The sequence below is a fragment of the Phoenix dactylifera genome, chromosome 18 (genome assembly GCF_051530095.1).
Source record: "Phoenix dactylifera cultivar Ajwa chromosome 18, Ajwa_hap1_PhDact_Kaust_v1.1, whole genome shotgun sequence".
Taxonomy (NCBI): domain Eukaryota; kingdom Viridiplantae; phylum Streptophyta; class Magnoliopsida; order Arecales; family Arecaceae; genus Phoenix; species Phoenix dactylifera.
This window is the reverse complement of record NC_143207.1, coordinates 8,726,270-8,798,358: the sequence shown is the minus strand read 5'-3', so window position 1 is coordinate 8,798,358 and position 72,089 is coordinate 8,726,270. Positions and strand designations below refer to the sequence as shown.

General features: G+C 38.3%; 2 protein-coding genes and 1 pseudogene across 6 annotated transcripts in view; all 3 read right to left on the bottom strand.

The window, feature by feature from the left end:
• LOC103711617 (U-box domain-containing protein 44-like) overlaps nt 1–8,070 on the bottom strand; it is an 11,946-nt gene extending 3,876 nt beyond the window's left edge. The window contains exons 1-4 of one of the 4 annotated variants that reach the window (XM_088714153.2): nt 7,640–8,070; nt 7,462–7,568; nt 2,223–3,676; nt 333–651 (exon numbers count right to left, since the gene is read on the bottom strand). In XM_088714153.2, coding sequence (XP_088570279.2) covers nt 333–651; nt 2,223–3,458 — 1,555 coding nt within the window. In that variant the 5' untranslated portion in view covers nt 3,459–3,676; nt 7,462–7,568; nt 7,640–8,070. The remainder of the gene's footprint in view (nt 1–332; nt 652–2,222; nt 3,677–7,461; nt 7,569–7,639) is intronic. The other 3 variants (XM_088714154.2, XM_008797845.6, XM_089928440.1) reach the window with 3 other exon arrangements.
• A 47,653-nt stretch (nt 8,071–55,723) lies between these two features.
• On the bottom strand, nt 55,724–56,989 carry LOC103697688 (chitinase 2 pseudogene; annotated as a pseudogene). The gene has a single exon (XR_016398974.1). The product of XR_016398974.1 is annotated as a chitinase 2 pseudogene (transcript).
• A 2,472-nt stretch (nt 56,990–59,461) lies between these two features.
• LOC103697687 (uncharacterized) lies at nt 59,462–64,813 on the bottom strand. Its single transcript, XM_026801336.4, has 2 exons — nt 64,621–64,813; nt 59,462–59,833 (listed from the first exon to the last, which is right to left on the bottom strand). Exons 1-2 carry the CDS (start codon nt 64,750–64,752, stop codon nt 59,744–59,746), a joined length of 222 nt encoding a protein of 73 aa, XP_026657137.1. The 5' UTR covers nt 64,753–64,813; the 3' UTR covers nt 59,462–59,743.
• Between the last annotated feature and the right edge of the window lie 7,276 nt (nt 64,814–72,089).

Sequence of the window (72,089 nt, the reverse complement as noted above, 5' to 3'; positions counted from 1 at the left end):
GAATTATTCTCAGGTTCTAAGTTAAGAAGAATTGGTCAATGATCTGTGAATTTTATGATTTACTGAAGGATTTTTCACAGGTTATTCAAGGAATGTTGATGGTTTAAATGTGCCCTAGTCTAGGCAAAGCACAACTCTTTTATACCATTTTTAGTTAATTTTTCATTTTTTTCCTTTTCTGTTTTGGAAGAGCCTGCATGCATGCTGACACGGCAGGACCATACCAGCAGGCGACTGACACATGCACAATCAATGGCTTTTAGAACCTAGAGTTTTATTAAAGCAACATATGAAAATAAATAATGGAAAACATCAGGCTTTAGATGGCTAACCATGACAGAGATGATCAATTAGTGGCTTATACCAACCGCAGGCAGCTGCAGCTGAAATTGCATCATCGTCATCATCACAAAGCTTTGATAAGATAACTTCAGCTTTTTCTTCTGACTCTCTATCGGTACCGTGCAGAAGTGTTACAAGAAAAAATATAGCACTGCTTTGTTGCTTAAGTTTCGTACATGTAGATTCCTTCCACGTTGAACCATCTTGCAATAATTCAAAGAGCAACTTAATTGCAGCTTTTGATATCCCTGAGCCACGTACGAGGCAAACAACAATGCGATCAACTCCCCCAGCTTCAACCACTCTATTCTGTTACATTAAATTTATAAATTTACAAAATAAATGAAAATCTGTAACAAGGTTGCTCAATGTGGAAAGAGAAAGATATCTGAATTCATATGAGAACCATGGAGAGGTTCTAATGGGGAAGGTTAAATTTCCCTAACCAATAAATGGTTGGAAAAAAGTTGACTAGACTAAAACATAGGCCAAGAAGCATAATGTCAAACAGAAAATAAGTCTATAAAAGTCTCACAAGTACGTAAATACACATGTATAACTTTATATCTCAGAACATTACCACTATAGTTGTGACAAACACCTCTTAGATCAACACTGACCACTAAAGTCTCAGAAAGCCGTTTGCAAACAGATAAACAATTAGCATGAAAAACCAAGAGCATATGAGAAATAGCTCCCTAGCAGGATAAAATGAGTGTTAAGGGATGCCAGCAAGCATAAGGGTTGGACCACAACAGATGATTACTATAACGAACTGACTATATCTTGGTACAGGCAGGAGCTCGACAAGATCTTACTGTGATCAATAAAAGACTAGAAATAACAGAACAAAACGAATAAACCAAATAGAGCAGTTGAAACTTAAGATAAATCAGCATAGACACAAGAGAATGCTATTAGAAAGCACAACTTATTGAAGATTTTTCCAAGGGGAAATAATGAGTGCAAGAAGTTGTTCCTATGTTTGCCAATTGCTGGAAAATAAATATATGGAGTATCTTCATTAAAAAATGTCTAAAGGCAAGAAGTAGCTACAATGTTGAAACTAGTGGTACAGTTTTCAAGAATAGAATAACATTTGTAAAGATTGTCAGATAGACGTACACTGCATATGACTTTTATACATTCTTGTAACTTGCATATGTTCATTAACTCCTATCTGGAAAAAGAGGATCATTAGTCATTCTAATAGTAAATCAAGATTTATTAGCTCCATAGTAAATTATCATAGGCTCTTCAGCAGAACTTAAATTGCTATTCAAGTTTCATGGCATCAGAGGCTGGAGACATGTTGAGAATCATCTTCTAAACTGAGAAGATTCCAGTTATTATCAAAGGCTTTTTCTAAATAGACTGCCTAATTCATAATATTTAACATGTAAGTACAACTTTCAAAAGAAATATTTGTAAGGTAGTCAGTTTGCATTTTAATACACAGAGATCATTTCAATATGGTCTATGGGTGTAAAGTGGATGGGGTTAGCCTGGTGCATAAGATGGCATATCATCTGCACCATTACAGGTTTATATGTCACTTGCACTTTGTTGTGTTACCTACAATATTCAATAATAAATCTCCACCATTATTTTATCCAGTTATTATATGCCATTCTGTTTCCCTGATGTAAAATCCTGATGATCTTAGTGAAGGTAATACCTCCATTTTGATCCACTTCCATAACATGTTATATTTGAAAAGCTTATGCTTAAAAGCTATAACTGAATGATCATATGCATCAGATATTTAAAAAACTTCTATGAATTAATATGATAATCAACCATGAGATGTGAAATGCTTAAAGAATACCTGAAGTCTTGTTTTCATAACTAAAAGTTATGTAGCTAGTAGAGCTTTTTACCTTGTTTCTAGAATGCCCTTCAATTATTGCAGTTAATGTCACTAATGCTTGCCTTTTCAAATCTTTGTTGTGAGAGCTTCCTACCATTGGCACAATGATATCAATTAGCCCCTCTATAGCAATCCAATCCTTATTCATAGGATTTTCATGGATAACCTCCCGTAGCAGGTCAAAAGCATCTACAAACAATGAATCATTACCAGACTGCAATTTGCCCTTTGCTGACCTAATCTTAAGGCAATAGTTGAGTTCTCTCCACTCTTCAATTGACTGCCTCAAACCAATATTGCTTCTTAGGGTAAAATCCTCAAGAACTTGGCCTGTGTCAGGATCTGTGGTCCGTCCACTTTCAAGCCAGTCTTCGATGGCAGTTCTTTCACATGCAGTTCCAGTACAAAGACTGACAGGGTCAACCATCACCTTTCCTGTTATAGGGCACATGAATGATTTCAGTGGTGGAATGTGCACATCCTGGGTTGCATAGTTCTCTACACTTTGCACCCTGAGCCGATACTGCTGCTCAATTTCTTCTTGGTCAATAGCAGCATCAGCACGAGACAGCAGTTCAATGACCTGTTCCAGAAAGATCTCTTCTGCTCTCTCTTTATGGGCAGCAGCTTCTTCCTTTTCCCTTTTCAAACTGGAAAGTTCTTCATTTATTTCGGATGGCTCAACAGGCACACCTACAGTTCTAGCTATTTCTTCTAGCATGTTATTTGCAAAGCTCTGGTCTCTCTTCCTCTCACGAAGACCTTGATCCAATTTCTCTACAATTCTGAGTTGTGCTTGAGAAGCTTCAAACTCAGCCTTCTGCATCTCACCATGAAGCCTATTCACCCTTTCTGATATATCAGAGAGAACTTCAGTGCTCGCAAGAGATAAAGCAGCAAGAGACCTACCAATATCCCTAGTGACATCCTGTATTTCTCCCACTATGCTTCTACACCTAACCAACAAGTAAAAGCGTGCACGGTTTTTATACTTATCCACTATGTCCTTGGCCTTCTTAACATCATCCTTGAGAAATTCCAAAGCTTGCCTTGCAGCTTGTGTGTCATTCAGTTCTCGAAGCTGCAACTGTTTCAAGACTGGTTCGATGTCATAGAGATACTTTGATAGAGCCTTGAAGCTCTCCTTCTCTATAAGAACATCCCTTGCAGCTGCAGCCGTTGCTAAGACCTGATCTGTCAGCACTGCCAAAATCGTTCCAATCGGTATTAGTTCAATTAGTGTCATTCTGAGATCCTCTAGTGAAATCTCTGTTTAATGTTTTATGCGTATGGTATTTCAGAGATCCAAATCTTCACTAAACAAGACATAAAAAGTCAATTTCCATCCACAGGTAATGTAGCTCAAAAGATTTGATGATCTTAAGTGGATCAGCTTTCCGACCTTCAAGTGATGGTATTTGCCCAAGAAACACCAAAATAAACCATGGGCTAGAAATCAAGTGCCTGTAAGTACAACAGCATTTCATCACTCTGGTAAGTCTTAATCTCAAACCTTGGTGGACAAAACTTCTTTTACAAGGAAGTCTGCCACTAATCAATCAAGAATTTTACAATTTACCCAGTGAAAGCTTCTTGCATCTATTGAGTTTTGGTAAAAATAAATGCTTGGGAATAGTGCAAACTATAAAAAAATTGATAAGCTATTACAAAGATCAGACAACTCTATGATTATTTGTTATCATCCATCCATGATAATCTCTCCTAAAATTTGAAAATCCAAAAGCTCATTGGGAAAAGAAATAAACCTTTAAGGGGTATACATTGCTAATCAGTTTAGTAATTCACCTTTAAAAGAACAGCAATCATAGAAATTTTTCATAAGAGAAACATCAGGGTGTGCTCATCTGAGAAAAAAACTTCTCCAGTGATGCCACTCGTGTAGATATAGCTTTCAAATTTATCTACACTAAAGTCAAATATTAAAGGAGAAAAAATCCATCGTACTCAATTTCACAACATTAATTCTGTTTTCAAAAAACAACAAGAATGAAGTCTTAACCTTAAGTTACATCAATAAGCCTCATAACTTCTATACAGGGCCCCTTATCTTTATCAGATGGGTCAGCTGTATGGATTAGGATATGTTGCAGCAAAGTCCAAGAAGACTCTCAAACTGATGCCGATCCTTTAGAGTCTAGAATAAGTCAAAGAAGATAAAAGGAAACTGTAGTTATAAGAAAGTAGACAACTGCAGAATAAATCACAGCCTACATTTACTCCTTCATAAATGTCACCCGAATCCAAGAAAGGAGGTGGTAGCTAAGTAGGGGTGGCAATCGGGTCGGATCAGATCATAAACGGGTCGGGTCACATGCAGGTCGGGTCAGAAAATCATAAACCTGAATCCGACCTGTTTATTAAACATGTCAGAAATTACAACCTGAACCTGACCTGTTTATTAAACAGGTAACCCGACCCGACCCGTTTAACCTGTTTAATAAACAGGTAACCTGTTTACCCAACCTGACCCAACCTGTTTAACCTGTTTGCCTAACCTGACCCATTTAACCTGTTTAACCTGCCCAACCCAACCTGTTTAACCTGCCCAATCCGACCTGTTTAGACCTGTTTAGACCCGTTTAACCTGTTTAGACCTATTTAGACCCGTTTAACCTGTTTAGACCTGTTTAACCCGTTTAACCTGTTTAGACCTGTTTAACCTGCCCAACAGTTAAACGGGTTAAACGGTTTAAACGGGTCAGACATCTAAAAACCATATCCGACCCAATTAATAAACAGGTTAAACGGGTCGACCTGTTTACGACCCAAACCTGTTTAAGCCAAACCCAAACCTGTTTATAGCGGGTCGAACACGGGTCGGGTTGGCAGGTCGGGTCATATTTTGCCACCCTTATAGCTAAATCCCTTTTGTAAAAAAAAAAAGAAAAGGCACAAAAATGAAATTAGTATATAATTGTATAGATTGTGTGGTTTTAAAATTATGGTTGAAAGAAACTATGCAAACCAGCGTTGGCGGAACCAGTAATGGGCACCGTACCGGTTGCCCGGCAAGATGAGTCGGTATGGGCCCGTACCAACACAGTAGAAGAGATGGAGGAGAGGGAGTATGAGAGAGGAAATGAGAGAGGGAAGGAGGTCAGTGGAGGGCCGGCAGAGGCCGGCGCTGGTGCGAGTGGCTGAGGCTGCGGCCGAACTCCTGTTTCGTTCGAAACAGGAGTCCGACTGTAAAAAATTTCGCAATTTTTAAGTGAAGTCGGCAAGTCTGCACTTAAAAATCGCGAAATATTTTATGGCCAGACGTTGTTTCGAACAAAACAGGGGTTCGGCCATGACCTCTGCCACCTGCACCAGTGTCGGCCTCCGCCGGCCTCCCTCCCTTTCCTCCGCCCTTCCTCCCCCACTCGCTCTCTCTTTTCTTCTCTTTTCTTCTCCTTCTCCTCCTCCGACGCGGTGTTTCAGATTCTTTGTCGGAACCGTCCCGGTAAGCTGCTGGTACCGCTCGAGACACCCTGAACCGGGCGTTTCGGGACAATTCTGCCAAGGTGCCAACTTTGATATAAATTGATACTCCCCCCATTTTTACTGAGTCTTTGTATGATATTCGAAAGGGTAATATCTATTTAAAAGCCCTTTCAACCTGCTTAAGACGAAACTGATTCAATTTCAATCAGAACACAAGATTTCAGACGAAACGATTTGTATCTCTCCAAAGCATGTAAAACCAGACTACAGATACATACAACAGCCATTATAGTTTGCCTTGTACTTTCATGCAATCCCCATAGTTTTGGATCCTTAGAGTAGTAAGTAGAAGGCTCAAAACTTTTATATGAACAGTCACGAAGGCTCATGAAGATATTATCATTTTTATCTTATGAAATTTTGGCTACTAACTTCAATCAACAGTGTATCATAAATCATCTACATGCTGAAAATTATCTTTATTTTTAAAAAATAGATTTACTAAATCATATTGATGATAATTTTTCTAAAATTCCAAATTTAATAAAAACCTTTATAGCATTGGCCCATTGTGACTTTCGAAAGCAAAAAAACAGTTGCGAAACATCTTGCCAAAGTCTTGCTAAAACATGCTTTGAAGCAAATATAACTCCTAAATGTTCTGTTTGCAGGTTAAGACAGTTCAATCACTATATCAATAGATGCCTCACATTCCTGCATTTAGTATTTGATAAGGTTGAAGTCATCTCTTCAAATATGTTAGAATCGGGACAAATGAAGACTATCTAAATAACCAATGATCACAAGACCATCAAAGGAGAAAATACATGCTACAAAAGCAAAACCAACTCAATTAATTCAACCATCATAGGCTCACATCACGTCCATTGTAACAACATAGGACCTCACCAAAAGAGGGCTATCTAGAAGGTTATAATTTTGGGGGTCCTTGGCCCTGCTCAAGTATTCAGGACCTCCCCAACACACACCCAATGTGAGACCGAACACACACCTGAATGGTTCCTTGCAACCATACAATAAAAAACAATAACAATGGATTATGCAAAAAAAAAAATCCAAAATTAAACAAATATTTATATCAAAGGAATTAAAATAAAAAAGAGGATGCCAGAAAATGAAGAGAATCAAATATCCAGATTCACATAAACAAAAGCAAAATTCCATAAAAGACTACTAGCTTGTGTAAATGTTGGAGGGTGGGGGAGGGGAAGAACATTTATGAAATGAAAGAGAACTCAAAAATTCATTCATTCAACAATACCCATCAAAGGAAACAAAATCACGTTCCATAGAGAGGGCAAGCTTTAACTCAACTGAAAAAATCATCATCCTGCCCAATCTCTTGCACCTCTCATGGCTATTATAAAACGAAAGTTTTGTTTTTTCCATCTTTTTCCTTGAGAGAGCGAGAGAGAAATGGTCTCTCCATGTTCATTTCATTGAGCAATTGAAATGACATACAAGCAACAAAACGAGGGATACAAGAAACAATCTGCACAGACTTGACAAAAAATAAAACCTTTGACAAGAAAAATGCAAAGTCCTACTATAAGATACAATAAACGAGAGAAATAAATGATGGCAGAAGCTCAAGAAGAAACGATCCACAAGTAAAAATTAGTCTAAAACACCGCAAATTAAAGCAAAACATTGTAATAAGCCCAGCTCCATAAAACACATAAAGAACATTCATATCACGGGGGAGAATAAGATCCAAACTTTATATCAATTCCACATACTATTTCTCAAAAATGGTAGTCCCAAATCGAGAGAGAAAGCATTACCGATTCCACTCCTTCCACCCACTTTGTTATAAACCCATCCATAGACATAGAGCCCCAAGCTCAAGTATTAAGTCGCCCAGTAGAGCTCATTAGCGATTGCTTTAGAACTAAAAAAAAGTATCTCAGAGAGAGAGAATGAGAGGGGGGGAGATTTCAGAAGACCGGGAGAAGAGCAGACCTGGGAAAGGCTTCCAGAGAGAATTTACGCGGAAAAAGGGAGGAACTTGTGTCTCTTTTTTCGACGAGTTTTCGAGGAAGATGGCTGTGAAGAAGTCACGGGAGAGACGACGGGACCTATGAGTCAAGTCTTCTCGTGGCCCTCGGGTGGTTGCCGTCGGAAGTCTTTTTGTGACCCATATATTTATGCTTGAATGCTGTTTGCAGGCCCCTTTGCAGAGATTTCAGAAGACTGGGAGAAGAGCAGACCTGGGAAAGGCTTCCAGAGAGAATTTACGCGGAAAAAGGGAGGAACTTGTGTCTCTTTTTTCGACGAGTTTTCGAGGAAGATGGCTGTGAAGAAGTCACGGGAGAGACGACGGGACCTATGAGTCAAGTCTTCTCGTGGCCCTCGGGTGGTTGCCGTCGGAAGTCTTTTGTGGGCCATAAATTTATGCTTGAATGCTGTTTGCAGGCCCCTTTGCAGCGGTAATCTTCGAGGAAGGCTTGGAGTCCAGCATCAAAAGTCAAAACACACGCACACACGCTTTTTAAATTTTTTTTAAGAAAAAAAAAGTATGTAATAATCTCATCTAAAAAGTATTTTTATATATATAAAAAAATAAAATATATTTTTAGAAATGAGAAGATCTAGGCTGTATTTAGCATAGCTATCAATTGTTTTAAAAAAAATTAAAAATAGAAATGTACTTCTATCTTCTAAAATTTATGACAACATAAAATACATTTGATTTTTTTTTTAACAAAGCAAAGAGCCACTCGACCATGGTAACGTTGAGAGGCAACGCCGAAAGGAGCTATTGCCCTCCTCATTTACTCTTCTTAAATCATGATCTTGATACTCAAGAGTGCCGCGGCCAAACATAATAGCGCGACGGCGTATGTGACATTCATTTCGACTGACCTAATCTACGAGAGACTCCTGCTATCATTGGAGTCAGACCAAGCCATTCTCTTGGCTTCATTCACTCTTTTTCAGAAGGCACCCCTCGTTGCCACTATCTCCGTCCATGGCCACTGCCCTTTATTCCTCCATCGGATGGCTCCACCTTGACTCTTATATCTTTTGCGGTGCTAATCTGATCTAATAAAATAGGGAGAGAGGCCTTGAGAACATCTGGTCTAAAGGCAGTGCCTAGCGATGCATTGAGTGAAGGTATGGGGTTCTATGTGGTGGGCTGTCAGGTTACGTTTGGAAGAATTTTGTGGGGTTCTCATTTTTTTCCTTTTTGTCTCGAGCAAACATTGTAGGAGGGTGGAGACTCCGTGACCTAGGTGACACTCGGTTGGGTTTCGGTGGTGGATGGCTGGAGGGGTCCTATGAGGACTCCGGTCGTGACATATTTACAATGAAGGGAGAGGAATTAGGTTTTTGGGACGGCGAAGGGGAGGAAGACATCAGTGGGAAGGGAGGAGATGGCGGCGTAGGATGAGTGGATGCAAGTGAGGTGGAGGGCAGTGACACGGATTTCAAAAAATCTTAAATAAAAATTTTGTATTTTCATATTTTTTTCAAAATAGTAAATTTTTTAAATAAATAAAAGTAGAATAACCAAACAATTTTTTTTGCAGCAAATTTCATCTCTTTGTAGAAAAACAAAATTACGAAATAGAACCCTAGCTCCTAGCTCTTATTTTCTCTTTTTCACAATTCAAAGCAATATAAAACACTTCTAAATAGATCCACTATTTGGTCATTCCAAGTTGATGCACGCATAAACCAACGTAGACGTTAAAGCTTATTTAACTCGGTCGATGTCGCTGGTAAAGTTTTCGGAAGTCGTTGCTGGTGACTTATGTGGAATCCCGTTCGCACACGTTTAAAATCTACCATTTTGGTAGATTTGGTGGATAGTAGAATGCGCTCCGATTATTTCAAAAAGAAATCCTGGAAACGGGGTAAAATAGTGAAATGGGGAAAGCCCAAAGGTGGAGACAAGGGCAATTTAGCTACAAAAGGATGCGCGGAGGCCGAAGAAAGAAATAATCCTACCAAGAGATTCCACCTCGTTGCTCGCCGGCATGGGTACCATTTCAATACCACCATCACTCCAATTTCCTCAATCATGGGATGATGTTTGGTTGGAATAGGACATAATCATTTCGCAAATTATATTTGTTTCTTGTTTGACTATAATTTTTTATGCTTATCTAGTCAAACTGAATGTGATGTTTAGAATAATTTGAAGGGTAAGATCAATTTTTGGAAAGGATGAGTAATTAATATATTTACATTTATCAACTCTTACTCATCTCGTATTCTTTTGTCAGTATTAATTTCAAGTAAATAACTTGATTAATACAATAAATGTCAATGCTAATTAGATAGAAAATCATGGAAAATTGCTCGAAGCTAGTAGTCTAACTAGATAAAATTTACTATAGACTCCAAAGAAATCCAAGGACTTTTTTCTTCTATTAAGATGGGTAAATTGTATGTGTTATGCTCCAAATTCGAGACATAACATGACTATGCTACTTTGGGGTACTGTCCATGATTTAGGAGGATCACTAAACTTAATATGGACCACTTTAGCTACTACGAGCAGGCCAAATCTCTAGGGTTCAGGAGCAAGATTCGTCACATTGAAAAACTGAGTTGCAGGCTGTAAACCCCAGACCAGATGGACCGGCATGGACCAAAGCTGACGGTCCATCTAGAAATTTTGGAAGGAAGGAGGTGGAGGGCGGTAGCTGTTGAGGCGGTTATAACCACCTAACAGCCGCGGTCCCCCACCCCTCTGAGGTTGATGGAGGGTTATAAAAACCCATGGAGTCCTGAGTACAGGACCCCATCGACTACACTCTTCCTACTCCTCACCTTCTTCCTTCTGTGCATGGAGCCGGATCGAGAGTAGTGGCGCCGGAGCGGACACAGCAGCCCGCTGGAAACGACTCGCAGCTCCTCAGAGCTAGGTAAATTTTCTTTCACCCTTGTTCATGAATTACATTCGGTCGATCTAGTGTAATAATCAAAATAGAAGAAGAAGAGGAAGGGTAGGAATAAGATGCAGTGGAGGAAGGAGGGAGATCTCACTCGTGATCGACCGTGATCTGACATTGGCCGAAGATCTTTCTCCTTCACCCGATCATGGCTTTTCCCCCTTCAATCAAAACCCTAGGTCTAATGATTCATGGAAGGGTCCTCGGCTCATGCAAATTCGGTTTCCATGGGTGGAACCGGTTTGATCTCAATTAGAGGTGACTGGAGAAGAAGAAGGTGAAGAGGATTCTTCTATCCTTCGGTCGTGGACGCCATCGGGTTGACCACGGGCAGCAGTCGCAGAGCCGGCCGTGGGCTGTGCGGGCACCATGGGTATGGCCGCACACCCTGCGTTCACCACCGGCTTCGGCCGATTCCTTCTTCTCAATGGGTGCCGTGCCCCATCTCATCCACCGGAGGTAGAGAAGGAGAGCGGCCAGCCGGGCCGCGGCTGCTACAGGTTGGGCCGCGGCCGCCGCAAGCGCCGCCAGCTTCGGGCCGGCCTCCGCCCGAGCGCTCCATCAAGCCTCCTTGCCTCATTGGAGGAGAGTAGAAGAGGAGGGGGAGGAGCTCGGGAAAGAAAGAAGAAGGAGAAGAAGGTTCGGGAAGGGAGGAGAAGAAAGAAAAGAAAAAGAAGAAAGAAAAGAAGGGAAGGGAAGGTTCGGGAAGGAAGAAGAGGGAAGAAAGAAAAGAAAAAGAAGAAATAAAAGAAAAGAAAAAGAAGAAAAGAAGGAAAAAGGAGAAAGAAAAATAAAATAAAAGTTGTTGTGGGCCGTATTGGGCCTGATTTCGGAGTGGGCTTCAAACAATTTAGCTTTAGAAGCCCGAGGCCAGGCTAGGCTCTAGTTCGAGCCCAATGTTCTTAAACCCAGAATTTACTGAACCAGTATGCAATTGACCCAGACCTGAACCAGTAATTGGGTCAGATCTGTACCAGTGTGCAATTGACCCAGACCTGAACTAGAAATCGGGTTAGATCTGAACTAGTATGCAATTGACTCAGACTTGATCCAAAAATTGAGTCAGATCTTGTTGCCCAAGGTGACAACCCAAGAGGGGGGGTGAATTGGGTTTTTCTAAATTTTTAGTGCTTTATAAACATCCTTAGTTGAGTGCGGTGAATGCTTTCTTAAATTACTTCAATGAATTAAACTATAGCAAAGATGAAAGATAATGCAAGAATAATCACAAGTGAATCCACAACACAAACACCACGATGTATAGTAGTTCGGTGCACCCCAAGGCACCTACGTCCACTCCCCAAGCATCCCCTTGGAAATTTTACTATAATCCCTCGGATTACAGTAGGATTGTTTTTCGGGCTCACAATCCAAAACCTTTACAATTTGGTTTTCCGGGATCACCAAAAACCTATGTTGGTTTTACGGGCTCACCAACGAACCTTCACAATTGGTTTTATGGGTTCACCAACAACCTACGTTGGTTTTACGGGCTTACCAACAACCTACGTTGGTTTTACGGGCTTACCAACAATCTACGTTGGTTTTACGGGCTTACCAACAACCTACGTTGGTTTTACGGGGTTACCAACAACCTACGTTGGTTTTACGGGCTCACCAACAACCTACACCGTTGGTTTTACGGGCTTACCAACAAACCTTACAACAAGAGTAGATAAGTAAAGAATGAAAGCTCCTAAATGAGCAAATAAAACAATTATGAGCAACAAAGAAGAGTTTAGAATATAGTTATCCCTTTAATAAGGCTCTTCTCTTCTTTGTCAAGATTGCTTCACTCTTCAAGGGTTGGTGGAGCTCTTAATGTCTCTTGGAATCTGCTCAACCACTTTCTTTTGGCTCTTGGAATGAAGCAATTGAATGAAGCTTGCCTTGCTAGGGTTTTCTCTTGAATGCACTTGATGTATTTTCCTAAGCTTGCTTCCTCTGATGAATACTCCCTCTTAAATACTTCTCCAACCTCCAAATAGTCCTTCCTGACCGTTGGATTGAAGAAACTAGCCATTTATAGCCGTTGGGAGTCCAAAAAGTACTTCTGCAGAACTAGCCGTTATGCTTCAGCCCGTGTTTGGGTCGGCTCAACCTGTCCTTGGGTCGACTCAACTTTCACTTGGGTCGACTCAAACATTCCTTGGGTCGACCCTCTCAGAAACACAGAAACTTGCAATTCAGCCTTCCTTCACTTGGGTCGACCCAACCTTTCTTTGGGTCGACTCAAGGTTCAGTTGGGTCGACTCAACTTCTTCTTGGGTCGACCCTAACAGGGTTTCCAGAGAACCTTTTCTGTCTTCTGTTCTGTCTTGCCTTTGGGTCGACCGACTCAGGGTTTGGGTTGACTCAAGCTTGGGTCGACTCAACTTCATCTTGGGTCGACCCTCTCAGTAAATCCAGAGAACCATTTTCTTGAGTTGTTTTGAGGATCTTGATGTTTGGGTCGACCCAACTCACTGTTCATCTGTGCCATTTTTGCAGAAGTGTGCCAAATGCTTTCTTGATGTGCCGGGGTCGACCCAATCATCCTTTGGGTCGACTCAATCCACACTTTGCTGCAACTCAAGGTTAGATCCATCTATATAAACAATGAAATGCATCTTTATCTTATTATACGAATTGTACTGAGAGTAACAGACTTATAAATGATGTATCAAGTTAATTTGCATTTCTAATTTGATATAGCCTCAATAGTTGTGTTAATCATCAAAATAACATTATCATCCTCAATCTCCCCCTTTTTGATGATTACAAAACATTGAGAGTAAGCAAATTGGTATTCATATGAAAAAGTACTTTTGGTTCAAGAGTTTCAAAATAGTCTTATTTAGAGTTTGTATAAATGAACCAAGAGCTCCCCCTATCCTATCCAAATGGATGCCAAATGATTTTTAGCTTTGCTCCCCCTTACTCTTGTATTTCATTAAGACAAAATTTTCAAAAGTTTGTGTCAAATCAAGAGTTTCAAGTCATGTATCGAGGCAAGAAAAATCTCTATGATTATGTGTCAGATTCAGATTTTCTCTTTGTTAAATATCTCCCCATTTAGTGTATAATACATGTCTCCCCCGTAAGTATACAATGTATACCTTTTATATTTTCTTCCTTATACGGTCTTTGTTTATAGAATTATCTTTCCTATAGAATTTGCTTCTAGTTTCTCTCTTATACTTTCTCCCCCTTTTTGTCATCATCAAAAAGAATGAATGGCAATGGATAGTATTGTTATGACAATCACAAAGATCATGACTCAAGAGAAACATTGTTTATGCCAAAAGCACTATGTTTTAGAGAAGAAATACAAACTACCACAAAGAGCAAATATAAGTCAAAACAAATACAAAGTTTGGGAGATACTTTAAGAACATACTTTATGATAATGCTTTAGAGTTAATCAGTTTTAACATATTCAACATATTTCAATCAAAGCTGATTTATATTCAATTCAAAACATAAAGCATTATGAACATAAAGCACAAGGCAATATTTCATTCAATGGATGTCAAATTATTGTAAGCATATGAATCACGTAACTCAAGGCAATAATGTCAGGGCAAGATGATGAGTGTAGATCAGAGCCAATTAAGGTAGTTTCAAAATTATGATGAGATCACATCAAATTTGATGATTTTAACATTCTTTTAAAGTTCTTTTACCTTTCTTTCAAAAAGAGTAAATCTGAAACAATTTCAGGGATAACAGATATCATCAAAATCAAGGATGAAAAGTTTGGCTTTAAGAATGAGACATTTAGGATGTGAGCCAGAAGTGATCTCTAAATGTAGATTCCAAAGATAGTTTTCAAATCAAGTGTAGATGGAATCTTTTTCAAGTTATTTCAAGGAGTATCAAGAATAATATTCAAAGAAGGCACGAATGAAAATCCAACACCTTTTTTTTTAATATATTAAGTATATAGCAATGTGAGAGCAATCTAATTAATTTTCAGAGTATAGTATAAGAGCAGATAAGGATCAAAACTTATATACTCGAAAAACATAAGATTATGTTGAATCCTTAATTCTTAATGACTTCAAAGTTCTTTTATGATATAAAAGTATTGGGGCATAGATACCAAAATATGAATTTATGCAATGTAGGATACATAAAATTCAGGACTTTGAAAGTTCTTTTAAAGCTCTCTTAAAGACTTTCTTTTACTCCTTTAAAGATCATAGCATCAAAATCAATTAAAATGAATTGGCTCATGATTGAAACACTAAAGTGCAAGCCAATAAGAGCTCATTAGTAGATTCCAAAGTAAATTTCCAATACTAAGACAAATGGAATCCTTTTCAATTAAATTTTCAGAAATAAATGATTTACCGATGAATACAGATGGAAATCCAACTTTCAAAAGATATTCAATGAAGCACAAAGTTTAATACCACTTTACATTTAGTATTCTTTGTCTCATCTTTAGATGCAAATTTATACGATTAAGTTCTATATGATCTCTCACTCTGAAATTTTCTTTCTCCCCCTTAATTAATCATTCCATTTGAGAGTTTAGAGTTTGAAGATAATTTTCAATAAAGAGATTGAGTATTTAAAGCTCCCCCTCAAAAGATACATTTTCTTTCAAACCCTTTTTTTTTGTTCTTCTATAGTATCAAGAATGTAGAGTGATCTAGAATTTTTCAAAATTTATAGCAATCACTCTTTTTAATCTTTCAAGAATAAATTATATTTCCTCTTATTAATTTTTTTGAATATGTATGGAAATATTAATCAGAAAATAATTCTTTTGAAGCTCAAATTTCTTTCAAAAGTAATTACATTTTCTTTCCTATAAGAATTATTGAAGTGAGTTGAAATATTCTAAGCTTTAGGATCATTAACTCTCTTCTTAAAAATAGCTTTTCTTTTTAATGATAGAAGCATTTAATTATGTAGGAGTGTATATTCAAAATATTAATTTCTTAGTCATAGTTTTTCAGCAATGTATATATGAAGCACCATAAATCTTTTTAATATCAAAATAATATCATATGTTTAGAACCATTTATTTGCAATTAAGATCATTGAAGAACACATCATTTAGACCAATTTCAGTACACTTATAAGATAAAAAATGATATGTTTCAGATGCGTATCGGAGCAAACAACCAAGGTATCCAAAGTAATTCTATTTTTCTTAAACCGTAGTTTTCATCTAGAAATCATATTGAGTTATTTCCCAAAATGATGCAATCATTGAAGTATATAATGAAAGTTACAAAAATGCAACGATAGAAGCATTTTTAAATTAAGTTTAAGCTTTTATATAAAATCAGATTCTGAATTTCATAAAAAAATTTCAAGGAGGCTTTCAGGATTATAATTTGAGATATGCATCTTCTACATTGTAGTTCATCTTAAATTATTAAGATTGAAAACACATATTTTAAGAACATTAGAGCACATCCAGAATCTTTGTAATTCATATTGAATTTTGGTACAAATTGGAAGACATTATGTACTAATGTTAGGCAAGATAAAAGATAAATCAGAATCAATTCATTTTGCCTAATTTGCAAATTCAAATTATTCTTTTCTTTTATTTTTCAAAATATATTCATTAAAACAAAATGATGTTGTTGTTGGTAATAACATGTTTCAATCAAATTTTATAGGCATGAAGCATTACAAGTTATATTTAGGAAAGATCTTTGTTATTTGAATATTGAAAACACATAATTCATAACATCATGTTACATGCAAAACATAATATGCATTAAGTCATAACATCATGTATTAAAACATTAAGAGCAAGCATGTCAAGGATCAAAATTTATTCTTTTCAAATAAACTCTCCCTATTTATATATAATTCTACACTGATTTTATCCTAAAGGTGTGTTTTCAAGTGATCGAAACTTCATTTGGCTTTTCACAAGCTTTTTATATACTTTCATTTATCTTGTCATTCATTTCCTCATTTTTGAATTTCTTCCTTTAACCACTTGGTGAACATTCTAATCTTCATTTCTTTTGGTTTTACTTTTCTATGCTCTATACTCTATTTGCTCCCTATCCGGTGGAGTTGGAAGGGGCACGAGGTACTACCACTAGCCTCCCTCTTGTGCCGTCCCTAATATGCCCTACACCGAATAGTTGGGTCAAATAGTGTCGGGTACTACCACTAGCCTCTCCATTGACACCATCCCTATGATGAGCAATATAGAAGGGTTAAAATGTTCACTTCAAACTTTTCTTGTAATTAATTACGGATTTTATCTCTTCCAAAGAAATGTTCATATTAGTCTCACAAATGTGCCAAATATATTATGCTTGTTTTGCTTTTCCTAAAGATTGGAGCATTTGCCTTTACTTAGATTTTACTTTTCTTGAATAATTGTTCATTTTCTTTTCTTTATCTCTCCCTCTTTTTGTTATTCTCAAGTAATTTACATGAAAGAACAGAATAAAGAATTAATCTAATATGCTGCATATAAATGTATATCATGCAAACAGCATTTTCATTATGCCCAATGATTCATAGCTTATCACAAGTTATTTTGAATTAGAGATTTGAGGCATAAACTTGTGTATTTCATGGTTATGCATTATATAGAAAAAAGTAAACTTCAATTTAATCACACCATGAAACAATTATCACTAGCATGAGAATGAAGCATGATATCAAGATGATCAGCAATTAAAGGTTTAATCATGCTACCATATAATTTCAGACTATTGATTTTGTTCAACTAACTCACAAGAGAAGAGTTTAGATTACTAGTGCATTTAGCATTCTTCAAGCCAAATACCTTTTAGATTCTTTACACCCTTGGCTGAAGAAAATTTCCTTTTTTTTTGTTTCCAAGGGAATGTTTATTGTATCTTTCATCGAGGTGTCCTTCAAGTTGAAATTTCTTGCTCATAAATCCTGTATCATTAGCAAAATCTTTTTCTTTTCTTGAAGGCAATTCATTAGGTTCTCTAGGATACAAAAACATTCATACAACATATTTCTTAACTAGATGACTCAACATGAGACATGACAATAATTGAATTTGAGTCACTTTACTCAAGAGATTGTCTAAATATAAGCAAGTACATGTCACTTGAACTAAAGAGATAGTTTCATTAACCAAGATGGTTCAAGAACAAGCATGTGAGGCAATAGGAAGATTTATCAAGGTCAAATCAATTTTTTTGTTTTCAGAATCAATTTAGCTTAGATTCTATTTGCTTAAGATAATTATCAATAAGACGTGCTAGCTAAGTTTTAATCAAATTATCTTAAACAGTTGTTTCTTTCAAAATTCAGATTGTTATATAGAATCAAAATGATAAACTATATTCTCAATAAAGGATCTAGTTTTAATAAGAATAGTTTGAATTGATATTTCTACAACTAGTATCTTTTCATTGAATATTCTATATGCATTGCTTGGAGAGTAATATCCAAAGAAACACTGTTTTATCAGATTTGGCATATCTTTCATTGTTGAGAGCATAACATGTACAATTGAAAAACATGAAAGTGTGCAACATTTGATTTTTCTTTTTTTTTTGAGTTCACAAGGGGTTTTCTTCAAACATAGATCTAATAGAAACCTTATAATATGACAAGCTGTAATGATAGCATTAATTAAAAGTTACTATCACAAAGCATTGTTATTACACAAATTTTCCAAAGGTTCTATTTTTATGTTTTTATCACCCTATATGCAATGGTGTTCTTGGTGCAAGCACAATTGTATTCAATACCATTTTCTGTACAAAACTTATCAACAAATTGATTTTCAAAGCTGTGTCATGAATTTTCACAGTTTGCAAACCTTTTTCATTTGAAACCTTTTGTAAGTTTGTGCCAAAGCAGAAAATATTTCAATTTAAGTGCCAAAAACCAACATTAGCTTTGAGAAATCATCCATAATTACAAAATTAGAGAGCTTATCTCCTAGGTTCACAATCCTAGAGATCTAAATAAGTTCTTATGGAGAATTTTCAAAGGCTAAAAGGTGGAAACAATGTTTTCAGATTTAGAAATGATTCTAGTTTATTTTTCTAGATGACATACATAGCAAACTTTGACCTTGCAAAAATTAATCTAAGTGAACCAATGACAAGGTCTTTTGAGATTAAGTCCATACTATTATGAGTTGATTTTATATGCCAAAACTAGACTCTTTAATCTTGGTATTCTTAATGCATATATTTAAAAAATATACCAAGTAGACATTCTTATGTTTATGATCAATAGAAGATAATGCCATGGATAAGAACTCTCAATCAAGCATATAGAGAATTTAAAGAGTTATTCTAAGAGTATTGATTAAGCAAATTATCCATCAATAACTGAAGCATAATATAGAAAGATGGAGTGATTTGGATATATTTTTTTTTCATGCCAAAAGTATCACTTATATCACAGAAATGATTAATACTAGCTACAATTTCAATATGAGAGGATGCAAGGATTACTAATTTCATTATTTCTTCCATTTTAGTCACTCTTCTTAATTACATTTTAAGTTTCATTCTTTAACATGTGTCTAGAGAACCCATTATCTAAATTAACATCTTTTGTTGGAGCCTTGAGTGCTAGACACACCTACAGAAAATATTTAGATTTTCAACTTAGGAATCCAAGCTCTTTTGGGTCCTTGTAGGTTAGCTGTTATTGTTCCTTTTGGAACCCATATTTTCTTAATAGCTATTTTGTCCATAGGCTTGCAGATTTTAGGATTACAAGGAGTGTATTTCTGCATCCTCTTATTAAATTTAACATCAGTAGTAGATAAACTTACAATTTTTTGTTTTTGCCTATTAGGTTCATCAGAAAAATTAGAATCTGTTTTAAGATAGATAGTGGAGGATTTAACACATATGTTATTAAGGAATTTTTGTGTGTACCAAGATTGATATCCTAATCCAGCCTTTTCAAATTCAGCTCTTTGATTATTTATCATTAAGTTCAGCTTTTCAGAGCTGATAGTAAATTTTTCAACTATAGGCTTAAATTTGTTAACTTCTTTAGTTAACCTTTCATTATCTTCTGAAAGCAATTTATTATTTTTCTGAATTATATCATAGCTTTCAGCAAGAGATAGATTTTTCTGATTTAGCTTTTTATTCTTTAAACTAAGCTTCTTATATTCTAAGTATAGATCAGAAAAAGCATAATGAAGTTCATCAAATGTAAAATCAGATTGAGTTTCAGCATGTACTTTATCTTGGAATGAGAAATCACTTTGTGTTCCAATACATACCTTATCTTCATGTGCCATAAAGCAAGGATTTTTAATTTCAATTTGCTGCTCTTCTTCTTCAGAGCTAGTTGCAGATTCACTAAAAATGTTAGTGCATTCATATTTACCTTCAAGCATATTCCAGATTTTCTTAGCAGTTATGCAAAAAGATATGCTATTAAGTTCACTATCATCTAATGCACAATATAGAATATTCATGGCTTTTGCATTTTGCTGAGCCATTTTCTTATCATGATTAGTGTTTGTGTGTAGCCCGTTGACTATGATACTCCATAAATCATAGTCATGTGCTTGAATGAAAATGCGCATGCGTGCTTTCCAATGTGTGTAGTTTATGCCATTAAATAGTGGAGGTCGATCAATTAACTGTCCCTCTCCTAGGAAACTGTCTATTTGAGTTGTCATGATCTTTGGCTCTTTGACGGTTAGGTCAAGATCAAAAAGGCAAGGAATTATAGAGCACCTGCTCTGATACCACTTGTTGCCCAAGGTGACAACCCAAGAGGGGGGGGGGGTGAATTGGGTTTTTCTAAATTTTTAGTGCTTTATAAACATCCTTAGTTGAGTGCGGTGAATGCTTTCTTAAATTACTTCAATGAATTAAACTATAGCAAAGATGAAAGATAATGCAAGAATAATCACAAGTGAATCCACAACACAAACACCACGATGTATAGTGGTTCGGTGCACCCCAAGGCACCTACGTCCACTCCCCAAGCGTCCCCTTGGGAATTTTACTATAATCCCTCAGATTACAGTAGGATTGTTTTTTGGACTCAGAATCCAAAACCTTTACAATTTGGTTTTCCGGAATCACCAAAAACCTATGTTGGTTTTACGGGCTCACCAACGAACCTTCACAATTGGTTTTACGGGTTCACCAACAACCTACGTTGGTTTTACGGGCTTACCAACAACCTACGTTGGTTTTACGGGGTTACCAACAACCTACGTTGGTTTTACGGGCTCACCAACAACCTACACCGTTGGTTTTACGGGCTTACCAACAAACCTTACAACAAGAGTAGATAAGTAAAGAATGAAAGCTCCTAAATGAGCAAATAAAACAATTATGAGCAACAAAGAAGAGTTTAGAATATAGTTATCCCTTTAATAAGGCTCTTCTCTTCTTTGTCAAGATTGCTTCACTCTTCAAGGGTTGGTGGAGCTCTTAATGTCTCTTGGAATCTGCTCAACCACTTTCTTTTGGCTCTTGGAATGAAGCAATTGAATGAAGCTTGCCTTGCTAGGGTTTTCTCTTGAATGCACTTGATGTATTTTTCTAAGCTTGCTTCCTCTGATGAATACTCCCTCTTAAATACTTCTCCAACCTCCAAATAGTCCTTCCTGACCGTTGGATTGAAGAAACTAGCCGTTTATAGCCGTTGGGAGTCCAAAAAGTACTTCTGCAGAACTAGCCGTTATGCTTCAGCCCGTGTTTGGGTCGGCTCAACCTGTCCTTGGGTCGACTCAACTTTCACTTGGGTCGACTCAAACATTCCTTGGGTCGACCCTCTCAGAAACACAGAAACTTGCAATTCAGCCTTCCTTCACTTGGGTCGACCCAACCTTTCTTTGGGTCGACTCAAGGTTCAGTTGGGTCAACTCAACTTCTTCTTGGGTCGACCCTAACAGGGTTTCCAGAGAACCTTTTCTGTCTTCTGTTCTGTCTTGCCTTTGGGTCGACCCACTCAGGGTTTGGGTCGACTCAAGCTTGGGTCGACTCAACTTCATCTTGGGTCGACCCTCTCAGTAAATCCAGAGAACCATTTTCTTGAGTTGTTTTGAGGATCTTGATGTTTGGGTCGACTCATGCTTTTCTTGAGTCGACCCAACTCACTGTTCATCTATGCCATTTTTGCAGAAGTGTGCCAAATGCTTTCTTGATGTGCCGGGGTCGACCCAATCATCCTTTGGGTCGACTCAATCCACACTTTGCTGCAACTCAAGGTTAGATCCATCTATATAAACAATGAAATGCATCTTTATCTTATTATACGAATTGTACTGAGAGTAACAGACTTATAAATGATGTATCAAGTTAATTTGCATTTCTAATTTGATATAGCCTCAATAGTTGTGTTAATCATCAAAATAACATTATCATCCTTAGATCTGAACTCATATGCAATTGACCCAGACCTGAACCAGAAATAGAATCAAATCCGAACCAGAAAGTAGATTAGACCAGAACTAGAAATTGAATTGGGCCATGGGCCTGAACCAGAAATTGAATTAAGCTATGGGAAATGTGCAAGTGACATGTAATTTAATGATCTTGCTAGGTATTAGAGAATTGGCATTTGGTGAGCAAATTAATGTAAGTAACCTATCTTAATCTTATTATGGATCATGTATCACGTTTTATATGATGAAAAAGTATTATTTATGAAATTGGAATTGTGTATATGAATTGTGGAAAATGTAAGTAACCCTGATATAATCTTATATTTTATCAAATACTTGTGACTATTTGATTATGAAATTGTATATGATTATTTATATTTTTTACCAAATTAGGATCCAACATGTGCTAGCAAATGATTGCATGATTTTGGATAAATAGCATCCATCATGATTATTATATTATTTATACATGATTATGATGATGTAGAAAGATGCATGGAAAGAAAAATAAAGTTTTCAGCATGATGATGAATTTTATTTAGCATGATGCCATTATTCACTTTCCAATGTATCTATGAGAAAAGATTTATGAAAAGCATGATATGTTTTAAAGGACTCTCAGATTGCTATGTACGACCCCCGCCAGTGGGTAACAGTAACTAGACATACGACCCCAGCCAGTGGGTAAAAATAACTTGGCTTTACGACCCCCGCCAGTGGGTAATAGTAACTGGAAGATGACCCTGCAGTGGTGAAGATCTTGCCGTGGGAATAAGAGCGGCCATAGCTACACTACCATCTGAGAGTATGAATTTCAAAGTATGGAATAATGACAAAAGTTTTATGATGCATAATCATATTTATGAAGTTGCATGGATGGATTTGCATAGTTTTATGACTTGTTGGTTTATATGAAATGTTTACTTTGTTACAAGCATAGATTTCAAAGCAAGAATAATGACAGCACATATTTCAAAGCATGAATAATGATAGTACGGATTTCAAAGCAAAAATAATGACAACACAGATTTCAAAGCATGAATAATGATAAGTACGGATTTCAAAGCAAGAATAATGATAAGTACGGATTTCAAAGCATGAAATAAAGACAAAAGGTTTACGTCTGATTTGATTATATGTTGTAGGAACTGCTTACTTTGTTACAACTGTTAGTTTCTTAAAATAATACACTAGTATGAAAAATATTATGCTTGATCGGATAAGATTATGCATGATTACTTACTGAGCTTTATAACTCACACCACTTTATTTATATTCTTAGAGATGAATAGAAGATGCTAAGAACAAGGAGCGTGACATGCTTCAGAGTTATGGGAAAAAGAAAATGAAAAATTAAATGCTGTCATTTTTTAAATGCTTTGTAATCAATCTTCTACTGATGAAATATTTGATGACATTCAAGAATATAATTGTTCATAATTGATTTGAAGTTTTAAAGTGGCTGCATGTTATTGTTTTGCAATAGCACGGCCGTGTCATGTTCCGAATTCGGGGCGTGACACAGGCCAAACTTCGGGAGGCCATACTTCGATCATACAATGCCCGATTGATATTATCTTTTTTTGAATTGGGTATCTTTTCGAGATCTACAATGTTGCCCAAAAGACAACCGAAAAGGGGAGGTGAATTGTGTTCTAATTAAAATTAGATTCTTTAAATTTATCTATTGAGAATTATGAAAGTTTTCTTGATTTTAAACAAATGTAATTAAGTAATCTATAAGAAAGTAGTAAAGAAGTAAAGCAAGATAAACCACAATACAAACACAAAGTTTTTATAGTGGTTTGGAGCCGACCTTGCTCCTATGTCCACTCCCCAAGCTTTTCTTGGGAGTTCACTATAATCCTAAGATTACAGCCCGGTTGTTTTACAAGCTCACAACCCAACTTGTTGTTTTCACAAGATCACAACGAATCTGGTCGGTTTTTTCTGGCTCACCGACTAACCTCTCCGTTTATTTTTCTAGGCTCACAAACAACCCAGTTGGTTTTACGGGCTCACCAATAAATCTTAACCCCTTGATTCAATCAAGTAACAAATATCAGAGAAATAGAGTTTAAAGGTTACAAGTTTCTAAACAATCAAATATAGCAATGTAAACTAAATGTAAAGGAAGAAGCCCTCAAACAGAATTTGCTGATGCAGGACTTAGCTTCTGCTTTACTGAATCCTCTCTTGAATACGCAGGTAGTTGAGGATCATTTCAATGAGCCTTTAATGGAAGGAGTGGTCTGAAATCATTTGGAATGCAATAACTCCTCTTTTCCGCTTTGAAAGACTCTAACTTTTCTTTGGTGGTTGATTTACTTGAATGCCCTCTCTGGAATGTGTATTCTCTCCTTCTTTTCACTTAGAACCACCTCTATTAACTTAACTCCTTAAAAACTAGCCGTTAGAGAGAAGAAAAAAGCCGTTCTGACAAAACTGCGCATCCTGACAAAGTATCCGTTGGGATCGGAGTCGGCTCGCCCATCTTAGAGTCAGCTCGGCTGAAGCAGGAGATGCCTCGAGAAAGTATGGAGTCGACTCGAATTCGAATTCCTACAAATAGGCTCTCTGTCGATCCTGAAAGAGTCGGCTCGAAGGAGTCGAGAGTCGACTCGCCCATGGCATCTTCAAAAGTGAAATACCAGCTCTTTTCCAGGAGATGACTCGAGTAATTTCGGAGTCTGCTCGCATTTTGGTCTGTGGAAAAATGCTCTCGGCTATTTTCTATAAGAGTCAACTTGTGAACAGTTCGAGTCAACTCGGCCACTGTGCTGAAGAAATTACCTTGTGGCTTCAATTTGCGAGAGACGGCTCAAAACTTCGGAGTCGACTTGCGCACTGTAGCTTGAAAACTTGTTCTCTATCTTTCTCTATACGAGTCGACTCGTGAACAGTTGGAGTCGACTCGTGCTCTACAACTTGAAAATCAGCTCTCTATCTTTTCTGTATGAGTTGGGTCGTGAACAATTAGAGTCGACTCGCGCTTTGCGACTTGAAAATCAGCTCTCTGTCTTTTTCGTACGAGTCGGCTCGTGAATAGTTCGAGTCGACTCATGCTCTGCACTCTGAAAAAACTGCTCTCTGTTATTTCTGTAAGAATCGACTCGCCTTATCTGGGAGTTGGCTCAAGAAAGTGCCAGACAGTAACCATGTGCTAGAGTTGACTCGAGAATTCTGGAAGTCGACTCGACTGCAAGGCAAAGACTTAAATAGTTCCAAACATGAGTAAAACTCAACTTAAAATTCTTGAACTATTTTCTAAGGCATTCTTTTAAGTTTAAAAGTATTTTATCTAAAACACTCACTTGAATTCATTAGTACAATATGAAATTTACTCAAGTGTTTTGGACTCATCAAAATCAAATAAGGGATCAACAATCACACAGCATACAACTTTAGGCTAATCTCTTACACTACAGTAAAAGAGAAAAAATTCGACGCTTAAATGCCGATGCTAGGGAGACGCGTCGGTAAGTTCTGCTCCCGCATCAAATTTTGCCGACGCTTTAAATGAGCATCAGCAATTTCAAACAATGGACGACGCTTAAAAGCATCGTCGTAGGCCCAAAGCTGAACGATGCTTTAAAGCGTCATTTTTGTGGCCTAAGACGACGCGTATAAGCGTCATTAATTGAAACGCTAAAACGACGCTTATAAGCATCGCCGAAGCCCCCTTCAAACCCAGTGGCCGACCCCGAGCCTGAAAGTGAATCCTAGGTTCTTCGGTGTTAAGCATGCTGATTTTTTTTTTTTTAAAACCATGGCTGTACCTGATCGGGTTGCCTACGTACCCCTTCATAAGGGGGATCAAGCCATACGTAGTTCTTTTTAAGTTTTAAAAAGCAGCGGAAAAATCGAATCAAACAATTTAATTCATGCATGCTTACAAAATCAAATCTAGAAATCAGCACCTTAAGAACACATAGGATTATGCCGGAATTGTTTAAACAATTATGCTAAAATTTTCATGCATGATTAACTATCAGATCTAAAACTTAAGAACTCTATTTCGATTAATCTCCGAATATCCATCGAATGGATTCTAGAGATAACTCCGTGAGGAGCCCCAAAGGAGGGTAAAACCTCGGAAAATCAGACCTAGACCCTGACTCCAAAATAAAATATTGATGTGGGATTAATACCTTTTATGATGGAAGAAACTTATGGATCTGATCCTTGACTTCGCAGCCACGCACACGAATGGCCTCCATGAGAAGTACAGCGAAGCCCTAGGTAGATCGTCTTCCGCGGGAGTGCTAGCTCGCGCAGGAACGTAGCAATGGCTGAAGCTTTCTCCTTCTAAACACTCAACCTTTGATTGTTCTTCAAGGAGATGGAGGATGGACGTGAGAAAAAAGGAGAAGAAGGGATGGAGGCCCTCAGGGAATTTTTTCAGAATTTTTTGAAACCTCTAAATATGGTATATCTTGAACCCAAGGCATGGGGGTCTTTTATAGCCAAAAGACCACCCCACGCCTCACACCTAATTTAGCCAACTAATTTGGCTGATAAAATTTCCAAAAAATTCTGGTGATTTGGCAGCTAAGAGGAGATAAACATATCCAAATTTTGTCCATTTTGGATTCCTAAAAGATAGGAATTCATGCATCCAAAGTTCAGCCGCAGACCACCCTATTTCATGCACCATGCAATCCCTACAAATTAGGAAATTCATCTAAATCTTTCTAGAAAGATTTAAGGCACCATTTTTATAGGAATTATAGCGCCACGCCTCCTCTCTTTTCACGCCAATTTTTGGCCAAAAATAAAGAGGATAGGCATAGAAAATATTGGGAATAAATTAAGGTGTCATTCTTCTCCAAGAAGATAAGGATGGGTTCCTAAAATTTTGGGATTCTTCTCCTTATCCAATTCTGATTATTTGGACTCATAATCCTCATGAAATAAGGTCTTATAATTAATTTGGATCAAGCCCAATCCAATTGGGTCAAGTCTCATCAATTGGGTCAAGCTCAATCTACTTGGGTTGAACCCAATCCAATTAGGTCAAACCCTGATGCAACCCAAATTGAATCCTATTCAATTTGGCTCAACCTAAGCCCAATTTACTCAATCAAATTGAGTTCATTAGCAATCTAATTGCTAATTAGTCCTCCAATAATTTAATAATTGTTTTAATGCAACTTTTGCTTTGGATAATTTGTCAATCGAATTGACCAAATTATCCCTGAATGATTCTTAATCATCAATCAGCCATTTGATCAACCTAGAAACTTCTATGCGTGTGACCTCATAGGTTCGAACCTAAGCCGGTAGTATAGGAACGTCTTCCTATACTAATCGATGTGACCATCTAGCAATGGTACCCGACGTCCGGATAGGCCGAATATATGCGAAGCAAATATTCTGGAACTCTGGACTATGGTTACTGTATAATTCAATCCCTTTGACTCCTAATGCCAGGATGACTTAGAGCTCACTGTCAACCCTATAATTAGTACATCCATTATGTGATTAACTTTAGATATTCCGTGACTCCTCACTGAGATTATCCTGGCCAAGGTTTTGCTAAATTAATCACAAGACATTATCTCCTATTTCCAGGAGGAGTCAATTCCATCTTAACTCACAACTGACTACGCAAGTACTTGACTGCACCCAGTGACCTTCCATCACTGAATTAGAAATTCAGGTAGTCCGGTACCAAAGTACAGTGAGTTGTTTGCTAGTCACAGGTTGCGGTCTCAGGTCAAAGGGCCAAACTTATACCCATATCCACTCGAAACATCTCTCGACAGTAGAGCATTCCGAAATTGGTCATGTTCAGTGAAATATACTCCTACATTTCACCTGTATGGCATACCAGTGTCTCCACACTCCTTGGTTAAGAGGACAACTAACGTATATGTCACACAACGACCTAATCTCGATAATGTTGTCGTCCTAGTAACAACATATCATTTGGTCGCGAACAAATTTAAGGACTCAAAGATAAATCCTCCTTTATCATAACATAAGTCCTAAGGACTTCATCATATAAGAGTTCATTTGAAGATAAAATGATGAATAATGCCAAATAATACTTTATTAATTTATCAATTCATTTACAAAATTCAATCATCAATATGCTGACGATTGACATTTAGGATACAATTCCCAACAGAGCCCGCATACTTGCCCTAGCTACTCCTGGAGCCCCCCCTCATTCTCCTCTCCGGCGCTGCCCTGGCCTTCGTCTTCCTCCTCTCCGGCGCTGCCTTAGCCCCCATCTTCCTCCTCTCCAATGCGGACCGTCCGACTCCTACCTCCTCTCCGACGCGGACCGTCCGACTCCTACCTCCTCTCCTCCTCCCTCCTCTCCGGCGTCGACCGACCGACCCCAACCCTCTCTGCTCGAGGTATTTTTCTCCTCCTTCCTCCTCTACCTCCTTCTCGCTTGTTCTCCTCCTTCTCCTCCTTTTCTTCGGGTGTTTGTGGGTTTTTTTCCTTCTTTAATTTGTTCTCTTACCCTCAAGCCTTGATCGAGCTTTGCCTCCGTCCGAGGATCTTCTCCTCCTCTCTCCTCTCCGGCGTCGACCGACTGGCCCCAAGTCCCGATCGATCCAGGCCCGTCTCCGCTCGAGGTATTGCACCATGCATCATCAATTGCTTTTGGTTCAATATGGAATATGGAATGATTTGTTCAAATCTGCTTGATTTGTTGGCATAAAATCTTTTGAATTTTAACTGCCTCCATCCCTAAATTTATAACCCTTGTATGACATGAATTTGTATCCCTAATTTTCTAGTCTGAAAGCATTTCTTGCAAGTCTGGAACTTCAGATCTGATGAAGAGGTCATACTCCTGGTCTGTTCCATTGAGTGAGCCCCCTAGAGGTGTATTTTCTCCATAATCATAGTCCCTCCAATCTGACTCCTCATCACTAGAAGGATTGTCTGTCGGTTCCCCAATACTTCTAGTTGAATTAGACTTCCCATTTTCAATTCCAATCTTTGGCTGAAAGTGATAGGTGGTTGCTGATTCTTTCTTGGAATTTTCACATACACAAGTTGAAGGGTTTTTGTGAAATTCTCCTCTACTAGGTCTAACCTCATTGGGCTCCCTCATGAATCCCTTTTGACAAGTGCGGACCTTTGATGCAAACACTTCCTAGGCCATGCTGGTTCGGTTCAGAAACAGAGAGTACAATTTCTTAGCATTTGGTCTTATGGTTCTCCTATGTCCAAAATATCTCCTACAGATTGAGCATATCCAAGCAGGTGAATGGAGTTGTGGCCTGCAAGGATGTTCAAGGAAACAAATCCTGTTTTAAGAGATCTTTTGTATTACTAGGTGAGATCTGAACTAGACAAGGATGCGGAAGACCTTGTCATGGAGAGTCAAAACATCTGGATTAATTGTATACATAATAACATTAGCACAAACGAAAATCTAGTCTCCGTTTTGAATGATGCTTCCTGCTCCATAGAACCAAATGGTATCAGTAGTTTTAAACAATTCATCAATTGAAATTGTGAAGAAAAATCATAAAAAACATCAAACAAATTAGTGAAAAAAGAGTTACTTCCAGAATACAGTCATAAGAGCAAGGAAACAGTATAAAGATAGCAATAGAGATTAGAATATGCTTGAGCTTAAGTAAAGCTTTTCAACTTCAGTCTAGGGAGCATTTTTAACATTTTGCCATAGTCCGGCGGATGCGCATGTTATCGGAGTACTCTCACACGTGTTGCGACGATCGCAGCGGAAAGACACGCGCGGGGTTGTTCATCTTATGAACTTTCTAGGGAACGTAGATTTCAAAAATTTTCTAGAGTTCTCTAACTCCGATTTATGAAATCTAAAGGAAAGATTAAAATTTAAAAATTAGATTAATTTCAGATCTACTACAATTCCTAATTGTATAAAATTTATAAAGATCTAATCTTTACCTTTGAATGGGTAGAACTTCACCGCTATCTGATGATCGTAGGATTTCTGGTTCTCTTGAAGCCGCACAAGCATCCGGCCTCTACAGGTATCCACACGAGGTATAGATCATTCCAAGATTTCATCGGGGTGCTAGCTCCCTTGCAGAGATCACCTTTGATGGCTGAATTCCTCTCTTTTGAATCAACTCTTTGACTCCTTTGAGAGGAAGAAGAAGAAGGATGAAAAGGAGGAAGAAGAAGACGCTTCTTCTTCTTTTTCCTTTTGCTCACGCCAAGGAGGGAGAAGGGAGAGAGGGTGGCGGCAGCAAGAAGCTTCAATTTTTATTATGCTTCACGCCAGGGCCCTTTAAATAGGCATCTCATGCCCATACAAATAAGGAATAATTTCATAGATCAATCACTCCTTGATTCATCCCTCCAAAATCTGCAACACCCCTTACTTAATTCTATCACATCCCTTACTTAAAAGATATTAGAGAGAATCCAAGAGCACTCCTCATGCCTTGTGGCAATCCGCGTGAAAGGGGAAGGAGGGCTATCAGCCCTCCATGTGGCGTGGACCAAATAAGTAAGGAGGGGCGGACGCCCCTCCTTTCTTCATGCGTGTGAGAAGGAGGAGGGGCGGACGTCCCTTCTTCTTTCCTTCTTTGCTTCACACGCATGAAGGAAGGGTTCTCTCCCTTCTCTCCATGCATTAGCCTCCTAATCCAATTAGGAATTATATGGTCCCATCTATTCAATTGAATCCTAATCTAATTAGAACCCAATATGTCCTCCAAATTGATTTATATGAATCCTAATCCAATTAGGACTTGAATTGGACTTCATGAATCTAGTGTTAGATGTATGCCCTAGAAGCCAATCTGGCTGACACATTGTTAATTCTAGAGACATAATTTTGTACTTGACTATTTATTATTGAATAAATAAAAGGCATCTTGTGGAGTGATTGATTAAAACCCTATTTGATTTTGATGAGCTCAAAGCATTTGAGTATATTTCTTGTTTACTAATGAATTCAATTAAGTGTTTCAGTGAAAATCTTGTCTAAGTGTCTCAAGACTTGGTTCATAATTTTTGGATAAGTTAAGAAGTCAGCTTGAACCAAAGTCTGAGACTCGAGTCGACTCCAGAGTATCACGAGTCGACTCCAAGCATATCAAGTTCACTGGCACGAGCTCGAGTCGACTCCGGATCAGTACGAGTCGACTCCGACTGAGAACAGACAGATGAACAGAAAGCTTCAACTCAGAACCTGTCAACGAGTCGACTCCCGAAGTGTGCGAGTCGACTCCGATGTTCACCGAGTCGACTCCAGGGTAGTAAGAGTCGACTCCAAGAGGAATACAAAGAAAAAGTCAGAGAGCAGTTTTCGGGTCTGAGATTCGAGTCGACTCCAGTGGAACGCGAGTCGACTCCGATGGTTGGCAGGTCGACTCCAAAGACAGCAAGAGTCGACTCTCAGCAGTACACAGAGAAAAAGTCAAAGGGCAGATTCTGGACTCTGAGATTCGAGTCGACTCCCGCATTACGCGAGTCGACTCCGAGACTCCGCGACCACAAAGAAGACAGAAGACCAAGTTACTGCCTCTGAGATTCGAGTCGACTCCCAGACAGCTAGAGTCGACTCCAAGGCAGCTTCACATCAAAAGGGCAGAAGACCAAGTTTCGGAAACTGAGAGCCGAGTCGACTCCGAGGAAGCTCGAGTCGACTCCAAGACTGGACGAGCCAAAAGACAGAAGATAGGGAGTTCGGGCTCTGAGCGCCGAGTCGACTCCCGGAACAGTCGAGTCGACTCGAGTGGACCAAATTCAAAAATACGTCCACGGACTTCATGGGATGAGCCGACTCCGAGAAAGCCAAGTCAGCTCCAGAAGTTGGCGAGTCGACTCTGGGTCAAGACGAGTCGACTCCCAGTCGCGAAGGCAACTTTAATTCAAATCTGGAACAGTTGCAGAGTCGACTCCGAAAAAGTACGAGTCGACTCCCGCTACAGACGAGTCGACTCTTGATCGCGCGAGTCGACTCCAACCCACCAACGGACACATTGTCAGACTGTACAGAGTGTGCAGAACGGGCAGAAAAAGCTCTCTAACGGCTAGTTTCCGTGGGGGTTGGTTTAAATAGCCACAGAGGACTGTAGCAAGGGAGACAACAACCATTCCACTCCAAGTATTCAAGCATTCAACTCTGCAACTTGTTCTTCAACGAGAAAAAGGGAAGATCTGCATTTACTGCATCCACCTACATCTTCCCAGCAATTAAAGAAGCTCCTCCTGCATTCAAGTCGACTACACATTCAAGAGGAGACCGAAGTTTAAGAAGCCATTCCTCTTCTCCAACTTAAAAGCGTTTGAGGGCTTCTAAACTTCTTTTCAGATTATATTGTTTTCCATCTGCTTTTGAGAAGCTTAGTTTTCTGTTTGTCTATTTTATTTACAACTTGTATTTGCTTGATTTAATCGGGGGATTGAATCAAGGGTATAGAGGTTAGTTGGTGAGCCTAGTTATTAAAACCAACGTGTGTAAGGGTTTGATTGTGATCCCAGGAAAACAATCGGGGTGGTTCTAGTCGGTGAGCCTGGGAAAACCGACCGAGTTCGTTGTGAGCTCGTAAAACAACAAGTTTGGTTGTGAGCTTGGAAAACAACCGGCTGTAATCCAAGAGGGTTATAGTGAATTCCCAAGTGAGACTTGGGGAGTGGACGTAGGAGCAAGGGTTAGCTCCGAACCACTATAAAACTTGGTGTTTGTGTTTGATTGTCTCTCTTCTTCTTCCTCTCTTATCACTCACAGCACATAGCATTTAATTAAACAACTTGCAATAGTTTTAATTAGTCATCCACAACGTTTTAAATATCTAAATTATTTTAAAACCCAATTCATCCCCCCTCTTGGGTTGTCTATCTGGGCAACAAGTGGTATCAGAGCCTAAACTCTTCCACCCAAGAGTAAAAGATCGAAATGACAACCCCATTTGGATCTTCTCACATTGAGGGTCAGTCCACCCAAAGACCCCCTTTCTTTAATGGATCCGACTACTCATACTGGAAGGCTAGGATGAGAATATTCATCCAAGCCCAAGACTATGAGATGTGGACCATTATAGTAAATGGGCCATACATCCCATCCGTATATGTAGAGGGTGTCACGATACCCAAACTAGAAAAGGATTGGGATGAACATGACATGAGAAAGGCACAACTTAACTCTAAAGCTATGAATGTGCTTTATTGTGCCTTAGATAGAAATGAATTCAATAGGGTCTCTACTTGCAATTCTGCAAAAGAGATTTGGGACAGACTTGAAGTGACCCATGAGGGCACGAATCAAGTCAAAGAGTCCAAAATAAATATTTTGGTTCATAAATATGAACTATTTAAAATGGATTCTAATGAAACAATTACATGCATGTTCACTAGGTTTACTGATATTGTCAATGGCCTAAAAAGCCTTGGCAAGAACTATACTAACAGTGAGCTTGTCAGAAAAATCCTTCGGTATCTACCAAGGTCTTGGGAAGCTAAAGTGACGGCAATCCAAGAAGCCAAGGACTTGAACAAATTACCACTCGAGGAGCTTCTTGGATCCCTAATGACGCACGAGCTAACCATGAAGCAACACAACGAGGAAGAGTCCTCCCATAAGAAAAAGATAATAGCTCTAAAATCTACTTCATCTAACAAGGACTTATCTTGCAGCAGCAGCAGTGAAGAAGAAGAACATGAGGAAGATGATGGTGAGGCACTTCTTGTGCGCAAGTTCAAGATATTCATCAACCACAAGAAGGATTATCATCAAAGGAGAGGCCCCTCAAATTCCTATCGAAAGGATAAGGGTAAGGAAAGGGAAAATGAGGGGATTGGATGCTATGAGTGCAAAAAGCCGGGACACATCAGAGCTGAGTGTCCCTTACTAAAGAAGGGCAGCAAGTACAAGAAGAAGAAAGCCCTTGTCACCACCCTATCGGACTCCGACACATCATCTTCATCATCGGATGAAGAATAAGAAGAGAAGGCCAATTTCTGCTTCATGGCCAATGAAAATGAGGTAACTTCCGACACGCATCTTGATTTTTCTTTTGATAAACTTTATGATGCATTTAATGAATTAATGATAGAATATAAGGCAATAAATCTTAAGAATAAAGAACTAAAAATAGCTTATCAATCATACCTACATAAATACGATAAATTAGTTAAGGATAAGAATTTAATCACCAAAGAAAATATAGAACTTAAGACAAGCAACCAACTTTTAACTCAAAAGACTAATACCTTAACTAAAGATAATGAAAAACTAACTAAGGAATTTTCAGAACTTAAAAAACATAAACAAATCTTAAATAAGGATCTCACAAAAGAACTTAATGATCTAAAAGCAGAAAATCAAACACTAACTAAAGAACTTAACAAATACAAACCCTTAGTTGAAAAATTTACATATAGCTCTGAAAAGTTAAATATGATACTCAATAGTCAACGAGCAGTATTTAATAAAGCGGGTTTAGGGTATAAACCAAGAAATAAACAAAAACTTCTTAGTAACTTCTTTGTTAAAGCTGGAGAAACTAAAACTAAGAAAATAACCTGCTTTTGTTGTGGGACTATAGGACATAAGGCAAATGTATGTGACTATAGAAAAAGTAAAACAAAAAGAAAAATTAAAAGGGTATGGGTTCCAAAAGGAACCAACTTGACTAACCATGAAGGACCCAAGAAAACTTGGGTACCTAAGATTATATGATCTACTTGTGTAGGAGTGTCTTGCAGCCAAGGTCAACAAAAACTGCTGGTACTTGGACAGTGGCTGCTCAAGACACATGACGGGTGACAAGGATCAATTTTTCACCCTTGAAGCTAAGAAGGGAGGTGCTGTGACTTTTGGAGACAACAACCAAGGTCACATCATTGGTATTGGTAAAGTTCAAATCACCCCTTCTACTTATATTGATAATGTTAGATATGTTGATGGTCTTAAGCATAACTTATTAAGCATTAGTCAATTATGTGATAAAGGGTATGATGTTATGTTTAAACCATCACTATGCATTATAACAAACCCTAATGATAATAGTTTAGTTTTTAAAGGAATTAGACGAGGAAATGTATATGTTGTAGACCTTGAAGATCTTGCAAAACATAACCAATGTCTAGTTGTTAATGAAACTAAGGATAATGATGCTAGTTGGTTGTGGCACCGTAAGTTAGGTCATGCAAGCATGGACACAATAACTAAACTAGTTAAAAGAGATTCCGTGATAGGTTTGCCAAAATTAAAATTTGAAAAGAACAAAATATGTGAAGCATGTCAATTTGGCAAACAATCTAGGAACTCATTTAAATCCATAAAATGTGTCTCTACCTCTAGGCCTCTAGAATTATTACACATGGACCTATTCGGACCAACTAGAACAACAAGCCTAGGTGAAAATAAATATGGTCTAGTTATTGTAGATGATTATTCTAGGTACACATGGGTCATGTTCCTAGCACATAAGGATCAAGCATTTTCTGTTTTTAAGAAATTCCATAAAGAAGTAACCAATGCTAGAGATACCTCAGTAATAGCTATTAGAAGTGACCATGGTACCGAATTCGAAAATCAGTCATTTAAGAAATTTTGTAGTAAAAAAGGGATAACCCATAATTTTTCTGCACCTAGGACACCACAACAAAATGGAGTTGTGGAGAGGAAAAATAGAACTCTAGAGGAAATGGCTAGAACTATGTTATGTGAAAGTAACCTCCCTAAGTACTTTTGGGGAGAAGCCATTAATACTTCTTGTCATATATTAAATAGAGTTCTATTGAGACCCATCATAAAGAAAACACCTTATGAACTTTGGAAAAACAGAAAACCAAAAGTTAATTACTTTCATGTTTTTGGATGTAGGTGTTTTGTTCATAATAATGGAAAAGATAATCTAGGTAAATTTGACTCTAAATCTGATGAGGGAATTTTCTTAGGCTACTCTACAACTAGCAAAGCCTATAGAGTCTTTAACAAAAGAACCTTAGTTATAGAAGAATCTATACATGTTGTATTTGATGATTCTAGTGACATCTCCTCTAGTAAGAAAGATAATTTTGATGATGATGTTGAATTCTTGAAGAAAAGATAGATGAGATGGCATTACAAGATGATAATCAAAAGTTGAGTGAAGGAGCATCATCAAGCCAAGAGGCTATTGTGGATCATGGGCTAACTAAAGCTTGGAGGTATGCTCACGGGCATCCTAAGGAACTAATTCTAGATGATCCATCTCAACCGGTTAGGACTAGAGCATCCCTTAGGAATTTGAATAACCATCTAGCTTTTGTCTCACACTTTGAGCCCAAACATATAGAAGAAGCCGAAAATGATGTAAATTGGATAAATGCAATGCAAGAAGAACTAAACCAATTTACTAGAAACAAAGTGTGGAATCTAGTTGAGAGACCTTCTGAATATCCAATTATAGGTACTAAATGGATTTACAAAAATAAACTTGATGAAAATGGAATTGTCATAAGGAATAAGGCTAGACTAGTAGCAAAGGGTTATAATCAAGAAGAAGGTATAGATTTTGATGAAACCTTTGCTCCTGTAGCTAGACTTGAGGCTATTAGATTATTATTGGCATATGCATGCTCTAAGGACTTCAAACTATTTCAAATGGATGTAAAAAGTGCATTTTTAAATGGGTATATTAATGAGGAGGTATATGTAGAACAACCTCCGGGTTTTGAAAATCATCAATACCCTAATCATGTATATAAACTGAACAAAGCACTTTATGGTTTAAAACAAGCACCTAGAGCATGGTATGAGAGACTTAGCAAATTCCTATTAGAACATGAATTCTCTAAGGGAAATGTAGATACAACACTGTTTCTGAAAAAGCAAAACAAAGATATATTATTAGTACAGATTTATGTTGATGATATCATTTTCGGTGCTACTAACAATCGCCTCTGCGAAGAATTTGCTGATTTGATGCAGAGTGAATTTGAGATGAGTATGATGGGAGAGCTGAACTACTTCCTCGGCCTTCAAATCAAACAGTCTGAAGGAGGCATCTTCATCAATCAAGCCAAATATATCAAGGAGATGCTCAAGAAGTTTGATATGGAGGGAAACAAGTCAATCAGCACCCCCATGAGCTCATCATGCAAATTAGACCAAGATGAATCAGGTAAATCTGTAGATCAGAAACTGTATAGAGGTATGATAGGATCCTTATTGTATCTTACTACAAGTAGACCTGATATTATGTTTAGTGTTTGCATGTGTGCTAGATATCAGGCTAATCCTAAAGAATCACATCTAGTTGCAGTTAAGAGAATTTTTAAATACTTAATAGGAACTAAGAATATAGGGTTATGGTACTCTAAAGAATCTAGCCTAAACTTAATAGGATACACAGATTCAGACTTCGCTGGATGTAAGCTTGATAGAAAAAGTACCAGCGGGTCTTGTCAATTTCTAGGAGAAAACCTTATCTCATGGTTTAGCAAGAAACAAAACTCGGTTGCATTATCTACTGCTGAAGCTGAATATGTTGCAGCCGGGAGTTGTTGTGCTCAAATCTTGTGGATTAAACAACAACTAGAAGATTATGGCATTAAACAAGATAAAATTCTCATTAATTGTGATAATACAAGTGCCATTAATCTAACTAAAAATCCAATTCAGCATTCAAGAACTAAACACATTGAGATAAGACATCACTTCATAAGAGATCATGTATTGAATGGTGATGTGACACTCCAATTTGTTTGTACTGATGATCAATTAGCAGATATTTTTACAAAATCCCTAAGTGAAGAGAGGTTTAGTGTGCTTGGAGGGAATTAGGAGTGATTGATCCATCCTAGTGGTAGTTTCTACTAGATTCATTGATTTTGATGATTAGTTTGTGGTTAAAATAGAGTTTCTCTTCAATGATCATCAAATCAGATCTTAATTTAGTGATTTTCCCTCGTTTGGCACAAACGAAGCATGATTTTTAAGTGCGTGCCAAAGTTAGAGATGACTCGAGTAAGTTTCAGAGTCGGCTCCTAAGGGAGAGTCGACTCGCGCATTTGCGGGAGTCGACTCGCAAAGATGGCAGCAGAGGGGGAGTCGACTCGCATATAGTTGGGAGTCGACTCGAGGTCTACAGGCGCATAAGGAGAGTCGACTCGCGCATATTCTGAAGTCGACTCGAGGTCGAGTCGACTCGCGACTCAGTGGAGTCGACTCGCAGTCGGGATCCGACTTTTTAACCCTAACTTTGTCGTTTCGAAAACACTTCTTTCTCAAGCCGCCACTGTTCACAAGCCCTAGAGCCGACTCCTAGGTCGTCCCCAAAGTTTTTTTTTCCGTCGACCCTTCACCGTCCCCTAGGGTTTTCCTCCCTTTCTAGGTCGTCCCCAATCCTTCCCAAGGCTTTTTCCAATCGATTCTTCACCGGTCTTTGGGTTTTCATCCCTTCCTAGGTCGTCCCCGGTCGATCCCAAGCCTTCTCCGTCGACCTTTCTCCGTCCTTTAGTTTTTTTTTATCCCGTCTAGGTCATTATGCCGCGTAAGACCGTAGTCCGGAAGAGGTCCCGACCCGAGGCCGGTCCCGAGCGGCGCTCCAAGGCGCGGCACGATCCCGCGAGGCCACCACCTCCGGCTCGTTCCCCGCCTAGGGCGGTTCCCGTGAGGCCATTGGCCGGGAAGGCCGTCACCACCGGGAGATATGTCGACTTCGACTATCTCTCCCGGGAAGGGTTCACCATAGGTGATAGGCTTAGGGTCCAGGGCTTAGAGTTTTTCCTTACATTAGACCTCCCCACTTACCCTGGCCTTGTTAGAGAGTTTTACGGTACCGTCCATCGGGGAGATGGGGGTATCGAGGGCACAGTAGCCGGTGTCCCTCTGTTCGTTACGGAGGATCTCATTGCCCACATCCTCCACCTTCCACAAGTAGGGGTGGCTCCCACACACCCTGAGGACAGGGTTGAGGCCCTTACGGCCGTTCTAGGGCATCCACCCTAGTCACCTCTAGACGAGGTATCCGCTAGCTCACTACCGATTGAGGTGCGGATCCTCTTGAGTATATTGTCTAGGTCCATCTTCCCTAAGACAGGGAGATTTGATTTTGTAAATGAGAGAGACCTAGCTCTGATGTTTTATATTCTTCAGGACACTCCAATCAACTTCCCCAAACTCATCTATAGGTATCACCCTCCCATACGGCATGATATTCACTCTTCTGTTTAGGGAGTACGAGATTCCCATTCCTGAGGGGGAACCCTTTCGCGCATTGCGATGGACTGATCGCACGCGTGCAGGGACCCTACACAGGATGGGATTTCGGAAGAGAGAGGGGATCTGGGTTAGGAAGTCTTTCCTCACCACACAGACCACCAGACCTTCCCCCAGTCCTGAGCCAGACTCTGACTTTCCAGACTTACCAGATCTTCCATCCACTCCTGCTCCTACCACCTCCGCTGGACCTTCCTCCTCGGCTCCACCATCCATGGAGGTCCGCATTGATTCTGAGCAGCTCCGGGAGCTGCGGCAGGAGATAGTCCGAGATCTGAGGGATGAGTTGCTTCGGGAGCTCCGAGGTTCGGTGCCTACTCCCTCTCCTGCGCCCACATCTTCCGCATTGGTCCCTTCCCTGACAGCCGTGACAGACATGACGGCTGAGGTGCGGCAAGAGATATACAACATGAGGACCTTGATACAGGCCCAGTTCCACAGCATGAGTGAGGTCACGAGCACCACTCGACGGATGCGGGATGACATCGGCCGTGACATGTCCACCACCACCGCAGGGGCCGAGCGCTTGTCGAATGTGCTCATCGACAAGCTGGACGGACTGCAGAAGTCAGTACTCGAGCTGGATACGACACAGAGCAGGGCCATCCAGGCCATCATTCGCCAGCTAGAGAACGTGACCAATGCGGTCCAATCACTCGTGGAGCGCATGCCTCGAGGAGATACATCCTCGAGAGGAGGAGCCACATCCTCGAGAGGAGGAGTCACATCCTCGAGAGGAGGAGATACATCCTCGAGAGGAGGACCTACATCCTCGAGGAGACCGTAGCTACTTTTTGTATTTTGCTTTGACATGTATTGCTTTACGTTACTTATTGTATTCTGAAATGTACTTACATACAAATTAATACAATGAGTAGCCGCATTTTTCTTCAATAATGTGCCTTTTGATCTATGTTTGATTGTGTGTTCTGTTTACCTCCTTTTTGATATGATGACAAAAAGGGGGAGAAATATGTATAAAATATGTAAAAGGGGGAGAAATATGTATAAAATATGTAAAAGGAAAAATATGTATAAAATATGTAAAAGGAATCAATGGAAATCAATAAAAAGATAAACTCTTAAAACACACAAATTTGTTCTAAGTGGATTCGGTACCTCGAGGCTCATTATCTCTCTTTTGGGGCTCCTAATGGAGTAATCTCCAGAATCTATTCAAGGGATATTCGGAGATTAGCTGAATCCTACTCAAGAACAAATTGACAGATTTTCCCTCTAAAAACCAAAATTTCAGTTCAAAAACTTCAAAGCATTAAAAGGAAATTCAAAGAATCAAAACAAAGTAGAATGCATATGTTGAGGGGGAGAATCTAAAATTTTAAGAAAGCTAAATCATTAATTATATATAAGCCAAACAATTGAATGCATGATATGAAGGCTTATATAATTCCAAATGAAAGGGGGAGCTTTAACTCCGAAATTTATTGTTTCACTCCTTTCAAGCTTGGATAAATTGAATTACCAGACATTTGAATTCATTTATGGATTTTATTTGATTGTTTATTGTGCAATTCACTTTACATATACTCAATGTTTTGTCATCATCAAAAAGGGAGAGATTGTGGAGTGATTGATTAAAACCCTATTTGATTTTGATGAGCTCAAAGCATTTGAGTATATTTCTTGTTTACTAATGAATTCAATTAAGTGTTTCAGTGAAAATCTTGTCTAAGTGTCTCAAGACTTGGTTCATAATTTTTGGATAAGTTAAGAAGTCAGCTTGAACCAAAGTCTGAGACTCGAGTCGACTCCAGAGTATCACGAGTCGACTCCAAGCGTATCAAGTTCACTGGCACGAGCTCGAGTCGACTCCGGATCAGTACGAGTCGACTCCGACTGAGAACAGACAGACGAACAGAAAGCTTCAACTCAGAACCTGTCAACGAGTCGACTCCCGAAGTGTGCGAGTCGACTCCGATGTTCACCGAGTCGACTCCAGGGTAGTAAGAGTCGACTCCAAGAGGAATACAAAGAAAAAGTCAGAGAGCAGTTTTCGGGTCTGAGATTCGAGTCGACTCCAGTGGAACGCGAGTCGACTCCGATGGTTGGCAGGTCGACTCCAAAGACAGCAAGAGTCGACTCTCAGCAGTACACAAAGAAAAAGTCAGAGGGCAGATTCTGGACTCTGAGATTCGAGTCGACTCCCGCATTACGCGAGTCGACTCCGAGACTCCGCGACCACAAAGAAGATAGAAGACCAAGTTACTGCCTCTGAGATTCGAGTCGACTCCCAGACAGCTAGAGTCGACTCCAAGGCAGCTTCACATCAAAAGGGCAGAAGACCAAGTTTCGAAAACTGAGAGCCGAGTCGACTCCGAGGAAGCTCGAGTCGACTCCAAGACTGGACGAGCCAAAAGACAGAAGATAGGGAGTTCGGGCTCTGAGCGCCGAGTCGACTCCCAGGACAGTCGAGTCGACTCGAGTAGACCAAATTCAAAAATACGTCCACGGACTTCATGGGATGAGCCGACTCCGAGAAAGCCAAGTCAGCTCCAGAAGTTGGCGAGTCGACTCTGGGTCAAGACGAGTCGACTCCCAGTCGCGAAGGCAACTTTAATTCAAATCTGGAACAGTTGCAGAGTCGACTCCGGAAAAGTATGAGTCGACTCCCGCTACAGACGAGTCGACTCCTGATCGCGCGAGTCGACTCCAACCCACCAACGGACACATTGTCAGACTGTACAGAGTGTGCAGAACGGGCAGAAAAAGCTCTCTAACGGCTAGTTTCCGTGGGGGTTGGTTTAAATAGCCACAGAGGACTGTAGCAAGGGAGACAACAACCATTCCACTCCAAGTATTCAAGCATTCAACTCTGCAACTTGTTCTTCAACGAGAAAAAGGAAAGATCTGCATTTACTGCATCCACCTACATCTTCCCAGCAATTAAAGAAGCTCCTCCTGCATTCAAATCGACTACACATTCAAGAGGAGACCGAAGTTTAAGAAGCCATTCCTCTTCTCCAACTTAAAAGCGTTTGAGGGCTTCTAAACTTCTTTTCAGATTATATTGTTTTCCATCTGCTTTTGAGAAGCTTAGTTTTCTGTTTGTCTATTTTATTTACAACTTGTATTTGCTTGATTCAATCGGGGGATTGAATCAAGGGTATAGAGGTTAGTTGGTGAGCCTAGTTATTAAAACCAACATGTGTAAGGGTTTGATTGTGATCTCGGGAAAACAATCGGGGTGGTTCTAGTCGGTGAGCCTGGGAAAACCGACCGAGTTCGTTGTGAGCTCGTAAAACAACAAGTTTGGTTGTGAGCTTGGAAAACAATCGGCTGTAATCCAAGGGGGTTATAGTGAATTCCCAAGTGAGACTTGGGGAGTGGACGTAGGAGCAAGGGTTAGCTCCGAACCACTATAAAACTTGGTGTTTGTGTTTGATTGTCTCTCTTCTTCTTCCTCTCTTATCACTCACAGCACATAGCATTTAATTAAACAACTTGCAATAGTTTTAATTAGTCATCCACAACGTTTTAAATATCTAAATTATTTTAAAACCCAATTCACCCCCCCTCTTGGGTTGTCTATCTGGGCAACACATCTTTTTCATTCATATTGTTTATGTGTCTATGAATCGTCCAAGAATTAATAAGATGATGATGCATATTCTTAAAAGTTAAGAATTTAAGCCATGCATCATTGGTGATTAATTTCTGAATGCTCCTGATCAATGGATCATCACGAGGACGGTGATCGATCCGATCAGTGCACACATTGCTTTTCTTATGGATGGACGAGACTCGAGTCCACAGTGTGGCGACACTGAAGTAATAGTGCAGGTGCTTGTTAAGAACAAGGGTACTGAGCGTGACCAAGACAAGAAGTCACTTGGATGTCTATCCACTCGTCAGTGACTTGCTTGATGTTGCAGTAGTGTAACTGGTTCTTTGACATGCGATGCTTCGCCTACTCACAGTGAGGTTATTGTAGTTTGATTGTACATATACATGGTCTCTAGCTATATAGGTACATGCAGTATAGATTGGCTGCAGTAGGTTCACTGTAGGAGTAGGGTATGCACCTATAAGGAATCTATCGACCTTGATAGATAAGGAGAGATCCTATGTGATTTATAAGACTGAGTTCGTAAGACCTCGGCCGGGGCAGATTGTATAATGGAGAAAGAGTTTTCCACTCTCGAGCTTAAGTCGAATAAATCTTGACATATGACAGACAATGGAGTTTGACGAGTTGTCCATGACCTCCGTCCTGTAGGGATCCACGATAGTAGGAATATATCACACGACAACTGCACCTAGAGGTTCATCATTCCATTCTACTGGGTAGCCACTACATGCTGCCAGGTGTCACTGGTGGATGGTGAGACTCATAGAGAATATCCCGATGATCGATAAATCCTGATGAGTTGAGTTGGAACTGTTCCAACCCATTGAAAGGAGTTTTCAATGATATTGTGATAGAGATTGCAATGTATCTCACTACCAGTCAGAATAGAACCTATGGGGTCACACACACTAGAAGTATTGACCGATCCGATGGTTGAATTGTGATTATGAATCACGAGTAATCAATTCGATTAATAATCAGTTGAAGAAGAAACAAGGAGAGTTGATTAATTAGACTTAAACACGAATCCTACTTGGAGTAGGATTCCTGAAGTCCTAATTGGATTAGGACTGGAAATCCTACTTGGAGTAGGATTGGGATTTCTACTTGGAGTAGGATTCCTACAATCCTAATTAGATTAGAATTTTGAATTCAATTTGGATTCCTACTTAGAATAGGATTCCTATAAGTCCTAATTGGATTAGGACTTCGGATTCAAATTAGAGTCCTAATAGGATTAGGACTAAAATTAAATAAGTCCTAATTGGATTAGAACTTCTTAAGTCCAAATTAATTATTAATCCAATGAATTATGATGACTCCTAATTTGATTAGGATTGAAGGGTTCAATAGAGTCATGGTTCAATCAATTCCTAATTGGATTAGGATTTGAAGTGCACCCAATCCTCTTTGGAAGAGGATTAAGCCACCTAGGGTTAGGCCCCATGCCCCACTTGATTAGATCAAGTAGGGGCGTGTGTGATGAAGGGTTAGGAGGGAGGGCTTGGCCGAAATCAAAGAAAAAGGAAGGGGGGCGTGCGCCCCTCCTCTTGGCTCCAAAAAGGAAAATTATGAAGCTCCTAATAAGTAGGAGCTCTATATGCCTTTATAAGGAGTCAAAGGCCAAACCCTAGACTAACTTCTTCCTCTCCTCTTCCTTGTGCCGTGAGCCCTCTTCCTCCTATTCTTTTCAGCCGCAAGCAAGGTGAAAAAGAAAGGAAGCTTGGCGGCCTCCTCCCTCCTCTTTTGCATCATCCAATGTAAGGGAAAGAAAAAGGCTGCAAGGTGCTTTGATTCTTCTTCAAGTTTCATCCTTCTTCTTCCTCCTCCCAAGCACAATCAAGGGTTGATCAAAAGGAAGGAGATCAGCCATCAAAACCAATCTCTGCAAGGGAGCTAGCACCCCGGGGAGATTAAAGCATTTGGATCGGTTTTTGCTTCGTGTGGATACCCGTAGAGGCCGAACACTTGAACGGCTTCAAGCAAACCTTCTTCCAAAACCACGATTATCAGTTTGCGGTGATCATCTACCCGCACAAGGTGAAGATCTGATCTTCCTAATATTTTCAAAAGTTTTTAATCCTTATCTAACTACGAACGGTTTTTGAACAACGTTCATGCGATGAACGGTTGATCCCGCACATGCCTCTTCCGCTGCATCTGAATTTTTTAAAAATTTTCTACGGCATGGGCGGGTTCTAATATCTAGTTCCATATCTAATAAGGAGTTCTAATTAATTAGGCCTTTCCATCCTTATCCAATAAGGTTAAGCCTATTTTAATTGGGTTCAATTAAATTGCAATCCAATTACAATTCCTTCTTCTTTAACTTACTAACTCTTAGCAGGTTAAACCAATTGTCAATCAAATTGACAATCAATTTTAATTTCGATTCCAAATCGTAATCCAACCTTCAGAACGATCAAAATCTCTAATGTGTGTGACCCCGTAGGTTCTATTCTGACTGGTAATGAGATATATTATGATCTCTATCAGAATATCATCGAAACTCCTTTCAATGGGTTGAAACGATTTCAACTCTACTCTTAGGGTTCACTGATCACCAAGTGAATGCCTTCGAGTCTCACAATCCACTAGTGACACCTAGCAGCATATAGTGACAATCTAGCAGAATGGAAGGGATGAACCTCTAGGTGCAGTTAGCGTATGATACAGTACCTCTATCATGGATTCCGACATGACGGAAGTTATGGATAACTTGTCAAACCCATTGTCTATCTTATGTCAGATTTATTTGACTCAAGTTCGAGATTAGAAAACTCTTTTTCTAGAACTGTCCTAGCAAGGTTTTTCGAACGTAGTCTCATAAATCATATAGGATCACTCCTAGTCTATCAAGATCGATAGATCCCTTCTAGATGCAACCCTAATCCGATAGTAAAACTACTGTAGCAATCTGCACCACAAGGACTCTTAGGGTCAATGTTTATGTGCTCGTCAAACTACAGCAATCTCACCATGATTAGCTGAGACATCGCAGGTATAAGTACTAGTCATACAACAGCAGCATCAAGTAAGTCACTGACGAGTGGATAGACATCCAAGTGATTTTTTGCTTTGGTCACACTCAGTACCCTTGTTCTCTAACAAGCATTTACACAATCACCCCAGTGTCGTCACACTGTGGACTTAAAACTCGTCCATCAAGGAAAGTGATCTATGCACTAATCTTATCGGATCGATCACCGTCCTTCATGATGATCCATCGATCAGGAGCTATTTAGAGTTAACTATTAATTACACATGCCTTAAATTTTTAATTTTGAGAATATATGTTATCATTTTATTTATTCCTAGGATGATTCATAGACACATAATAACATGAATGAAGAAAATACTTGATTTTATTAATTAATAAAAGATCAAATACAAATTTCCTGCCTCTAGAGTAATTACAATGCATCTGCCAAATTGGCTTCTGGGGCATACTCCTAACACATGTTGCCACTCTGATTTATGTTTGCAGGTTAACCATCAAATTGTTTACAAGATCAATTAATGTTAGGTCCTATGCACTGTGGCTTATGCTCATATTCATGAGTGCTATATCACAATGCCTCCTACATATGTCTTCAATAACATCACTGAAAATTTAACATTTGTTAAGAGTCAAAACCAAGGGCCGAAACCGATCAAAGTGCAACAGAAACGAAGCATTATCCAGTCTTTCAAGCTCACAAACATCAACTTAGACAATCATCATGTTTGTTAAAAGATGTGATTCAGTAAGACTCATCCTCTCTTAGAGAAGCCAACTAACTTCTTATTCAAGGGCCTTTTTCCTACAACTCATTATTAACAGTGATCTGAGATTTTGTATCTAGAAGAAGACACTCTGGTTGTAGGCACACCCTGACCTTATACAAGGGCAATATAAACTTATGATTGTTGCAAATGAAGATTCCATTTCCGGATCATTCCTTTTTCTAAGTGATCCCTTCACCTAATGCCTTGTATTTTCTTCATGTTTCATATGTCAAATACTAGATTCTTTGAATATACCTTTGTTCATTTGGTTTCATCTCTCTTATATGTTGAATGAGAATGTAGTTTCATAATGGCAACTCACATTATCATATATACGTTGAATGAGTTATTATGTTCTCTTTTATTAGCATTTTATTTAGTATAAATTTATCATTTAGCCAAATATTGATTCTTTTTTGTGCATACCAGGTAACAATATGCCCCGAGGGAGATGATTTAAAGATGTGGAGTTTCAGTATTCTCAAGTGGAATCTACTTCTGATCAGTCCCTATAGTCCCAGCAGCCATGTGAGCACCAACAGCACGAGTCAGGATCTCAGTGCGAGCCTCCTACTGATTGCCCGGAGGATGAGCTCTACATCCAGGGTAATTCGATTTAAAGTTCATATTTTATATTCATATTTGTCTTCAACTTTTTAAGACATATTTTAATTAATTTTAATAGATGGACAAGGGACGGTGAGGACGAGATGGGGACCCACTCAAGCAAAGGATGGGTGGAAGCTTTCTTCGGGTGAGAAGATCATCATCCGATGCAACGAATTGGGACAACCTATCAATAGAGCTGGAAGTCTTCTGTCAAGCTTTTTAGGATCGGTTGCATGCAAGGGTCAGCTGTGTCCCCTTAACTATATGAAGTGGAATGAAATATTTCCTTCGTATAAGGTTGAGCTTCTTAGACTTATACAGGTAATGAATTAAATTTATTCTTTTTAATTTGACACCTTCTGTATGTTAATTTTCTTACTACCATAATTTTACTTTTGAGATTTAATATTATTATAACATTCTGTATCTGGTTGTAGGGTAAGTTTGTACTCCCTCCAGATAGCCATGATTTGGTGCTAAAGTTCCTCAACCGCAAATGGAAAAATATACAGCAAAATTGAAGATGGACTTCAAGCGCAAGGGTATGACAGAGGAGGAGGTTGCTCGTGTTTCTCCTTCTGATGTGTACCCTCAACAGTGGAGGGAGCTTGTTCACTACTAATTTTCTGAAAGAGGACAGGTCATGTATATTGTTTTAATATCTTATATTATCTTTATTATTAATATAGATTGCAAATATATACATTGAATCATATTATACTGTGTGCTTTTATTTTGGCAGACATATTCTAATATTGGTAGAGCTGCACGAGCATCTCAAGCAGTTCCTCATACTTCAGGCTTGAAGAGTTATGCGAGACATAGAAATAAATTAGTAAGTTCTTTTGAAACTATTTGAAACTCTACTAACATCTACCACGTATCATGATATATAGTTTGTCAATATACTTTTCGTATGTGTAGATAGTAGAGCATGGAAGGGAGCCTGGTGAGGTAGAGTTTTATAAGATGACTCACACCCATCGAGATGGCAGCTTTGTCCGGGATGAGTCGAGAGATATAGTTGTATGTATTCATTTTTTATTTGTTCAAAAATTTTTTATTAATTTTACTTCTTTTAAAATATTAATGTGACTATTTTTTTTTGAGAGAGAGAGATATATGAAAGAGCTATCAGAGCGCGTCGGGGAGTCATTATCATCCGACGCGGTCAGTCGCGTTGAGGCTTAGGTCTATGCCGAATTGATAGGCCCAGAACGTTATGGTCACGTGAGAGATTATGGTGTCAAAGTTACCCCCACTCAGTTATCTGCAGTGAGCCGATATACCCAAGATGCCAGACAAGGTAGTAGCACTACAGAGGTTTGTAGTCTGAAGACAGAGATGGCACAGATAAAGCAGTCATATGAGACAAGGTAAAAGGAGACGAGGCAGAGTCATAGGACTGATATGGAGGAGTTGAAGCAGAGTCAAGAGTTGAAGATACAATCTTTGCAGGATCAGCTTGACCATACTTCATCTTTTTTGCAGAGATTTGCTCCTCCGGTACATAACTAAATCTATATGAATATTTTACGTAATTATAATGTATTCTTGTATGAGCGTGATGACTTTCGTATTTTTAGTTTCTAAAGTATTTTTTTTCTTGTAGGTTGCTGATACTTCATCTACTCATAGAGATGATGATGCCGTCGACCCTTGATACATCATACATTGTTTACTTAGGAATTTGAGATGTATGTTTTTAGTATGTCTTTGAAGTATAATGTAATCAAATATGATAATATGAACATTTTGAATGAAAAGTTCTTGTTTGTGGCGTGCATTCTGTTATCTATGTGATTTAGTATACTTGTTTTGTTGGAATTTAATGTATACAGTATTAAAAATTGCTTTTACAAAAAAAAATTTAAAAACAAATTCTTTTGCCGATGCTTTTAAGCATCGGCAATAGCAATACCTGGCACGCCTTTACCGACGCTTTATAGCGTCGGGCAAGAACATAGATAAGCCGACTCTTAAGCATCGGCCTAGTCCGATACAAACCCACGGTTTTAAGCGTTGGTCCATATTGGCCAATGCTTTTAAGCGTCGGTTAACTCACAAATGAACGACGCTTAAAAGCGTCGGCATACATTTTGTTTTTGGCCGACGCTTCTAAAAGCGTCAGCATAAATTGAGCCCACCCCCAACTGTCCGACGTCTTACCCACGCTTGGGGGGCATTGGCAGGAAAGCTACCAACGCTTAAAAGCGTCGGTAAAGACCAAACAAAGCGCCAGGAGAAAAAATCAGACTCAGAGTTGGGACCTTCTGACTCTTTCCTCTGCAATATATCCTTTCTTTTGTAGTGTTAGAGATTGAATCGGACCGCAGTTCTATTATTTAGGCTACAAAACGGATTGGTCAAACCAAAAGTTTTCTTTCTGGATAAGACTTTGACCGAGTGTAGCTCTTTATCCGATAAGAATTCAGCAGAGAGACAGAAGATAAAGTTGATGTAGAAGTCTAGATCGATCTCTTTCAAATTTTTAGCTTTTTTTACTAGAGATGTCTATGTAAGAAAAAAGAGTTCTACTAGGATTAGAAAAAAGAGTCCAACCCAAATTATGTTAGGCGGACCTCACATTATAAATAGAAGCTATATACCTCATTTTTTTAATCATCAATGAAAGAAAAGAAAACTTAAAGTCCTACTTTTGAGGTTTCTTCATCTTCTTCTAGTTTTATTTTGAGAGATTCAAGTTGAACGGGTTGAAGAAAATCTTTTTTCTCTCTGATCGGATCAAATTGGTATCGAAACTCCGATCCTCTATAACTGTGGGAGCCTTTATTCATGGTCAAGACACGTGAGCAATACGAGCAATCAAGAGAAGGGCTATTAGTGCTTCAAGTACATTGAAAGATAAAGGCAAGGATGGTTGCTAATTCTTCCTCAATGGGTGATGATGAGATGAAGGGTCGCCTCATACAACTAGAGGAGAAGATTGCCCAACTTACCGAGATCATCTTAAGATTGGTGATACCTTCAGCGCAAGCACCAGCAACTCTTGTTGCGAAGCTGTCTCTTATGGCTCAAGATGAAGAACTGCTATCCAGCGAGGAGGATAAGGATGAGCGACCTACAGGTATGAAAAATCTCTCTCTTCAACCATTTAAAGTTGAGACTCGAATTGAAATCTCTGTATATGATGGGGTTGTTGATGCGGAAAAATTAGATAATTGGCTAGGCCAGTTAGAGACATATTTTACTATGTATGGATACTCCAGTATCTAGAAGATAGCTTTTGTCTGCTCAAGCTTTCTAGCCATGCTCTTACCTGGTGAAATTCGTACACAAAAAACAACGATGTTTCAAATTTAACATGGAATAAATTCAAGAGCTTAATCAAGGAGCAATTCTACCCAATCGTCCATGAGGAGGATCAATGGATCTAGTAGCAATACCTACAGTAGAAATATAATCAGTCTGTCTAAGACTACACCACTGAGTTTCTCAAGCAAGCAATCTCCCTCGGAATCTCCATCGACGATCATGCAGTTTTCATAAAATACATCGAAGGTCTCCATGAGAGCATCTGAAAAGAGTTGAAACTCTTCAAAGTTAAAGATATTAGCGAAGCCAGCATGAGAGCCATGGAGATTAAACAATACAAAGATCTCTACGCAATGGATCATGACTTTCAAGAAGAGTTAGAGAAGTTGATGAAAGGCATGCTAACAAAATTCACTTTGAAAGAGGGACTACTACATAGAAGGACATGTTTGTGTATCCCTCAAGCTACTGATAGACTACATTGGATTCAAAACGCTCACACCTCAAAGGTTGTAGGGCCCTTCAGAGTGGAGAAGACTTTATTGAACTTACAAAAGTACATCTACTGGCCAAAGATGCAGCGAAATGTGGCCTAGTTCATCAAGGGTTGTGTACTATGCAGCACATCAAAGCCCTCCAATAGAAAGCTGGGACTTTATATGCCATTGTCGATACCTAGTAGACCTTGGGAGAGTGTCTCGATGGATTTCCTAAGAGGGTTACGAACGACAAGATGTGGCCATGATTATTTGTTTGTCGTGGTTGATCGATTTAGCAAGATGGTATGCCTTATCCCTTGCAAGAGAACGGTTACTGGAGAAGAAGCTGCTTATTTGTTTTTTAAGTGGGTATGGAAGAAGTTTGAATTACCTTCTTCAATAATTTCATATCGACATGGCCATTTTTTGAGTAATTTTTGGAGATCTTTATAGGGGATGACAGATACTAAGTTGAAGAGAAGCACTGCTTTCCAGCCGCAAACAGATGGACAAACTGACGTCATGAATCGTACCATGGTACATCTCCTTCGAGGCTATAATTTCAAGCATCCAAATACTTCGGATAATATCGTACCATACCTTCGATTCGCTTACAATCGAGTTATCCACAGTTCTACCAAAGAATAATATAGGAGCATGAGCTCAAAGGTTTCTTGAAAATATCATAAAAGTGTATCAAGAGGTTGAGGCACAGCTGCATAGATCACAGCTACATTATAAGGATCGGCATGATAAACATCATGTGAAGTGCAATTTTTAAGAGGGGGAGCTACTTTGGCTTCACCTAGGGAAAGAAGGGTTGAAAGGTGAAGGGAGAAAACTAAAAGCAATTCGATATGGTCCCTTCAAAATTCTAAAGAAGATAGGGGAGAATGCCTACCAGCTTGACTTGCCATTATACATGGAGATATATTTAGTGTCAATGCTGAAAATTTGAAGTTATTTGAGCCATCCATGTTATATGAAGACCAAGTCCAAGAACCAGTGCTGCCAACTATGGATGACCTATAAGTAGAGCAAGAAAAATAATTGGACGAGGGTTGTATCATCAAAAGAAAGGTCATGGACACTAGATGTGGAAGGATGGAGTCTTTTCAGATCAGACGACAAGGTCAGCTTCCGAGCAAAGCCAGATAGTTCAATTGCGAGACTCGGAAGCAGGCATTTTTCACCTTCAATTCTAATTTAATAGAAGCTAAATCTCCTAATAGGAGGATTACCAGACTCAATATAGACCACTTTGCCTGCTATGAGCAGGGCTGGATAGGGTTCAGAAGCGAGATTCGCCATATCGAAAAGTCGAGTCGCAGGCCAAATTTCAGGAGGCCATAATTTGATCATATGATCCCCAATTAAGATAATTTTTTTTAAAAATTTGGTATATTTTGGAGATCTACAACTTTGAGCTAACCTCTTTTGAGGTTGAATCAGGCTGAAATGCTATCGTTTAGGTCCATAAATAGGCTAGTCAAACCAAAAATTTCTTTTTTGGATAAGACTTTGACCGAATATAGCTTTCTATCCGATAAGTATTTAATAGAGCAATAGAAGACAATGTTGATGTAGAAGTTTAAATCTACCTTGTCGAGATTCTTAGCTTTTTTCTACTAGAGATGTCTATTTAAGAAAAAAAAGTCCTATTAGGTTTAGAAAGAAAAATCCGACCCAAATTGTATTAGAACAGACCTCATATTATAAATAGAGACTATGTACCTCATTTTTTTAATCATCAACGAAAAAAAAGAAGACTTAAAGCCCTATTTTTGAGATTTCTCTATCTTCTTCTTCTTCTTTTTTTTGAGAGAGATTCGAGTTGAGTGGGTTGAAGAAAATTTCTCTTCTCTTCGATTGGATTAGCCCACGATAACATGAAACCAATAACAGTAAATATGAATAAAATTCTCTCTCAAATAAAATATAATAAAATAGTCCAAATCCATCATCCATTAACTAATTTAATAAATACTAATTTCGAGCCTCTAAATCTAAATTTAAATATCAAAATCCATAATCTCCAAATTCAGAAAGTCACCAACTATAAATTTATAATCAATTAAAAAACTAAAATTCTGCTACTAAAATCTTCGAACTTAGTAGCATGGATCCTCCAAATATATATAAATTTCTTCTTCCAGCAACCTTACTCGTTTGAACCAGTTAGAAAAGAGAAATATGAGCTACACCGCTCAATAATTAATACTTATACTTCTTCGTGGGATCAAGTATAAGTTTTTATATGAACAATGCATCATTTAGAGAAAATAACTATTATTAAAAAATAAAATACTTCATAGTACATTTTGATAAACAAGTCATAATCCATCATGCATGTATAAATCATCAATATTTTATAAACATCGTTTCAAGTATATTGCACAAATAAAGTTATAAACATGTTGTCGTTTAGCTATATTATAGTTCAAAATATTACTCACAGATATTCATGCTAAGGTCACTACCCAATTCTAGGGGTCATATATAAATATGTAAGAGCCTTTAAAATATTTATGTATTTTTTAAAAAATATATAGGTAAGTATGTGGGGAAATAGTAAATGGCATGTGTGCTTCATAAACTTGCTATTTTCATTAAAAGCATTCATGGAACCACTTTTTTTAACAAAACATTATTTTTAACTAAATGGCTGATCCTTTATTTTAAAAAAAATATGATATTATCAACAACAAACCATATGCATGAAAAAACATATGATAGTTTGAAAATAAATAGGAAGTGCAACCTTGAAACATATAAAGCAGTTCAACCTATTCATTGCAATGCAAATCCAATTAATTCATATTCAATAGCTTAAATGGTATTCAAATTTCAAGTGAAAGAAAAAGGGGGTGATTAGTCAGGTGATGGCATTCGGTGGCTCCGATGGGTGAGATCTAAGTGACTTAATCAGAGAATCATGAAGCTGGAATTCAATCTGGGCAAAAATTGTTCGACAATAATCATCAATAGTTGATTTCAGAGATACTCAACAAGGGCCGAGGTGATCGGTCCGACATGCGACCCAAGTAGCAGGGCTGTTTGGGGCTTCTTTATTGGGGTCAACTTGGGTTCATAGAAAAGAAAGACAGGACCCTCTACTAGGATCCAAGAATCAGATAGAGAGAGAAAGAGAGAGTAGAGAGAGAATGAGAAGGACAAGTCTTCTTGTTTCTCTTTGTTTTTTTTTTCTTCTTTGGCAAAATAGGAGAAGAAGGGGGTGGACTGTGGTTGTGGTCAATACTAGACAACCGACATATAGAAGAGGACGACGGTAGCACAACTGGAGGTCCAACAGTGGTCGAGCAGGCAAATCTGGCATCGGCGACCGGCCGAAAAGAAAAAGGGGCCGAATAGGGGCTTTCTTTGATCCAATCCAATCCGAGCTCAAGTGTTCTTGCTAGCGATTAGAGCTCTGGCATCGGCTAGAGACTGACACAAGGGAGGGACCAAAGGCCTTGGCAAAGAACGCCAGTAGTGGATATGGCCGAAAAAATAAAGAGAAGACAACCAAACATAAAGAACGGAATATAGGTATTTTCAAATCAATATTCTGACAAATTTCTAGGCCAGTAGTGGTTATTTGAGGTCGTGGAAGGAAGAAGAAAAAGAAAAGAGGACCAAAACCTTACCTTAGTTACGACAACGTCCACAGCCCTTATTTTCAGTGGCCGTAGTGCTCAAAAAGTTTTCCAATTAAAAAAGGATAAAAACAGAGAGACCTCAATCAAACATTGTACTAATAAGTTATGGCCTCCAAAGATTTGCCGCATGATCTTGATATGGTGAATCTCGTTCCTAGAGCCTATTTGTTCTTTTTCATAGTGGCCAAGATGGTTTATATCAAGTTTGATGATTCTTCTAGATCATAACGAACACGATAGTTGTTGCATTCGTCTACACCCTCATGTAAACATTTTGGAGGAGGACTGGTACTGGGATCGCCCTTGCGGGACCCGTCCTGACTAGTGCTACACCAAGAGGTGGAGCTTCATTGCTATGTCTCGCTTTGCTTCAATCGATACCAAGGAGAACCTCAAGCACTCAGGCAGCGATCACTGGCTCTAGGCTCTCTGGCAATGTGTTATTTAGTACTCCGATGACAGCACAAGGCTCCTGGCACAAAACCTAAACCCCGCGTCTAACAGCTTCCCACCGTCACCATCATCGATAGGACTTTGGAGGGTTCAGAGTGGCCAATATGAAGGAGTCGTGGCTAGGCACTGTAGCTTGCTAGATGTTGATTATGTCGGTGCTCAAGACCATGGAGAAGGTCTCAGCGATCCAACGATAGCCTCCGCCCCTAACAGGTTTGCTATTTTTTATTATTTTTATTTTATGATCAATATTAAGGGTATTTTGTTATTTCACCCAACCAGTTAATTATGTCAGGGGCTAGATCGACGACCAGGATATATTGCCATAAAAAAATAACTTTTAGGGTTTAATTGAAATTTTTGAATTGTTGAGTTTAAAGTGTCCCGTCCAAAGTTGAAGGGATGTCACTATATATATATTTTTTTTTCTTTTTTCTAACTTGTATGTAAAATCTTAGAATTTTTAATAACATAGATTCATGCTTTCAAAAATAGTAAAAAATGAAAGCAAGGAATAGCAGTTGTACGCAAATGCTATCGTTAACATCAGTCCAGATTTTGGCAAACAGTGATCGTTGGATCACCCAACACCCCAAGATTCATTGTAGCGTGAAATGGAGCCCCAAGGCCACAAACCGGTCGCCTCATCAGCATTTTCATGGAGGATGGTGGGGGTAGCCTTGGGCGAAGGCGCCGGCGATGGCGTGGTCATTGCCGGCGTGGAAGGCGGCAAGGTCAGAGGAGACCAGTGATACTTCACTAATTTATACAAACAAAAATACAAAAAGAAAATACCAAACAGGCTTTTATATGGATTTATATTTATTTGTATGCCAAGTACACTGTTCATCCAAATCAAAGAAAGGTGGAACAGCCAGGCTACAGCCCAGTTTATGATCCATCTTGTTTATTGTCGATAACTACTTAACTAGACCACTATCCTTATTGATCAACACTTTCTGAAATCTTGGATCTTAATACAAGAGCTAAGCATTAGCCAACAGAGCCTGTGCTTGCGTCTCATACTGAAAGGAGCCCTTGGCTTTGGAGCTATCAGCAGACCATATGAAGATGCCAAAAAGTCTTCCCTGATTCTGCAGCGTCTGACAAGCATCAAAGAAGCCATTTTCTGGAGTCAGTCCTTTGCTATCGTCAGAAATCAAACTGGTCAGTATTTTCCCTCCTTGATAATTGGAGCTCTGAGTATCATAATAGCCTAAAAATTGCGATACCGTCGTGCTTTTAGGATACCCATAGAATTGGAAGTTCACGTAGTCTATAACATTGGAGTACTTCGCCCACAAAGCTTTGTAATAGGTCTGGAGTGGCTCATCTTCGTATGGAGCTATCGAAGCAAACTTTATCACTCCATTGTTCTTCAACGTCGTGATAAGCCTTCCAATGCATTCCGCAAAGGTGTCTGCATTGGCACTGGAAATGAAGTTTTCGTAGTCGATATCGATACCATCAAGATGGTATTGCTGAATGATGCTGGTGAGTGAAGAGACTGCGTTGCTAACCCAAGAGTCTGTAGATGTAGGATGGAAGGTGGCAGGAATATCGCCGACGCTGTACCCACCGAGGCTAAGAGCAACCTTCACGTTGCTGTGACTTTGTTTGATGGAGGCGACTGCAGAAGGGGAGAGATTGACGGTGTCCCAGAAGACGTTGAATTGGCCATTGGTGGGGGAGGGGGGGTTGGAAGTGGTGTAGTCTATGGCGAAGGCAAGGATGAAGTGGAACTGGACATTAGAGTTGATGGGCACATCAGTGAACTTGACTCCCTTGTCTTGAGCCCCTATGTATTCTCTAAAGAGGTTAGAGTTTTCAGCAGTGGCCATTGGAAAGAGGAGAGCAAGGAGAGGTGTGAAGAGAAGGAAATAGGAGAAGAGCTTTCAGAAGTCCATTGGAAGATGGTGGGAGAGGATGGTTTGTATCTTGTGAGGAAAGGGCCGAGGACGAATTGATATTTGTAAGCGTATGGAGAGGAATAGATAGATTAGATTGACTTACAGGAAACCGCCATCGAAGTCAAGAATTTCAGATAGCTCCCATCCTCTCATGGATAAGCTTAGCTTTTGCTGAATATTAGACAGAAAAAAGAGTTTTTGGAACGTTACGTCCACAATGAGATTGGTATAATTGATGATTTCTTCTACGCTACGTCTAGTACCGACAACCGCGAACATTTTCCAACGTAAGACGCGGTCCATGTAGACGTCGCATTTGACACGCATTTAGCGTGCGAGCACAAGGAAGAGCCAATGGAGACTAATTAAGATGTCTAGAGATAAAGAAATCATATCCACGTGGTGCAATTTTATGAAATGATTTGATAGAAATCTTGAGGTCTTGGCTGACGTATCAATAGGATGACTAAGTCCCACTTGGAATTCAATAAGGGGATGCAGGCAAGGCAAATACAAGGCAAGAGGAAGAAAACCATAAGTGAAAAAGAAAGACATCTGAAGAAAGTTCTAATAGATGCTGAAGCCGAGGGAAGCTTTAAAAGTACAAGATTGAACAATTTCCGCAGAAGAATATTTTATTCATTACATGAATCTGTCTCACTCTTTTCATTTCATTCATTTTAAAGAAGAAAGTTGAGATCATTAGAGGTTCGAAGAGGAGGAAAGTGAAGAAGAGCTTTGAGAAATCCATTGGAGACATGAGTAAGAGGTTTGCTTGCATGTGAAGGATTAAGGGGTGGTTGTGTTTCCCAATGAGGATGAAGAGGAAACTATGTGGATAAGGCAAGGACTGAAAACCTTTGAATGGTTCCAAGCGTGCGAACTATGAAGGGTCTAAGCTATTTCCCAATGAGTTTTATCCGTTGAAAAGTTCTAGGGTAGGAGGTTTGGTACTCCAACTAGGCAAATATTGACAAAGACTAGGGACAGAGGAAGAGTTGGGATGACATTTCCACGCTATTTCCGTTGAACGCTGTTACAATTAGTGATCCCAAGTGGATTGGCTGTCCATATAGACTTTGAATTTGACATGCCTCATCCGCGGAGACACTGAATAGGAGATATGGCATTTATCCTGCCTTATCCCTCGGGTACATGGCAAGTATACTACCATATCAAGGGGCGGAACCACTTATCCCCAACAATTTGGTCAAATTATGACAACCAGGGATTGGCAGTTCCTCAGGTTCTCTAGAATTTCACCATCCCCACATTTTATCCCCATATGCTAGCTAAATCACCAAAGAACTCCTCCATTAGCAAAAAATAACCAAAAAGCAAGGTTTCTTCTTCTATCCAAATAATAATAATCAGCAGATGTCAGATATACTATGGTATAAGGTAATGATTAAATAAGGATAAAAACACTTATTCAAATGCAATTTTTGTATAACGCCTGCTTATCCAACTTTATTCTGGGATTGGCTGTATCTATCTATAAGGGATAACAAGAAGTTATAGCTCTGCATTGCTAATCCTGCTTCCAGACTAGGCCTAACATTTCTTGAGTCAATTCTGATGCGATCGGGCTCTGACATGGCTTGTGACAATGGCAATTGTGTATAATTTAGAAGCTGCTACAACAATCTTGCAGGCAAATATGAGTCTTGAAGTTGCAAAGAAACTAACAATGCTTAGACTTCCAAAGTCTTGTTTCAGGATGGAATCTTACTCCAATTCCAAATTCCAGCTGTGCATTCAGCTATTTCAGCTAATTACTACGAAGCAAAGAAACTTCAGCCGACTTAAAACAAGAATAACTCGCAGAAAAGCAATTTTCTAAAAAGAAACAATGAGAAAAGCCTCAAATAATGACCTAAATATTTGTTTGGTAATACATAAGCCTGCCGAATTATGAAGACTAACAAAATATTTGTTTCCCAATATTCCATATAGCATTAAATTTGCCTAACTGAATTTGAGCATTATATCTTGGGGTGAAGGAAAATGCATTTCACAGCATCCCCATGCATCTTGTCTTGTAGTTTTATTAGACCACTAACTACTGTTTGTGATCATGTTGAGTCTTATAAAACTATACCATGCTCACCTTAATACACGCAACACACTACTTTAAAATGGATCTAGTCCATGTGCTAGGGCTCCGAACTGCTCCGCAAAGGTAGCCACACATCAAGGAAGCCTTTGAATATCTATTCACATATCCAAAACAAATGATGTAAAAGGAAAGAGATGGAAGATGTTTCAATATAAAATAGTATGGATGTTGAAGCAAGGTGCAAACCAATCTAAGCTAGTGTTTTAGGCTGCTTGGGCTCCGTACATAAAACTATTAAAGTGCTTCTCAAGCTCAGCACGAGATCAAGCCAAGACTAACATAAGCTGTTCAAGCTCAGCTCCTGCGAGTTCTGAGCCAAGTTCCACTCATGTTCAAGCCAGGCTCGGGTCATGAATTTCAGGCAAGTTCTAACCCTGAGCTCAGCATTTTTTCTATGTCTTTATAGGCCAAGATCAAACAAGTTTTTATCAAGCCAATCCCGTGGATCTCTTGCAGCCTGATGTTGAAGAAATCAGTATCTCAGCAGAATTTTGACCAGTATAAGCAAATGATTAGGTTTTAACATATATCAATCGCACATGTCGTACATTTATATCATTGCACATCTGCTCACATGAAAATAACTTGAGAAAGACAGCAAGGCAATTCAAGCTGCATGAACACACCTTCCAAAAAACAGTTGCACTGCATAAGCTCTTGGATCAAACACCACTGGAACACCATCACACAGAATAAGGCTGATCCCTGCAGCTTCCTTCAGCTTCAACAGGAAATATAGTATATGATGCTTATCATTATCATGCTACTTGAAGAAGTGTTCGATCAACGGAGATTTTTATTGCGAGCCATCTCTTGGAGCTCCTCTAGAGATGGAGGACGAGGACCCTCAGGAGGGTAGACCACATATGGGCGCTGCAAAGATAGTTTGGTGAACCTTTTAGAGAAAGAAGCAAAACTAAATTCTCCTGCTGCAGTGATCATATGCCAGATCTGGATTTCATTCCACAATTGGGATACTATACAAACTACGATATAAGGTTCCAATCCAATATATTTTTCACCAATGGAAGTGTTCATCATAGAAAAATGAGCAATTCAGTTATTACTTCAACAACTAATCTGGATAAGACATTCTTTCAGGACTTTGGTGCAGGTTTAGTTTGGTGGAATGAAATTATGGACCTGATGGGCTCATGAGGGTGATCTCAGATAGCATCTTCACTAATGGAAGAATAAAACATCACAGTCACCTTTTCACGAAACATCACAGCTTAAGGGGTATGGCTTGGATTTGTTGTTCCATAAAAGCATAGGAGATACCTCCAATAACTGCTATACTCAAAGAATGGCCAATGTTTTACACAGGATTTAGTAGATTCTGTATAACTTGCATGGAAGGTAATCCTGACCAAAGAGAAGTAAATCCTGCAACATGTTTTTTCTGGCCCTTCAGGATGGCAGCTGGCCCACGAGTATTTCGTATGGTTTTTGAAGTAGAACGCAATACCGGATGATACCACTTGGCCTAGCCACATCAATCTCGTGCCAAACTATTTTTCTCTGAAAAAAAATCAGCCATTGTCATCATAGGTTGCCTCATTTAAGAAGGTGTATGAGTGGTCAGATGCTCTATGTACGACTGAAACACAGCCCAGTGAACAAAAATTTCATGTGTTCTTAGCTCTCCCCAGAGATAAAGTCCATTAAGGCAAACCATGATGTAGGTACCAAATTGGTATGCCTAATATTCAATGGAGGCAGTAACGAGCAAAAGGTATTTTTCTATGAACTTACTGCTTCACCTGCATGCTAGATTTAAGGTCATAACGATGCCCCTTAAGTAGTTTCTTTGGATATTTGAAGATATTTAATATCAGGAGAGGCTGAAAATTAAAAGCCAGAGAGTTGGACATGATGCAAATTAAAACCTTATCAAATTTTTGTGTGATTGCATTGCAGAAATTTTCCAATTCAGGCTATTGAGATCACAGTCAAAATACTATTATGACCAACTATATTGATATTGAAAAATTCCATTACCACTGTGATCACAATTATCAAGCCTTGCCATAACTATCTGGTGCCAACTTTGCAAATCTTCATTTATCAATTTTTCCTTTTATAATCAACCTTTAAAGCTATTGCAAGCTTTCCCAATTTCTTTTCCAAAACCTCCACCTAGGGTGGCAAAGAGTCAAGCATGGTCAGTTTTGCATCTAGCCAACCTCCACTATCAAGCTTCTAAGTTCCAACCCTTACCCTAACCACTAGTGGGTCAGGAAGACTGTCTCATACTCGACTCCAATGTGGAGTAAGAGAAGAAGGAAGAGGAAACAAACTAGAGGAGAGAAAGGAGGAAAGAAACTAAGGGAGGAAACTAATGAACATAGTGGCTTGCAGCTTCCAGCCTGTGACAGGGTAACAGACGTTGGCAGTTTAAAGTCTTGCAGCAAAGTGACCAAAATGACAATTCAGTGACTTGCAATTAGGCAATGAACAACTACGTGTAAATGACTTGCGGCAGGGAAACAAATAGTTGCAAGGCTCCTTGGAGGTGATGTCAGAATACCAAGATAATGAGGTGGTGATGCCAGCGTGCAGAGATGATGATGTGCCAATGAAAGGAGTGTGGGCAGGATAGGGGAAGGACGATGAAAGAAGAAGCAAGAGGAGGAGAAGAAAGAACAGAATTAGAGGGAAGAGGAGGAGAAGGGGCAATGGAAGTGGGTAGAAAGAAGCAATATGAGGTAAACATGGTTAGGGTTTGATCCATTACTTTTATTGTCCCATAATGTTTTATACTTTATCAATATACCTCATAAAACGTGCCCACAGGTCAGATTGCTTAATTTAAATGTTACCCAATCCACCGGTGGCTCTACCTTGCCTGACCCAGCCAATGAAATAACATTCCAGAACCTCTTCTTAAACCTCTTCAGATCTTTGCTGTGCATGCCTAGGCCTCCTCAATTGGTTCTCCACTTTGTCCTCAAGGTGCTACTTCTGCACCTGCTTTTATATTATTCCCCACTCGATGCTTTCAAGTTTTACCAAAAATCCATCTAAAGGTTATTGTTTTTGCCTTTGTCATCTTGTTTACTGGGACCCTCTTTTCTGACCAACATTACGAACCACTCAGAGCAGCCAACTCTACTGCTATTTCCTCAAGAAGCTAAGGAAACCAGTGTCACATGACAAACCAAAAGCACATCTTTTCTTTATCCACCCAACTCTAGTTCCGTAAGATATATCTTCATTTCTCCTTCCATTCACGTACATAATGGATTTAAGGTAACAGAAGCAATCTGTTATAAAATTTTTTGAAAAAAACAAAAAGCTAGCACACTGCTTATTTTTTTAAGCCATCAGTAAGGCCTCATTTTTAATTCTAATTATTATCGAAAATGTTTGTTTCTTTTGGGTGTACATGTTACATCCATACAGACAGACAGACAGACAGACATATATAGATATATTCTATGATTTCTTCTTGACAGCATATTGGCATATCATATTCTGATACTAATAAATGCTAATTACAGCCCCCACCAACTCAGAAACCCTATAGAACATCCTATAAAAAATGTGACACTGTGAAAGGCTAGCCTGACAAGTAATAAAATTAGTGAAAAAACAACATAGTTGAGTAATGATCTAGAAGAACCATCCTTATCAGTGAAAGAAAATATAAATAAAGAAAAATGGCATATATTATCCCCCAAATTTGAGAGCATATTAACAAGCCATGCATAACTTTTTTTTATATGTTGTGCAACATTGTCCTATGAAAGAACATATACTTGTATTAGGTATTCTATGAAGATGCATTAGTTATGTCAAAAACATTGCTCCACGTCAAGCAATTGTATGACAGCAAAGTGAGGGGTTATTTACGCATGGATATTATTACACATGATACTAAATTTGACTGATTTTAAGCCTTTAGATTAAAAAAGAGTAAATTTCACAAAACTGTTGTTAATCAACCTTCCAGGTGTAAATTATCCATGCAAGTAATATCTTCTGTCTAGAAAGTTATAGTAATGCACTAAAACCATATGATCCAAGGGTACCCAGAAAAGCAATTAAACAAATATTAGCATGCGATTGAAACAGTGGTACTCCAAATGAATAGATCATTAACTCTAATGGATCAAGTGATCAAAAGTATAGAATGAACTGTCGGTTAAAACTGCCATATCAGGTCTAGAAATGTTTTATGCATTAATGTTCACTGGCAGAGCTTAAAAATGATAAGAAGGTGGAGCACCTAATAAGCATTTACATAAAATATGGTTAACGTGATAATTAATGCTAAAAGTTTATTCAGCAAGTTTGGGCCATTTATCCACTACCTAGGTTCAAAAAGTTAGAAGTACATGCATGTATACATCCAATAAGAAGAGGTACTTTATTTTGTGTTGAAGGATGTAGGAGAGCAAGACTCAAGGTAACATGGATAGAGGTCGTGAGAAAGACACAGGAGAGCTAGAAATAATACCAGAGATGACCTTAAATAGAAATTCTTGGCAAATGAGGATTCATCAAATCAACCCCAAATGGGATAAAGCCGTACAGTTGTGTGTATGTGTTGCTTAAGTGGAAAATGGCAGTACTAGACAGTGCTACATATATTATAAAGTTAGGAGGTGTCCAGAACCAGAAACAACTACCAAGTTTCTACTTTGTAGAGCAACTGGGTGCACGAGATTCAACACAAATTGTTTATATTCCATCTAAACAAACTATGGATTTTTTCCTGTCATGGGTAATACAAGCATTCACCTATCGGTGCCACACAAGATACAGAACATTTGCTTAGATGGTCATTTTGGAGAATTCTAACTTTAAAGAACCAAACTAAAACACAACTAAGATTGATAAGATAAATCTTTAGAAGATGAAATATAAATTACTTATTTCTAATTGTTGCTTCAATAACTACTTAAGATGGCTCCAGTTGCTAGTTGTACACATGTCTTCATTTCAATCTCAGAGAAAAACTTGTTGCTACAGTAATGGATGGAAGGTAACATCAGCACATGTGATGCATATAAGATTTAAAAAGCAAAGATCAAATCAACGTTTGATAAAGATAAATTGGGAGTTTTAGTCTGCTATTGATCGGGGAAGAAAAAGATGATTCCCCGTTCAAAAAGTGATCATTATTGATATTTTCTTATTTACACATTTTTGTGTTATTGAATTAAACCTCCATATGCACACTCTCTCTCTCTCTCTCTCTCTCTCTCTCTCTCTCTCTCTCTGATTTCCTTTTTTAAATTTTCAATGCAGCATTCAACTAATCTCATTGTTTGAAAAAAAAAAAATCAAATCCGAATAAAAAGTATTGCATGTTCCACTACAGCAAACTCGATGTATTGCTAATAATGAAAGAGTTTGTTGCTCTTGACAAAATCCCAGAGTCATAACAACTATTGATTAAAAATCTTTCTCTTTGAAAATATCAACTACCTTCCCTAAATGAAATCATCACCAATAACCTACTTCTCTCTTGGAAAAATAAAATAACTAAAACAAAACAAAATCCATAACATACCCTAACGCTTTCGAGTTCTGTTCGATGCCCAAACAAAATCCAAGCAAGAAAACGAAGGAAAGTTTGATGCTTTGTGTTTCAACTGGCAAGAATAGAACAGAAGAAAGAACAAATCATATAAAAGAGAGGGAGAGCCTACGAATCCCAAGAACTTGTGCAGGGTTCTGGAGGAGTCGGCGGCGACGGCGCAGACGACGGCGATGGGAACGGCTACGTACGCCGCGAACTTGGCTATCTCGAGCATCCCCTTCGACGTCCCTAGAGACGACATCTCTCTCTAACCCTCCCTCCCCGAATGTACTCGGCGTCAAGACCTCTGTCTCAAAAGAAAGGGTCTCGTTGAGCAGTACCAGCCCCACTAATAAAAATGGTATTAAAATGGTATCACAGCCATCCATTGTATCAACACATGTCATTCATACATCAGAACCGTTCATTAGTACTTTCATTTATTAAGGTTCCTGAAAACGCGGATCACATTTTGACACGCATCAAATGCCCTTGCACGGCCATCATCCCATGATGACATTAGAATGGTGGTCGTCATTTGATCTTTCACAATTAGCATTATGGATGTTTTTATCCTAAGTCCTAACATCTCTTTTAAGACTATAAATACAATTGACTTAATTAAGAATTGATTTTCTATAATTTTAAAATAGGTATTTTGAGATTCTACTACTATGACAATTAATTTTTGCAATAAGAATTCAACTTTTTATTTTATTTTTTGCAAAAATAGATTTATCTTTTCATATGATTGATTTGGGATTTTATCGAAAATTTAAGCCCCTATTTAAGAATGAACATGAGAATTTACCTCAATTGATGCACGCAAATAGAGTTATAGATTATTTACATGTAAAAAATGTAGTTATAGTAGTCACAAGGATAGATTTAGCAGTCCTACAAGATTTAGATTTTTTTTGTGCAATAATATATTAACTTGTTCTTACAAAAGTGTAAGAAAAGTTAGCTTTTCTTGCTAAATTTTTATTTTTGAGGGTGATTGTGTTAGCAACGTGGTTATTTAAATATCGCTTCTCATGACATCTAAAGACAAAGGTGCTAGTTTATCGTGCTCATAAAGTCTTTGGCAGCTATATCAAAGGCCTCAGACTGAATCATGCATGTTGCCACTAAAATCTGATCTAAGGCTAATAAAGATCGGGATCTTCTTCAAGAAGAAGGGCTCCGATCTGCACACGAAAAGAAGAGCAAAGGAGGTTGGAAATCTCTGGAGTTGATTTGGTCGAGGGTCCTTCGTTGCTTAAACCAGACAGAATTTTGAGAACAAACGAGTGAAAAAAAGCCTAAAGAGTTGAATAGTAGAATAGGGTATCTGAGATGAAGATACGGACCTATGTCCTCTATTCCTATTTATATAGAAGAGGAATCACGATCCCGCTACAATTGGACTTCAAGAGCTTCCAAATAGAAGCCGTGATTGGGTGTTAAATTTGGGCTACATTAACACCTTCAACAAGATTTGAGGGCTTAGGGATATCAAAGAGAGAGCTAGCATCTATTTTGTAGCCCCACCTAAGGGTCCTTTTCAATAAAAAAGAATTATTTGCACACCCCTTCAACTTTGAACTATTTTTACCCGGTACCCCTTGTGTTTAAAAATTTTCAAATAAGTTTCTAAAGTTAGTTAAGTGATTCAATATGGCCCAAAGTCCCATCCAATATCCAACACTATTAAGACAAAATCATAAAAAACAGCTTTGCCTTATCATTATTGCATGCTAGGCCCTGTTTGGTAATGATTTGCTCAATGGCAAACCATCCCAACCCCCTCTCCACATCTAATAGCCCAGGTTCCTCCACATCCAACCCCTCTCTATCTCAGTTGTCCATCTACTATACTTGTTTATATCACCTAACTTCTTCGATTTCTCTTCAAGCTAGGTCTCTATCTAACCTCTCTTTTCTCTTTTCACCCCTCCTCACTCCCACCATCTCCCCCTCTTCCAACACCTTCTCCTCTCTAAATATCAAAAACATCCATTCTACCTTCCACTCCACCCCCTAGCCCGCCTCCTATTTAGAATCCCAAAAGCTCTCCATCTCCATCTCTATCAACCCTCTATCCTCACCTTCACCCTCCACTCCATCTAGTCTACCACCTCCACCGCCACCAAGCTCTCCTCTATCATGCTCAACCCCAACCTTGTCAAGTCCTAGAAAGGCTCCCTCCAAGATTGCCACAACCTACACCATATCATACTCTCCTTCCTCAAGAAGTTTATCACCACCCTTATCATCGGTGATTGCAACCTCACCAATTTCGTGCTCACCAACAAGGCCACCTACTTTGAAGGCCTCACCGACGCGCGGGGCAACTTAAGCCCTCCTTGGTCAAGTCTTGAGCTGCTGCCTCCATGTATGCAAGCAACGCCCTCTCCTTGGTCAATTGTTCAGGGCCCCAATGACTAAGGAGGCACTGCATGTAGTTACTCTCTCCAGAGGGTTCCTAGCATGGGTCTGTAGAAGGGAACGGAGGCTATTCAAGAGCAGCAATGATGGTAAGGATAGGGATGACTAGTGGGATAATAATCAAATGATGGTGGTGATACTAGCGGCAAATAGGATGGAAACTTCACAATAATCGAGGATGCGATCATTTTCACTTCGAACAATAATGCAAGCAAACACGATCATAATGGTACATGCAGGGGTGTATGAGAAGAATATGGAGATCTCGATTACAAGCCCTACAATGTATTGATTGGTGAGGGCAGTGATGTGATAGTAATCAAAGGGAGAAAGAGCATTGGGGATATCGAATGGCTAGAAGAGGAATGAAGGCCTAGTTTGAAGAGGAATTGAAGATTGAGCTTGAATGGCCTGCTTCCATGGGAAAAAGGATCATATTCTTTGTCAGCACTTGTAGACCCTCACTTCATTTGGATTGACACCATACAGATAGAACCGTTAGAAAGGGCCACCAAAACAAGAGTATTCTAGTTCGAAAGTCTCACATGACCATCACATGATACAATCTCATCATTCTAGAAAAATAAAGATAGATGGCGAGACCACAATAAACTACATAACTAGCTCTAGGAACCTATTTGAAACTTTCTAAACTCAAGTGGTAACAAGTGAAAATGGTCCTAAGTTGAGGAGGTGTCTATGTATTTTTCAAAAAAATCTAAAACACATTGTCTAACAAACTTTAACAATCTTATAGAAGATGGAATTGATCTATAGTGAGATGATATAGGAGTAATGCAATGGAAAGATAATTATGTTCACCACATGTTTAATTTAGCTATGTATCAAATATGATTATTTTTACAAACAAGATTAGCGCACCATATATGGAGGGTAGGTACCATGGAGTTGCCAAATATGCAACATGGTTATTCAAATGTTGCTTCTCATAACATCCAAACCAAAGGTGCTAGCTTATTGAGCTAATAAAGACTTTGGCAGTTGCATCAAAGGATCTCAAATTACATCCCGTCTTCACTAAGATTTGGGGGTTTTAGGGATATTTGGAAGAGGGTTACCCTCTATCATTTAGCCCATTACCTAAGGTTTCTTTTTTATTAAAAAAAAAACTAAAACACATCATCAACAAAATTTAACAATCCTCTAGAATTAGAATATGGAGATGATCTATAATGAGTAATGCTTTAGAAAGCAAGTTATGTGCACCCGACAAGTTCATTTAGCCACATACCAAAGCTGGATTAGTGTTACAAGCAAGAGTAATGTGCCACACATATAGATTGATATTGTGGATTTGCCAGCCCTACAATTACTCAAATGTTGCTTCTCATGACATCCAAACCAAAAGTGCTAGCATATCGAGCTGATGAAGTCTTTGGCAGTTGTATCAAAGGACCTCGGATTGAATTTTGCTTTTATTAGAATTTGGAGGTCAGGGATATTTGGGAGAGGGCTACCCCTTCATTACGTATTCCATTGCCTGAGGTCTTTTTCAACCAAAAGAATAAAAAAAAAAATCTAAAACACATCATATAACTAACTTTTACAATCTTTTAGAAGGTGAAATTGATCAACCGTGGGTGTAATGCTATAGAAAGACACTAATATGCGCCCAACAAGTTCATTCAGTCACATGTTAAAGATAAATTGGTGTTATAAGCATGACTAGTGCACCATATATGGGGTAGATACTGTGGAGTTGTCGGCCAAACAACTCAAAGGCCTATTTAAAGCATTTTCCATGATATATAAGGCAGCTTGTTTTTGGAGGAGGGAGATGGAGGTCATAGCGTCTCTAGATTTGGAAAACCTTTTTCGGATGTGAAAAAATTAAAAGAAAAAAAATATGCTTGTCAAAAAATCTAATTTTTTCATGCCACCAAATGCAACCCAAATTTGAAAGTGAATAGGTTGAGTATGGGCCCAAAGTCAAACCCATTCAAACTTTTGGTTCGATTCTAGGTTTGACGTTTTTAGACCTAACATATCCTAAACTAAGAGTGAAAGTGGATCAGTTCATATCCATCCAAATCCATTTTTGTATCCAAATATATCCGAATATCGATATAAATTGGAGCATCTGACTAATATCCTTTATCCATATCTATATCCACTAAAGACAAACGTATATGGATACGGATAGACAACTACTTGATCTGTATCTGAATATCCAACTTTATTTCTAATCCTATTTAATTTTATATAATACTCATAAACTTTTAAAAAAATATATGACCATATTAACATATTATTAACTTGATTTTTCATCCATTTAGTAATATCTTTAATTCTACAGTCATAAAATTTAATTATCCGACTTATATCCATATTTATGCCCTTACTTTAGTATTTGATTTATGTCAGTATCCATTTAAAATAAATACGAATATGAATTTTTGCATTCGACTAATATCCATATCTGTTTCTATATCCGTCAAATAAAATAAATATGAATATGGATATACTGCTATCCGATCTACATCGACCTAGTTTCACCCTTATCCTAAAATTGACCTAAACCTACATAATTACTGGTTCACCATCTACATACATACATAATATTATTTTGATCCTTCAATTTCCAAACCCTTAGCATATGAAACTTTATTCTAAAACTTGGAGAAGCAAAAAGAATGAAAGCTAATGAATGAATTGTCATAAAGTGCATCTTTTCTATTTTTAGATAATCATTGCTACATAATTAATCATCAAGTGCTTATTGTTCATGATTTATTATTTATAATATGTTTTAAATGTTTCATTAATAAGATTCTTAAAGCACATACTATTTTTACCTTGATCAACTCTTCAAGAGATTGTGCTCAATATCTAATAGGTACCCGGGCCAATCACCACCCAATCTAGTTCTTCAATGGATTGGGTATAGAACAAAAGTTAAAACCAAAATACTAATAAAATGGACAATCTGTTCTTACACATTGGCCCTCCTAAAAGTTGAATCTAGACTCCGCTCCTAGATTTGGACAATCATATTTGAAAAAAAAGTCTTGATTTTTTATATGAAGAATGAATATCCAAAACGCAATATTAGAAAATTATAATCATTATTTTCTTCTCTAACAATAATATATCACATATAATGTCAAATCCTTATGATTAAACCATGTCAGTAGAAATACAATCCCCAAGTGCAAGTAGAAGACCATATGCTTTGGAGGTGGGCCCCTTGTAAGCAAAAATTTTGTCAAAATGGAGGAGATTATGACAAGGTATCTTGGAAATTATATGTTGCTGTTGTAGGCTAGTTCAATTTATTACTCATTTAGTGAATCATAAGTTGCTAGTATTTGATTTATAAAGCTAACCATATGAAAATATAATGTCAAGCTTTCCACATTTTTATTATTAAAATTTTGTTTAATATCAAGAAAAAAAGGAATACTTATAGATTAATCAATGTTGAGGCAATTAATTTTTTTTTGATCGTTGGTTGATGTTTGCTACTAGTTAAATTATATTAATGGGTTATTTATCTTGTCCTATTGAAGAGGACATAAAATTCACCTTGTAATCCAGCTATTGCATCATGACAATAGCCTTAATTTGATTCTTAAAGCTTTCTATTATTTGATCGGTAAACCGTTATCCTCTTCACAAAGATCCTTCATCATGATCCAAGCATATGTTCAAATAATTATCATCTAAATCAACATCAGTAGATAAATCCATTGAAGGATCATAAAACTATATATAAAGTGATCTAAAAGAATCTAAAGATACAATAGAAAAAATATTACAACAAGTAAAAAAATTGAACCTATAAGTTATCAAAAAAAAAAAAAAAACATTACAAGACAAAGGTGTAAAAGGCCATGTGATGTGGATATTAAATAATTTTTAGCATTCAATGTTGCGTGTTGAAAAAGATGCCATTTGATAGACTCCTCCAATATTTATAGAGAGAGGTCCACATAGTTTCCTTCTTGAAAAACTACTTTTGAATAATTATTTTCATTGAAAACTATGTTTTGGGTTGTTATTGTTGGAAGTCTATTGCTTATCCTACTTATACTAGGATTCTATTCCTAGTTTATCTTTGTTTTCTATTTCAACATTAGTTGGAATAGTTTACCTTTTAGTGCTAGTTCACTTTAAGTTAAGTTGACTCTTAGGCTTAATATATTAGAGTTTGTTTTTTAGTTGAAGTGTGATATTGATATTTTTGTATTTTAGAGGGGAGAATGTTGAATAAAAATAGGAGGAGAGAGTTACGTAAACCTATACTTTGTCTAGAGTAAATTTATTTTTCTTTCCTAATTTTTTTCTGTTCCACTATTATTTTCTTCTTGAAATTCTCTACAAATATTTGTTTGATGTTTGGTGTTTGTTTTGGATTCTAGACAAGCAAAATTGATCTACTTCTGGTAGCATGACATTCTACATGGTATTAGAGCGAGATTGGAGAGTGGTCAAGTGGTTTGCAGCTTCGATCAAATATATTCAGAGCATAGTTTTTTGGATTGGTGAATTGAATATTGATAGTTCGGATACTTGTAGCTCAGCATGGTTTAAGAGCTTCTAGTAATTTGCTATGCGGCAGTACAAGCATGTGGACTTTTATTTGATGATTTAAGAGATAAATCATCATGACTGATACTACTACCATCTTTCTCAATGGGTTCAATATGCCTGATCTCACCAACATCAATATAGTTGCTTTTGCTACTACTACTTCTCTTCGCAAGTTGAATAACACTTGTTATCCAATTTGGAAGGCTATTGTCAAGTCCTATTTGATAGAACAAGATTTGTGGGATATCTTGGATAAGTCAAAGATAAAGCTAATAGATATTCTCAACACGACATTGCAAAAGAAGTGGAATATGAAATCTAGGAAGGTGATGTAAATTACTCATGTTTCGGTTGATAAAAAAATTATCTTCAGATCTAGGATATATAAAAGCCAAAGAAAGCATGAGATATTTTTGCGGCTATCCACTTAGGTTCTAGCAAGATGAGACATCACAAATAAAAGTTGCTTAAAGAGTGGATTTTGGCTCTAGACTTTTCTGAAAGTCCAAAAGAAGAACAAAATTGGTTTAAAGATAAAGTTTTAAAGCAGGAAGAGCTTGGTTAGTTACAAACTAGATCAAATTTTAAAAAAATATAATAAAGTTGATCAGCTCA

Excerpts from the sequence above, each read along its gene's own strand:
- LOC103697687 (XM_026801336.4), bottom strand. The coding sequence starts at position 64,752 with ATGTCGTCTCTAGGGACGTCGAAGGGGATGCTCGAGATAGCCAAGTTC. Across the intron at positions 59,834-64,620 it reads TGCACAAGTTCTTGGGATTC|CGCCCATATGTGGTCTACCC; the intron begins GTAGGCTCTCCC and ends CTATCTTTGCAG.